This window comes from Apodemus sylvaticus, chromosome 4 (assembly GCF_947179515.1).
Source record: "Apodemus sylvaticus chromosome 4, mApoSyl1.1, whole genome shotgun sequence".
In the NCBI taxonomy this organism is placed as follows: domain Eukaryota; kingdom Metazoa; phylum Chordata; class Mammalia; order Rodentia; family Muridae; genus Apodemus; species Apodemus sylvaticus.
Window position 1 is genome coordinate 49,629,905 of NC_067475.1, and position 72,089 is coordinate 49,701,993.

General features: G+C 37.2%; 1 protein-coding gene across 2 annotated transcripts; it reads left to right on the forward strand.

Annotated features, from left to right (window-relative positions):
- Positions 1–25,934: 25,934 nt before the first annotated feature.
- On the forward strand, positions 25,935–54,777 carry Rnpc3 (RNA binding region (RNP1, RRM) containing 3). 2 transcript variants are annotated; one of them, XM_052179403.1, is made up of 15 exons: positions 25,935–26,231; positions 27,900–27,947; positions 30,677–30,795; positions 34,607–34,690; positions 37,038–37,149; positions 37,768–37,836; positions 38,820–38,962; positions 42,177–42,302; positions 43,665–43,813; positions 46,559–46,720; positions 49,011–49,105; positions 49,199–49,257; positions 51,079–51,211; positions 51,835–51,902; positions 52,923–54,777. In XM_052179403.1, the coding sequence occupies exons 1-14, from the start codon at positions 26,040–26,042 to the stop codon at positions 51,889–51,891; spliced, it is 1,548 nt and encodes a 515-aa protein (XP_052035363.1). In that variant the 5' UTR covers positions 25,935–26,039; the 3' UTR covers positions 51,892–51,902; positions 52,923–54,777. The 2 variants fall into 2 exon arrangements, with proteins under 2 accessions (XP_052035363.1, XP_052035362.1); XM_052179402.1 differs by having other exon boundaries at positions 54,590–54,777.
- Positions 54,778–72,089: the final 17,312 nt, after the last annotated feature.

The window sequence follows — 72,089 nt, forward strand, 5'->3', positions numbered from 1 at the left end:
ACCTGACCTATGGGGAAGGCTGGACCACTGCTTTCTTGTGGCAGAGCAGTGACCTGTCTCTGACCCTGCCAGTACAGTACATGGCTTTCTGAAATATGCCAAGTATTGACTAGAGGTGCCTACATTTTCAGCGAACCCCTGGGACAGGTCTTAAACTAATTACATAAAATCAAAAAAATTAGTGAAGCATTGCATTGTTTTGGTAAGTATGCACAGTGTCATGCTTAAATCAGGTTAACAATATCTAGCTTATCTGTGTTGAAAACTGATAAAGTACTGTCGTGTGTTGTTTTCTTGGGGAAAGTCCGAAGGCAATCTGGCAGTTTGAACATGGCAGGCATGGCTCTAGCAGGCCTTGCCCTTCTCTCACATTCCCTGTGCCTTATTTAAAAACCATTATATTACATTTCTAAAGCTATCCACTAAGGTCTATCTCATTATTTGGCCTCTTCTTCCTCTTGAGGCTAAGTACCAAGGCCCAGCTATCAAAGTACTGAATCAAAAGCTTGCTTTGTTCACATAATTAACATACCCAATTAAAAATAAACACATTGTAACATAGGGTTTCTTTTCCTTTTTCTCCCTTATAAACTTTCATTTTCCTGTGTGCTACATCTACTCCTCTACACAGAGGCAGTTTTGTCCCTTCAAAACAAATATCTCTGCCCCCTACCCCTTGTTCATCTCCTCCTTCTTCCTCTATCCCCTGTCCATGTCTTTTATTCCCTGCCCTGCTATGTTGATACACATCTTAAATCTCAGCACCCAAAAGGCAGATTTCTGAGTTTGAGACCAACCTGGTCTATGGAGCAAGTTACAGAACAACCAGAGCTATATAAAGAAAACCTATCTCAAACACCACCACCCCCAACACACACACAAAAGAACTATCCCAGAGAGAGAGTCAATCCCTGAGACTCTTAATGGCACTCGACTATTCTTGCAGACAGGAGTCTAACATAACTGTCACCTGAGAATTTTCATCCAGTTGCTGATGGAAACAGATGCATAGACAGTCAGGCAGGGTCCAGGAGACTTGTAGAAGTTGAGGATAGGACTGAGCTAGCTGGAGGAGTCAAGGACACCACAAGAAGACCTACAGAGTCAAATAACCTGGTCCCATGGGGACCCACCTAGACTGAACCACCAACCAAAAAGCAAGGAGGGACTGGACCTACGCTGCATGCACATTTGTAGCAGATGTGCAGCTTGGTCTTCATGATGGTCCTGTAACAAATGGAGAGGAGGCTGTCTCTGACTCTTGCCTGCCATCAGATCCCCTTCCCCTAGCTGGACTACCTGGTAAGTGAGGGTGTGCTTAATTCTGCTGTAACTTGATGTCTCAGAGCAGGGTGGTACCTAAGAGAGGCTTCCCTTCTCCAAGAAAGGAAGGAAATAATGGTGCAAGGGATTTGTGAGGGTGGGACTGGGAGGAGAGGACTTGGATGCTACAACTGGAATGTAAAATGAATAAATTAATAAATAAATACATGAGAAAGAAAGACAAAAAAAGAAAAAGAAAAAAGAAAGAAAGGAGGGAAGGAAGGGAGGAGAGAAGGAAGGGAGGAGAGAAGGAAAGGAGGAAGAAAGAAAGAAAGAAAGAAAGAAAGAAAGAAAGAAAGAAAGAAAGAAAGAAAGAAAGAAAGGAAGGAAGGAAGGAAGGAAGGAAGGAAGGAAGGAAGGAAGGAAGGAAGGAAGGAAGGAAGGAAGGAAGGAAGAAAGAAAGAAGGAAAGAGAAAGCAAGCATTCCATTTAAGCATTGGTGAATGTCTTAGGGTTTTACTGCTGTGAACAGACACTATGACCAAGGCCTGTCTTATTCAGGGCAACATTTAATTGGGGCTGGCATACAGCTTCAGAAGTTCAGTCCATTATCCTCAAGGCAAGAACATGACAGCATGCAGGCAAGCAAGGTGCAGGATGGAGCTGAGAGTTTTATGTCTTCATCTGAAGGCTGCTAGCAGAATATTGGCTTCTAGGCAGCTAGTATGAGTGTCTTCAAGCCCACACCCACAGTGACACACCTATTTCAATAAGATCACACCTACTCAAACAGGGTCACACCCTCTAATTGCACCATTCCCTGGGCTGAGCATATGCAAACCATCACAGTGAACCAATAAACTGAATTAGTGTTACTGACAGTGTGATGGACAACTTCTGTGGGTGCACCATGTAAGAAGAAATGACTCTCTGCCTCCCAGCAATTGTTAATTGCCTGTACATGCTCATGGAGGAGCAGAGGTGCCTAAGGCTCTCTTAGGTACCATCCTGCTCTGAGATATCAAATATCCTCTCTATTACTAACTCCTAGTTTCCTATAAGCTGGAGAGGGGCAGGATTCAGAGCCCTCTCCCAGTCCTTGACAGAATGTTGACAGGCCTGATCTTGTCTATTGTCTTGTTTAGCTAATCACAGTTGCTGGGAGTTTAAGAGAACAGAGGCTATAGCATGTCTAGAGGGAAGAATTCTAAGACAAGAATTTTCTTCTAGTTTTCCAAAAATGTTTTAAAAAAAAAAAAACGCTCATTCTACTGAGTAACAAATAGCGTATCAGAACTCACAAGTTGAAGAACAAAATCATATAAAAGGATGTTCAATAAACATTGCTAAAAGTTTAAAAACAATATAAATGGTAATATTCAAGTTTTACCAATATGTCTAAACAATACAGGTAACAGGATAGAAGGGATTATATTACATTGTTAAAAACACCGTCAATATTGGTAGCGTTTAATATGTATTTCTTTCATTTTGTTGGGGAGTAAGTAGAGTTTCAACAGAGGGCACAATATTGCCTTTGGGAGAAGAGTAAAGCATATTTTCAACTAGTAATTATTTTTAAGCCCTCAATATTTAGGATGACTTAGTATTGGGCATGTGTGGGATAGAACTGTAGCTGGAAAGCATACTTGGATGATTCCTTCTCACTATAATAGTTCATCTCACAAAGCCTCGTGTTAGATATGAGACAACTCAGTGAATCCAGGCAATATGAAAGGCAATATAGAAATAGGATATGACAGAGTAATAGAGAAGAAGTAGAAGTGAGTGGAACATTTCAAATCGATAATATAAGCTTTCCCAAGAAATCCCTGCCAATGATTGTTTTCTTCCAATGCAATCTTTTAACTTGAGAAAGTTTGTCCCTCTGTTTGTATTCTCTGTCAGCATTGGTAATGTCAACATTCTAGTTATTTCTAGGAAAACATGAAGAAACAATCAATAGAAATAATTGAAATTTTTACAACCCCTGCATTTAAGGATTCTGTATAGAATTAAGCAAAAAGTATACTTTTGTCTAAGGAAAGACACTGTAATTTCAATGTTTCTGCTACCCATTAATTAACATGATACAACTGTAAGTCACAAATTGATGTCATTAAAACACTCTATTCAGTGGTAAATGAGTCAAAATCTGGGACCTACTAGTGCCAGGTCCCAGAACTCTTGTGTGCCTTTCTACCCCATAGTGAGAAGATACCATGTATATACAACAGTAGAAAATGCTTTCCAAGACACTTGGGGTAACTGTTGCCTTGATATTAGATTTCTCAAACTCAAAAACTGTGAAAATTAAATGCCTCTCATTTATAACATATTTGGCACATGGTATTTTTCTACAACATCTAGAATGGATTAAGACAGAAAGAAAAAACGTATTGTAGCTCATAATATATCATAACTAGTCATAAAAAGTACATTTAAAGTTAGTTTTTAAGACCATATGATTCAAAAGATAATTCAAAAAATAAATGTGAATAATTCTAAATATTACTGTGATTAAAGCCATTACCTCTGTCTTACAGTATTATTGTTTATTTTTATATGTGCACAATTACAATGTATTTGATAAATTTAATTTGCTAAACCATATTTAATTCTCTGTAATTGGTATTTGAATTGATTTTAAATATTATATTATATATGAGATTAGACATGAACTATAACAGGGTATTTTATGTGCCAGTCAGAACAAAATGGATTCTGGACAACTAATAAAGATTCTTGGTTTGACAGGATCCAGAATATTAAATGTTCTTTCAAAATGTTTTTGTTTTGTAATAGATATGCATTAATATAGCAACAGGAGGTTAAAGAAGATAAAAAAATATCATTATGTAAAAGACAAGTTTATCTGGAAAATACAGGACAAAGTGGAATGAAAAGGAATAAGTTATAAGCAATTGCATTTAACTGTTAAACTGTATTGAACGATTAAACTGTAGCCTTTCTCTGGTTTTAACAGTCAAAAAAACACATATTCAACATTTATCCCTGATGGAAGACATGTTTAATTTATGAAGGTTTAAAGCAGATATTTTTGCTGCCTAGACAAGATTGCCATCTAGTGTTAATGAAGTGCAAACACAGAATATCAATTTAAAAAATAAAAAAAAAAAAAAAAACTTCTAGTAAAATGATTAATGATTGAAAGAATACAAACCAAGCAGAATTCAAACTAGGACCTGAAGACGAAAATCATCCACATACATTAAAAAAAAAAAATCAACAAAGTGAATGAGAATATTAACATGGAAGAAAAATCTGGAAGATGGAAGAAAATCTCAGGAAGGAAACAAGTTTTGAGGAGGAGGAAAGAAACAGAAATTATCTAAGTGAAAAATGCAAACAGTCCTCAGCAGCCTTGAGATCTGCCACCATGCTCTCTGTGCTCCATCTTCTAGTCCACACCTCTAACCACCCAGAGACCTGCAGCCGTCAGAGACCACCAGCTGAGAGCCTTACCCCAGTCCCCTGCCTGCCTGCCTGTCTTGGCAAACCTAGCAGCAAACTCCACCCTGCCCCCTCTGCACTCCATTTCCCATTCCACAAGTCTACCAGCATCCTTGGAGGTCTGCTGCTGCCCAGAACAAACAGAGGCCTGTAACCGTTAAGGACCACCAATTCCACCCACATTCCTAGAGACTTCCCCGCCACTAATCCCCCAGGACAACCAGCAGCCTGGAGCCATCAGGGTCTAGCAGCTCTGCCTGCATCCCTGAAAGCCTGCTGCAGGGGCAATAAACTCTACCTGCAATCCCAAAGGCCTGCTGACTGTAGGGAAAACAAATGCTACCTGAAGCCCCAGGGGCCTGCTCCCACCAAGGACTACCAGGCTAGCCAACATTAGGGACAAACAGATGGGTAAAGGCCACTTAAGGACACAATCAACTTTGACTTCTTCTTTGACAGTTTGTATCCCCTAGATCTCCTTTTGTTGTCTTATTGCTCTGGCTAGAACTTCATGTAGATATGGAAAGAGTGGCGATTCTCTTCTTCTCCCAGGTTTTAGTGGGATTGCTTCAAGTATCTCTCCATTTAATTTGATACTGGTTGTTGGTTTGCTGGATATTGCTTTTATGATTTTAAGTATGGGCCTTGAATTCCTGAGCTCTCCAATACTTTTAAGATGAAGGGCTATTGTATTTTGTCAAATTCTTTTTCAGCATCTAATGAGATGATCATGTGATTGTTTTCTTTGAATTTGTTTATATAGTGGACTACTTTAGAAGATGTTTCTATATTAAACCAAGCTTGCATCCCAGGGATGAAGCCTACTTGATCATGGTGAATGATCATTTTGATGTGTTCTTGGATTCAGTTTGCTAAAACTTTATTGAGTATTTTTGCATCGATATTCACAAGACAAATTGGCCTGAAGTATTCGTTCTTTGCTGAGTCTCTGTGTGGTTCAGGTATCAGAGTAATTGTGGCATCATAGAATGAATTAGAGTTCCTTCTGTCTCTATTTTATGGAACAGTATTGATGAATGTTAGTATTAGCTCTTCTCTAAAGGTCTGATAGAATTGTGCACTAAATCCATCCATCCCTGGGCTCTTTTTGGTTGGGAGGTTTTTAATGACTACTTCTATTTTCTTAGGGGATATGGGCCTGTTTAAGTAGTTTACCCACTTTTGGTTTAACTTTTATACATGTTATCTGTCTAGAAAATCATCCATTTCATCTAGATTTTCCAGTTTTATTGAGTATAGGTTTTGTCATAGAATTTGATGATTTTTTGAATTACCTCAGTTTCTGTTATGCCTCCCTTTTCATTTCTGATTTCTTAATTTGCATACTCTGTGCCTTCTGGTTAGTTTGGCTAAAGGTTTATCTCTCTTGTTGATTTTCTCAAAGAACCAGCTTTAGGTTTTGTTGATTCCTTGTATCTTTCTCTTTGCTTCTATTTGGTTGACTTCAGACCTAAGTTTGATTATCTCCTGCAGTCTACTCCTCTTGAGTGTGTTTGCTTCTTTTTCTTCTAGGGCTTTCAGGTGTGCTGTTAACTTGGTAGTGTAAGATCTCTTTTATTTCATTACAAGGACACCTAGTGCTATGAATTTTCTTTATAGCACTGCTTTCCCTGTGTCCCATAAGTTTGGGTATGTTGTGCCTTCATTTAAATTAATTCTAAGAATTCTTTAATTTCTCTCTTTATTTCTTTCCTGACCAAGTTATCATTGAGTTGAGAATTGTTCAGTTTCCATGGGTATGTAGGTTTTCTGCTGTTTTTGTTGTTATTGAAGTCTAGCTTTAGTTCGTGGTGATCTGATAGGATACATGAGATTATTTCAATCTTCTTGTAACTGTTGGGGCCTGTTTGGTGACCATATATGGTCAATTTTGGAGAAGTTACCATGAGGTTCTGAGACGAAGGTATTTTTTTGTTTTGTTTTATGGTGGACTGTTCTGTAGATGTCTGTTAAATCTATTTGGTTCATAACCTCTATTAGTTTCACTGTTTCTGTTTAGTTTCTCTTTCAATGACATGTTCATTAGTGAGAGTTGGGTGTTGAAGTCTCCCACAATTATTGTGTGGGTTTCAATGTGTACTTTGAGCTTTAGTAAAGTTTCTTTTATCAATGTGTGTGCATTTGCATTTGGAACATAGATGTTCAGGATTGTGTACTAACTTTCATCTTAGCTAGGGTTTTACTGCTGTGAACAGACACCAAGACCAAGGCAAATCTTATATAGGACAATGTTAATTGAGCTTGGCTTATAGGTTCAAAGGTTCAGTCCATTATCATCATGGTGGGAGCATGACAGCTTCCAGGCAAATATGGTACAGGCAGATCTGTGAGTTTGACATCTTCATATGAAAACGGCTAGTGGAAGACAGGCTTCCAGGCAGCTAGTATTAGGGTATTAAATCCCATGCCCACAGTGACACACGTACTCCAACAGGGGCATTCCTACTCAAACAAGTCCACATCTCCAAATAATGACACTCATTGGCCCAAGCAAATAGAAACCGTCATACTATTCCACAGGCAACACCTCTGACCCAGAATTGTTCTTGTCTAAAAGAACTTCAGGCCTGGGACTTCTCTCAAAAAGACTCCAAGGCCGGACTCTATTATTGATACTATGGTGTGCTTACAGACACCTTGCATGGCTGCCCTCTGAGGAGTGTAACAAGCATCTGTGACAAAAGCAGGTGCTAACACCCAACCAGTGGTCTGAAGTCGGGGACCCCTGTGGTTGAATTAGGGAAAGGCTAGAAAGAAGTTAAGGAGGAGTGTGACCATAGGAAGATCATCAGTCTTTTTTTTTTTTTTTAATTTTGGTTTTTTTGGATTTGGTTTTTTTGAGACAGGATTTCTCTGTATAGCTCTGACTGTACTGGAACTCACTCTATAGATCAGGCTGGGCTTGAACTCAGAAATCTGCCTGCTTCTGCCTCCCAGAGTGCTGGGATTACAGGTGTGCACCACCACCGCCCAGCTGGAAGACCATCAGTCTTAACAAATCTGAACCCTAGAGATTTCTTAGACACAGAGACACCAACCAAGTAGCATACACTAACTGGCCTGAGGTTTTCTACTCTCAAAGATGAGAGGGTTCCATTTCCAGCCTCCACATTGGGGTCTCACAACTGACTTTAACTCCAGTTCCAGGTTTCAAACTTCATCTTCTGGCCTCCAAAAGTGTCTTCATGCATATAGAGCAAATATAAATGAGCAAACACACACATTGGACCTTCTGTTACTTGGAAGACACTGTTGGATTAGTTTAAACACAAATTGTAAGTCATTCGAATAAACCTCTTTTATATATGTAGAAGGGGAGATTCATTCTTTCAGTTCTAGTTCTGATTTTGGTACCAACAGTGGTTTTAGAGCATCAGAAGTATAAGGACGAATCCTGTAAGTATCTGGAATAGTCTTTCTAATTTGTCAATACCTACAGTTACCAAAGTGTTGGGTTCCATAGTTGCCTGCAGCTATTACGAAGTGGGTTTCTGGAACAGAAGCTGAGGGATAAATAGGGAAGGGAAGAGGCGAAAAGAAGTATGGCTAAGACAATATTCACTGATCAAAGCCAGAAACTTTAATGGCACCAGACCTATTTTTTTTTTTTATTCGATATAATTTATTTACATTTCAAATGATTTCCCCTTTTCTAGCCCCCCCACTCCCCGAAAGTCCCGCAAGCCCCCTTCTCTTCCCCTGTCCTCCCACCCACCCCTTCCAACTTCCCCGTTCTGGTTTTGCTGAATACTGTTTCACTGAGTCTTTCCAGAACCAGGGGCCACTCCTCCTTTCTTCTTGTACCTCATTTGATGTGTGGATTATGTTTTGGGTATTCCAGTTTTCTAGGTTAATATCCACTTATTAGTGAGTGCATACCATGATTCACCTTTTGAGTGTGGGTTACCTCACTTAGTATGATATTCTCTAGCTCCATCCATTTGCCTAAGAATTTCATGAATTCATTGTTTCTAATGGCTGAATAGTACTCCATTGTGTAGATATACCACATGTTTTGCATCCACTCTTCTGTTGAGGGATACCTGGGTTCTTTCCAGCATCTGGCAATTACAAATAGGGCTGCTATGAACATAGTAGAACATGTATCCTTATTACATGGTGGGGAGTCTTCTGGGTATATGCCCAGGAGTGGTATAGCAGGATCTTCTGGAAGTCAGGTGCCCAGTTTTCGGAGGGACCGCCAGACTGATTTCCAGAGTGGTTGTACCAATTTGCAACCCCACCAGCAGTGGAGGAGTGTTCCTCTTTCTCCACACCCTCTCCAACACCTGCTGTCTCCTGAATTTTTAATCTTAGCCATTCTGACTGGTGTAAAATGAAATCTTAGGGTTGTTTTGATTTGCATTTCCCTAATGACTAGTGAAGTTGAGCATTTTTTAAGATGCTTCTCCGCCATCCGAAGTTCTTCAGGTGAGAATTCTTTGTTTAACTCTGTACCCCATTTTTTAATAGGGTTGTTTGGTTTTCTGGAGTCTAACTTCTTGAGTTCTTTATATATATTGGATATTAGCCCTCTATCTGATGTAGGATTGGTGAAGATCTTTTCCCAATTTGTTGGGTGCCGATTTGTCCTCTTGATGGTGTCCTTTGCCTTACAGAAACTTTGTAATTTTATGAGGTCCCATTTGTCAATTCTTGCTCTTAGAGCATACGCTATTGGTGTTCTGTTCAGAAACTTTCTCCCTGTACCGATGTCCTCAAGGGTCTTCCCCAGTTTTTTTTCTATTAGCTTCAGAGTGTCTGGCTTTATGTGGAGGTCCTTGATCCATTTGGATTTGAGCTTAGTACAAGGAGACAAGGATGGATCAATTCGCATTCTTCTGCATGCTGACCTCCAGTTGAACCAGCACCATTTGTTGAAAAGGCTATCTTTTTTCCATTGGATGTTTTCAGCCTCTTTGTCGAGGATCAAGTGGCCATAGGTGTGTGGGTTCATTTCTGGATCTTCAATCCTGTTCCATTGATCCTCCTGCCTGTCACTGTACCAATACCATGCAGTTTTTAACACTATTGCTCTGTAGTATTGCTTGAGGTCAGGGATACTGATTCCCCCAGATTTCCTTTTGTTGCTGAGAATAGTTTTAGCTATCCTGGGTTTTTTGTTGTTCCAGATGAATTTGATAATTGCTCTTTCTAACTCTGTGAAGAATTGAGTTGGGATTTTGATGGGTATTGCATTGAATCTGTATAGTGCTTTAGGCAAAATGGCCATTTTAACTATATTGATTCTGCCGATCCATGAGCATGGGAGGTTTTCCCATTTTTTGAGGTCTTCTTCCATTTCCTTCTTCAGAGTCTTGAAGTTCTTGTCATACAGATCTTTCACATGTTTGGTAAGAGTCACCCCAAGATACTTTATACTGTTTGAGGCTATTGTGAAGGGGGTCATTTCCCTAATTTCTTTCTCAGCCTGCTTATCCTTTGAGTATAGGAAGGCCACTGATTTGCTTGAGTTGACTTTATAACCTGCCACTTTGCTGAAGTTGTTTATCAGCTGTAGGAGCTCTCTAGTGGAGTTCTTTGGGTCACTTAGGTAGACGATCATGTCGTCTGCAAATAATGATAGTTTGACTTTTTCCTTTCCAATTTTTATCCCTTTTACCTCCTTATTTTGTCGAATTGCCCGAGCTAGTACCTCAAGTACAATATTGAAAAGATAAGGAGAAAGGGGGCAGCCTTGTCTGGTCCCTGATTTCAGTGGGATTGCTTCAAGTTTCTCTCCATTTAGTTTGATGCTGGCTACCGGTTTGCTGTATATTGCTTTTACTATGTTTAGGTATGGGACTTGAATTCCTGTTCTCTCCAAGACTTTAAGCATGAAAGGATGCTGAATTTTGTCAAATGCTTTTTCAGCATCCAATGAAATGACCATGTGGTTTTGTTCTTTGAGTTTGTTTATGTAGTGGATTGTATTGATGGATTTCCGTATATTGAACCAACCCTGCATTCCCGGGATAAAGCCTACTTGATCATGGTGGATGATCGTTTTGATGTGTTCTTGGATTCGTTTGGCAAGAATTTTATTGAGTATTTTTGCATCTATGTTCATAAGGGAAATTGGTCTGAAGTTCTCTTTCTTTGTTGGATCTTTGTGTGGCTTTGGTATCAGCGTAATTGTGGCTTCGTAGAAGGAACTGGGTAGTGTTCCTTCTGTTTCTATTTTGTGGAATAGTTTGAAGAGTATTGGTGTTAACTCTTCTTTGAAGGTCTGGTAGAATTCTGCACTGAAGCCATCTGGTCCTGTGCTTTTTTTGGTTGGAAGACTTTCTATGACTCCTTCTATTTCTTTAGGCATTATGGGACTGTTTAGATGGTCTAGTTGGTCCTGATTTAATTTTGGTATTTGGTATCTGTCAAGGAAATTGTCCATTTCCTCCAGATTCTCCAGTTGTGTTGAGTATAGGCTCTTGTAGTAGGATCTGATGATTTTTTGGATTTCCTCAGTTTCCGTTGTTATATCTCCCTTTTCATTTCTAAGTTTGTTAATTTGGATACTTTCTCTGTGCCCTTTGGTCATTCTGGCTAAGGGTTTATCTATCTTGTTGATTTTCTCAAAGAACCAGCTCCTGGTATTGTTGATTTTTTGTATGGTTCTCTTTGTTTCTACTTGATTGATTTCGGCCCTGAGTTTGATGATTTCCTGCCTTCTACTCCTCCTGGGCGAAATAGCTTCTTTTTGTTCCAGGGCTTTCAAGTGTGTCATTAAGCTGATAATGTATGCTCTCTCCATTTTCTTTTTGGAGGCACTCAGGGCTATGAGTTTTCCTCTTAGCACTGCTTTCATTGTGTCCCATAGATTTGGGTATGGTGTGTTTTCATTTTCATTGTGTTCTAAAAAGTCTTTAATTTCTTTCTTTATTTCTTCCTTGACCAAGGTATCATTGAGTAGAGTATTGTTCAGTTTCCACGTGTATGTGGGCTTTCTGTTGTTTCTGTTGCTATTGAAGACCACTTTTACTCCATAGTGATCAGATAGGAGGCATGGGATTAGTTCGATCTTCTTATATTTGTTGAGGTCTGTCTTGTGACCAATTATATGGTCGATTTTGGAGAAGGTACCATGAGGTGCTGAGAAAAAGGTATATTCTTTTGTTTTAGGATAGACTGTTCTATATATATCTGTTAAATCTAATTGGTCCAAAGCTTCAATTAGTTTCATTGTGTCCCTGTTTAGTTTCTGTTTTCCTGATTGGTCCATTGAGGAAAGTGCAGTGTTGAAGTCACCCACAATTATTGTGTTAGGTGCAATGTGTGCTTTTAGTTTTAATAAAGTTTCTTTTACGAAAGAGGGTGCCCTTGCATTTGGGGCATAGATGTTCAGGATTGACAGTTCTTCTTTTTGTATTTTTCCTTTGACCAGCAAGAAGTGTCCCTCAGAGTCTCTTTTGATGACTTTGGGTTGAAAGTCAATTTTATCTGATATTAAAATGGCTACTCCAGCTTGTTTCCTGAGACCATTTGCTTGTAAAATTGTCTTCCAGCCTTTTACTCTAAGGTAGTGTTTGTCTTTGACCCTGAGGTGTGTTTCCTGTAAGCAGCAAAATGTAGGGTCCTGTTTACGTATCCATTCAGTTAGTCTGTGTCTTTTTATTGGGGCATTAAGTCCATTGATGTTAAGAGATATTAAGGAGTAGTGATTGTTACTTCCTATCATTTTTGACGTAATTTTTTAATTTGAATGCTTAACTTCTTTTGGGTTTGATGAAAGGTTACTATCTTGCTTTTTCCAGGGTGAAGTTTCCCTCCTTGTATTGGTGTTGTCCTCCTATTATCCTTTTTAGGGCCGGGTTTGTGGATAGATATTAGTTTCTCCATCTATGGTGATTGAGAGTTTTGCTGGATATAGTAGTTTTGGTTGGCATTTGTGTTCTCTTAGAGTCTGCATGAGATCTGGCCAGGACCTTCTAGCCTTCATAGTCTCAGGTGAAAAGTCTGCTGTGATTCTGATAGGTCTTCCTTTATATGTTACTTGGCCTTTTTCTCTTACTGCCTTTAGTATTCTTTCTTTGTTTAGAACATTTGGTGTTTTGATTATTATGTGACGGGAAGTATTTCTGTTCTGGTCCAGTCTGTTTGGAGTTCTGTAGGCTTCTTGTATATTCATGGGCATCTCTCTCTTTAGGTTAGGGAAGTTTTCTTCCATAATTTTATTGAAGTTATTTGCTGGCCCTTTAAGTTGTAAATCTTCACTCTCATCTATGCCTATAATCCTTAGGTTTGGTCTTCTCATTGTGTCCTGGATTTCCTGGATATTTTGGGTTACAAGCTTTTTGCATTTTGCATTTTCTTTAACTGTTGAGTCCATCGTTTCTATGGAATCTTCGGCATCTGAGATTCTTTCTTCTATCTCTTGTATTCTGTTGTTGATATTTGTATCTCTGTCCCCTGATTTCTTCCCAAGGCTTTCTATCTCCAAAGTTGTCTCCCTTTGAGTTTTCTTAGTTGTTTCTACTTCTGATTTTAGATCCTGGATGGTTTTGCTTAGCTCCTTCACTTGCATGTTTGTGTTTTCCTGTAATTCTTTAAGAGATTTTTGTGTTTCCTCTTTCATGAGCTCAGCCTGTTGACCAAAGTTCTCCTGTATTTCTTTAAGAGATTTTTGTGTTTCGTCTTTCATGACCTCAGCCTATTGAGCAAAGTTCTCCTGTATTTCTTTAAGTGTTTTTTGCATTTCCTCCTTGTTGGCTTTTGTATTCTCCTGGATTTCTTTCAATGATTTTTGTGTTTCCCTTGCAAGGGCTTCTAACTTTTGATCCATTTTCTCCTGAATTTCTTTATGTATGACCTTCATGTGTTCCTGTACCAGCATCATGACCAGTGATTTTAAATCCAAATCTTGTTTTACTGGTGTGATGGGGTATCCAGGACATGTTGGTAGAGGAGAATTGGGTTCAGATGTTGCCATATTGCCTTGATTTCTGTTAGTGACGTTCCTGCGTTTGCCTTTTGCCATCTAGATCTCACTGGTGTTAGTTTATCTTGTCAGTGCTGGACTCACCAGTGCAAGCTGCCCCTTCCCAGTTGGCCTCTGGTGCACAGCTTACCTCCTGCACTGCTTGTACACAGTGTGCTGCTGTCCAGGCTTTTCTGATCCCAAAGCAGGCACCCGAAGGCTCCCGCTGGGGCCCGCTGGATTCACTGGAGCACACTGACTTCTCCCAGCTGGCCGCCCGGAAGCCCAGCTAGCCACTTGCAGGACTTGGAGATGTAATGCTGCCGCCCAGACTGATCTGGATCTGGAAGCGGAGAGAGTAGAGCTAAGGGCTTCTGCCTGAGGCCTTGCCCCAGATTGTGTCTGTGGAGCAGATGGAGCCCGTGTGCACTCCCAGGGAGTGCCGACGGTGTATGCTACTGTGACCTCCCCTGTGTTCCGCTCACTCCGCTGGGCAGCCGATCTGCCAACCGGGCTGTCGCACACAAGGTTAGCCTGGCCGCCCAGTCCCTGAGTCCAGGCAAAAGCCTGGGAGGCCAAGGTCCGAGCAAAGTTCCCCTAGGGCTATGACTGTTAATTGGGTTTGCCAGGTGACTAGGATGGCGGGAGTGCGCGCCCGCGCTCCCTAAAAGCGCCGGGAGAGTCTGCTTTGCTAACAATCACCTGGGCGGGTTGACTCACAGATGGCCCACCAAGCCGCCCAGTTCTTGGGGTCAGTCCTGTGCCTTTTGGGGCCTGGACCCTCGCTTTGTTAGCCTTAGGCTATGCCTGTTACAGGTCTGCCCGCCTGAGCTCTCTGTCGTCCTGCAGGCAAAATGGCGGCGGCGCGCTCGCAGGCCTGGGCAAAAAACCTCCTGGTTGGGTTGGCACCCCGATGGCCCCCCGACCCGCCCAGGGCCTGGGTGCAGGCCAACGCCCGTCGGGCTCAGACCACCGCGGTGTTGGCCTCGGATTATGTTTGTGTACCTCAGTCTGTCCGATTCCTGGAGTACTGAACCAAGATGGATGCTCCTCTCCTGACTGGTGGGTGGGAGGCCGAGTTCTGAAGTGGCCTCCGTGCAGGAAAGGCGCCGCACAACTGCAGCTGCTTGCTGCCCAGCTGGTCAGCGAAGGTCAGTGGTTGTGGGCGCAGGGCCTAACTGGTCTCTGTGACGCCTTGGTTCCACTGCTGATGGCCCTTCAGCTGGAGCAGCCACTGCTGCTGCTGCCGCCGCCGCCGCCGCCCGGCACCAGACCTTTTAACAGTTTGGGCAAACCCTTCCCCCCAGACTCCAGGCTGAGTTCCGGTGGAAGTTGTCTAGCTTCTCTTGGAGGTCCTCATCTTGACTGCTCTGGCAGCTGGGTGGGTCACCTGCTTAATTCAGGAATTCCTAGACCTGGAGGAACAATGAGCTTAACCTTTACTTCGAGCACTCTGCCCTAGGTGGAGCAGGATCCTGGCTATCTGGGAGAAGTTAACCTTGACCAAAGTCAAACTCTGACCAAGTGCAAGACTGCCCCAATATGGCTCTGTACATTTCCTCCCTTTGTTTATTAATTTGAAAACGAGGAGGTAGAAAACAAGTGGATAAATATCCTTCATAAGAAGGCGGGCCTTAACCAGGAGGGGGAAGCATTGACCGTAATTCCTCTTAAATATTGTATAACGTCTTTTTCAGAGGAGGGGTAATAGGCTCCCTTATTATTTTAAGGACAGCCTCTCGACGTTAACCCCTATGCAATTAGGTGTACTTCCTGGGGACTCAGAAGCAGAAATTCACCTCCCCATGCGGTGCTTTGCCTCGCACGTCTCACTGGTACCCATGTTTGTTCATAAACAAACACACATAGATCTGAGTTCTATGTGGCTCCCTCTTTGGAGATCCACTTGTGTAAGTTTTGAAGCCAGGGGGGTCTGCAAGTGTCTTTAACAGACATGCAATCTCTCCATCCAGGTGAGCCTGGGTGGAGACAGCCAGTCGGCTTAACAAACAAGGTCAAGAGTTAAAGGTGGAATAGGATTAACTTGTCCCTGAAGTATCCAATTCAGTTGCAAATTAACAACTTTAAGGACCCAAAGCTTGGCCTCTGGGGTGGGAGAGGTAGCCTTGTGTATCAAGAGATATGTTGTTACTTCTCAGGAAAAGTGGAGACTATATGTTAAATTAACACAGCTGGCTGAAGATTGTTAGCTATCTTCAAAATTGGAATCTTCAATATTGGAATTATTTCTAGACCAGTCTATGGTTGAGTCAGCTGAACACAATAAGGAGAAGAGTCATTTTAACTCTTCTTTAGATTAATTTTTCCTAAGCTAGCTTAACAGTCTCCATGTTCTGTCCCACAAAGTCTAAAAGCTTGAAGCTAGGCAATTTATCTAACCTGGGACATTTGACAATTAAGGTAAGTCAAGAACATATACCCAATATAGCTCTTATGTTACCATGGTCTGGGCATTCAGCACGCACACAGTCAGCATATCTTCTGCAGCATTCTGTGGAAAAAACATAGGGGACATGCCTTCTTCCCCAATATTATATCAGGATCATGGCATATGTCAATAAGTGAATTCCTTCATTTCACCTAGACATCAATATGCCTAATTACAAGATGTCATATACATTTAGCAAGGAGTTTCTTGGCATCCAAATTTTAAAATTTTCTTAAAAACATGCAAGCATAATTTAAATGATATGCACAGGGACACAATTTCCCCTCTCTTCTCTCTTCCAAGAAGATATTGTTTTATTAATTTAAGTTGGAACACAAAGTATACACCATAACATAGGCAATAACTATGTAATTATAGAAAATAAACATAGCATTTTTAGTTGCTTTTTCTGTTAGAGCAGTTGCAACTAGACAGCCTAAAAATGAATCATTAGTCACATGCACATATTTTTTAATCTTCTAAATTAGAAATATGAGTATCATTTATCTGTAATAACTAAGTCCTCTAGGATTAACACCATTACGTGGTAGAGGTAGAAATTGAGGACATCAAGAACAAATCTTTATAATTTGATGTGCACAAAATATAAAATTATTTCAAGTACCTAAAGGACAGTCATTTAGAGAACATATCCTTTGTTCTTAGAAATTTGAATCACATTTGCATAAACTGTAAAAATTAAGAAATAGCAGTATTAAAAATGGACCAATTTTAAGCAATTATAAACCATGAGCTATATATATATCTACTATTATTAAAAGCTTGACTTTTAACATCTTAAAAATAGCTGCTATAGCACCCAATTCAGGTATCTGTGTTGAAGCAGGGAGAAACTTAAAGGAATAAACATGTGATCTGATAGTACAAATTATCTTTTGGATAACAATTATTAATTTTGCCTAAAAATGCTTGCCATGTAATAGATCAACCATTAGTAATAAATTTGATTGCTGCTTGAAGCAAGGAACAAACGTTTCCTACCTTGAAAACAGAGGTTTAAGACCTTCTGTGGCAAGCTTAAAATGAGGTAAATATAAGATAAAGCCAATTAATATATCCTAACAACCTTTGAAAGCCATTTATCTAAAAATTCTAAAAGTCCATAGTTAGGAGCAAGGGCCTGTAACAAACATTCCATGAACATTATACACTCAATATTTTAAGATCCTAACTTCTAGTATTGAAACAGAGACAAAACATTTTTTTTTTCTCACATGAGGTAAGGCTATTATTAGCCAATCCTTGAGGCAAAAACTTTCTAATGAAATTGCTTTGTTTTTCAAAGGTATAATTGTTTCTTTAAAGTTAGAAGCAAATGCTTTTATAATTATCAGAATGTAAAGTAAAAAACCAACCCTTTAAATTTACAATAATTTTGTAGGGAATAGACAGGCCAAATGTTAATGCCTTTATAGCCTCCTTGACCTTTCATAGATTTGAACAACATTTTAACCCACACCAGGATAAGTCAAGAACTTTTTTTTTTTATCTGCCCTAGGATCCACCTTTAGTCCTTGGCAAGGACTAGATCTGAGCCTTTTATCTAAGACCAGACCCAAACCTGCAAGGACGTTTTGAGGATTAAACAAAAGAAACCTATAATTTCATGGTCAAAGGAACCTACTTGATATCAAATACATTTCCACAGAGATCTCCTTTTTAATCTTGGAGGGTTAAATTTTGCTCCTACCATTGTAGCCTATAAACTTGTGGAAAAGTGGCAATGGGCCTCTAAAACCCATAGCTGTATCACTCTCAAAATTATCTTAATTACAAAATGTTAAGAATTATGAGCCTGCAAACTGAAAACTGCAGCCAATGACACACTGGCGATTTTTATTATAACTCAATGTTTTCTTGCAATATTAGAGCACAGTTGCAATTTTGGAAGCAAATCCCAATTTTAAACAATCTATTTTCTTTAAAATCAATGGCAAACACATATTTACAGCACAAGGTTTGTCTGCCAGTTCTTATGTTTAAGTGTATGACAGTGTAACTTATTAAAGAGACATTATTTTAAATCTTAATCTTCATTGAGTCCAATCTCCAGGCCAAGATTCACATGAAACACCATGCCAATTTAGGAGCATCTTAAAGACCTGTATTTCCTGGATTGCGTCATGCCACGTGTTGTTTAAAAATGGCGACTACCCTAAACTACCAGCTTTAACCTAACTTTTGTTAATAACATTATACCTTTGAAATCATGTCCAGTGACTTAAGCCAATACTCTATAGTCAAGACATGCAAAATATACCTTTAAATCCAATTATAAACAAGAACAAAGCATGAGTTGCGTTAGGCCACGTGTAGCTAGTTAAGATGGCTCCAACACCGAATCACCAGTTTTAAACTAACCTTTTCTTACTAACACTATATCTTTTAAATCATACCCAATTAATTTATAACTCTTTAGTCAAGATGTTATGTAAAACCTTAAGACCAATTAGAAACAAGTATAATGCGACTACATGAATTTCACAAGCCAAACCAAAGTTTCCCCAAATCTTGAGGCTTCTGGGCTTTTAAAAGCTGCTTTTCCCCCAGCCATGCTTGTCTCTTGGGTGAGTGAGCTGCGCTGCTGTGGCGCGGCTTTAAATCAATCCCCACACAAACTGCGGCTGGCTCAAGAGGTTGCCAGCAGATGAAATCCTTACCAATTTTTCTTTTTAACATGAAGCAGTCATTCACACAAAAACACAGGGAGGACATAAACATACACATAGACAAACAGTCGGTGCACCGGGACAAACACGGAAAGATACACAGAAAGTTAAGCGCGCTTGTTAAGCAATTGTATCCATTTTCCTCTTTAAACAGCTCTTAGAGGCTGTGGACATATGCCTATTTTTAAAACCCCTTTCTTTTTCGCCTAAATCAGCTCTTACGAGCTTTGGGCAAATGCCTACCAAATTCCTTCCCCATATTCCACTGTCTGCCCCCTAAGCGAGTACAGCACTGGGTCCATACTGCCTCACTTAGTCCGTATCCTATAATTCACCATGCAGGATACTATCTTTTCCTTTTTCCATTTTCCGTGAAGCTTCACCAAAACAGGGTCACCTCAGGTAATCTTCTGGAATCCAGCCAGTCCCACGTCCGGGCGCCACTCTGTTGGGTTCCATAGCTGCCTGCAGCTATTACGAAGTGGGTTTCTGGAACAGAAGCTGAGAGATAAATAGGGAAGGGAAGGGGCGAAAAGAAGTATGGCTAAGACAATATTCACTGATCAAAGCCAGAAACTTTAATGGCGCCAGACCTTTTAACAGTTTGGGCAAACCCTTCCCCCCAGACTCCAGGCTGAGTTCCGGTGGAAGTTTTCTAGCTTCTCTTGGAGGTCCTCATCTTGACTGCTCCGGCAGCTGGGTGGGTTACCTGCTTAATTCAGGAATTCCTAGACCTGGAGGAACAATGAACTTAACCTTTACTTCGAGCACTCTGCCCTAGGTGGAGCAGGATCCTGGCTATCTGGGAGAAGTTAACCTTGACCAAAGTCAAACTCTGACCAAGTGCAAGACTGCCCCAATATGGCTCTGTACACCAAAGTCTCTCCGGTTTCTGAAGCCTCTCCTGCATCTGTTGGATCTATATTTAGATCTTTGACAGTTCATGGAAAAATAAGGGTAAAGATGATGCTGGATGGTTGCTCCTTGAATCTCTGGATAAGCTGAGAAAGGAAAGCAATGACAAAATTAATAGTCTTCTAGCATCTCAGAATTCAATGAAGGATAACAAAGAACAACAATGATTTTAGTGATAAAATTGACAGTTCTTATATAGTCTAAAGTTTTTTGTTTTTGTTTTTTGTTTTTGTTTTGGCTTTTTGAGACAGGGTTTCTCTGTGTAGCCCTCCCTGGCTGTCCTGGAACTCACTCAGCCAAGACCAGGCTGGACTCAAACTCAAAAATCTGTCCCTTCCCCCACAGCATTGAGCTGGCTGGCAGCCCCCACTCTTCTGCTGGTGTTATCTCCGGCCTATTCAAGCTGCGACATTCCTGGCCTGCAGCCTCCACTCTTCCTCCCCCCCCCCCCCACACACACACATACCCCTGTGTTATCTCCGGAACAATACAGCCACTTTCACCTTAACTACCAAGGCTGCCTCAGAGCAGTCTCACCTGGAGACTAGCAGAAACCTGCATTACTGGAAGCAGGCAACCCGCTGAGAAGAAGATCCAAGGAATTCTCGGCCATTTGGGGGGCAGGGTGGTTCTCTAAAGACTATATATATTGGCAAAATAATAGTAAAGTCAGTCTCTATGGGCAACTGTCCTCTTGTCTCATTTCTCTTTCCCGTTCACCCCCAGAATTCTCTTCCAGGGATTCGGTTCATATGTGGCCGCAGGCGGCTACAGAAATCCACCTGCCTCTGCCTCCCAAGTGCTGGGATTAAAGGCGTGTATCACCACTGCCCCACAGTCTAAAGGTTTCTAAGTGTTCCCTGGAAGAGATCTTTTCAGCAGCCACAGAGCTCAAGTTGTGGAAAAGAGCTGAAGCACTTATTAGTCTCTTCCTTAGACAATGTTGACAGTTAAAGTAGCAGCATTAATTGGTAAAGAGTGGGTTCTCAACTTGGGTTGAGAATGTGTGGGAATACCCTGTGCCAGATGGAGTATGCTTGGCCTATAGAGAGGGATAATATTTGGAGAGGGGACCTTGTTGGTTGAAGTGTGCCACTATTGGGGGGCTTTGACAGTCTTCTCCTAGGAGCCTTCAGATCAAGATGTACAACTCTCAACTCCTCCAGAGCCATGGCTGCCTGGACGCTCCCTTTGTGACTTGCACACAGCATTACTGGTCAAGAGTCTCTGCTAACTAGCAATTGTTAATCCTTACATAACTTTGGCAAGGCCCAAAGGGATACTTTAAATTTGAGAGTTTACTGAGATTTCTCAGTTTTGTTTACTTCCTGAATCGTAACATAATTTACTCTAGGCAGGGATGTTTTAATTCTGAGAAAATACACATGTATATATATTTAAAAAAAAACTCAGTGTTCAATATATTGTATGGTTTCTCCCACAGCCAGGATCCAAAAATAAAAAGGGTGGAAGGGGAATAGATCTACTCCCTATCACCCCTAATGACCTACTAGGATTTTTTTCTTCTTGTTTCCAGAATTTTAGATTCTGCTGGGCTAGAAGCTTTGGTTTCAGAGGGGCAAGCACTCCTGCCAGGAGCTGTAACAAACACTCCACTGAACTGGAAGTTTAGAGTTCCCCCTGGATACTGAGCTTCTGGTGCTTCTAAACCAACAGGCTAAGAAAAGAACAGCAGTGTAAGGTATGGACAGAGTACCATGGTGAAATTGGGTTGCTTCCTCACAAAGGAGGTAAGAACGCTTATGTATGGAGTGCTGGAGACCCTTGAAGGTGTCTCTCGGTGTTATCCTGTCCTGCGGTTAATATCTATTGAAAACCACAGCTGTCTAATTCAGGCAGGCTGGCAAAGGGCACAGACCCTTCAGGAATAAAGATATGGGTCACTCTGTGAAATGTGCCAGGACCTGCTGAGGTGCTTGCAGAGGGCGGAGGGAGTATGGGTAGTAGAGGACGGTAGTTATAAATAAAAGCAGGGACACAAGAATTATAATTGGCATGAGTGTTTTGTTAATAATGTGTTTGTATAGATATTTGTTTTCTTTCAATTTCTTAATCATATAGCATCATTTAAGAGAGTATCAGTGGTTATTATATTTAAGTTTGAGATACTAAAAAATAATTCTCAATTGCCACCTATTTGCAATTTAAAATGTGTTTGCAGTTGTATGAGGAATTGTTATATTGGAAATAAATATGACATGGTTAAATTTATAAGGAATTTGAGATTGTATATGAGATGGTTATATCCTGTTTAGGCATTATTGTGACCTGGTTACTGTTTTCATTTGGAAATTAGTTATGACATGAGATGACTGTGTGCCAAACTGATAAGGGGTAGACCTGTAATGGCTCTTCTTGATTGTCAATTTGCATACATCTGGAATTACTGAAAAACTAAAAGTGAATGGCACATTGGTGAGTGATTTTTGATTATTTTGAAATGGGAGGGTCTACTTGTAATCTGGATCTTGAGGTAGAAAGACACACCTTTAATCCAGATCTCGTCTGGGCCAGCCACACCTTCTGCTTCAATCTCTTATAACCACGAGGAAGAAGGAAACTCGTGCACTTTGCCTGACTGCTCTCATCTTGCTACCAAGGGCATCCCTTCTCTTGCATTAGAGCCTATTCCTTTGGGATTCCAGTGCATACTGAAGACTAACCAAGACACTGGACTTGTGACTGAGCTGACCAAGCCCGCTCAGTCAGTCAACAGGTTCTCCAGGGCATGAATGAGGATTGAAAAGAAAGAGACAATTAGACAAAACTGCAGCATGACCCCCAGTCGGTTCTGAGACTGAAGGGCGGGTTTAATAATTTCCAATCCATTTTTATACCAATTTAATTATATGCAGGAATTAAGATCAATAGTAGTACAATGAGGAACAAGTAAGACAGTAAACACAAAATTGTCAATGCAGTAAGCAAAATCCCATGATTACTTCTGTGACAGTTGTTTCTAAGAGCTTGTTAGAATGACCAAAATATCTGAGTCTACTTCCTTGTCCAAGCCCAAAATCTTGCCTGAAGCTTGCTTCTCTCATTCCACCCTCAGATTAAAATTCCTGCTGTAATCTACTCCCCTATTATACCCTAATGTCAGATTCCGGCTTGCTTGAAGCCCTTGTCGTTAGCCAATGTCAAGTTCCTGCCAGGCAGCACGGTACCCCAGTAATGTTCTCTACACTGAACAACTACTGGATTCTGAGACTTTGCATTCATAGCCAGCAATGGTTAGATTAGCTGGACCGCATCTGAAGTTATGCTAATAAATCCCCCCTCTCTCTCCTTCTATAAGTTAAGTTACTATAGAGAACCCTGACTAATACACTAGCCAACAAGACCAGCTCCATTGGTCTTTTGGTGTCCACAGCACTGAGACTACCAGAGCAGATCATGGCACTTAGCCTTATGTTTTAAAATTACAATATAATTGCAGCAATCCTCAGCTTTTAAATGTGAATTCTAGGCTCAAACTCAGGACTATATTCTTTCAAGATAAGTATTTTATGGACTGAGCTATCTTTTCATTCCTAGCAGATTCCTTAAAATTCAAAGCAGAAATCAAAATGAGTATGTAAGCTAAATGACAGGGCAAGGAAGCAAACTAAAGACATCATTATAAAACTGAGTACTCTCTGAGGGTTACTTTCTGAGGTAGTTCCATTAGGCCCAACCAATGCAAACCTCCAGCTACTTAAACACAAAACCCATTTTTTTTTTCCTATTAGTTGAAAAGACATTCTAGATCAAAAAGCCCATGTACATTTTAGTTAGGTAAAAAATTAAGATGGGCAAATGAGACTTGCCCCACCCCCACAGCCAGTGCTTCCAGGTCTGCAGATGTGTGGTTTTAGATTTCTGTTCCACAGAATGGGGTTTGCAAATGTTATCAAGGATAAAGCTGACTTTAAGAGCTACCAAGTGAGATTTAGAAAACTACAAGAAGGTAAAAATAATTACTATGCTCAGAAATGATTGATAATCTATGACTAAAATAAGCATAAGATGCTCTAAGATAGTAGTAGTTCATGAAACTGCTAGATTGTGCATACCTGTAAAAAGGAATATGATAGGCTGAACAGTATATGTACATGAACTGTCAAAATACAGGTGAAAGTAGGTCTGACTAGTTTATGTTGTAGCCTACTATACTAGCCTGCTGCTTGCCCACAGGCTTCCAATAGGTTTGCAATGGACAAGGTCTATGAAGGCCAGGTGGAGGTGACTAGACATGAATACAATGTGGAAAACATTGATATGAGCATCAGTTCCTGGTGCTTGCCCTTGCTATTTGGATGCAGGTTTTGCCCAAATTACAACTGCCAGTAAGGTTTTTGGTGCCCTGAAGGGAGCTGTGAATGGAGGCTTGTCTATCCGTCATACTACCAAATAGTTGCCTGGTTTTCATTTTGAAAGCAAGGAGCTCAGTGCAGAAGTACATCAGAAGCAAGTCATGGGTCAAAATGTTGCAGAAGAAGTTGCTCAAAAGAAAGGCCCGCTTCCTCAGAACTCAGAGAGCTAAAGCTGAGATCTAAAGCAATTTTCTATTAATTTTGTTACAAAATAAAGACAATAAACTTACTGACCAAAACACAAAGTTAATGTACTTTCTTAAGAACTTATTGTTGGGGTTTTGTCTAAGCTCCACCCACACCTACCTGGCAATAGCCAGGTATGCCCCACCCCAGAGATCTGGCCATCTATAAGAGGAGCTACCTGTTCCTCCTCTCCCTCTTTGCTCTCTGCTCTCCCACACTCTCTCACCTCTCTGCCCCTGGGGCTCTTCCCCCCTCCACGTGGTCATGGCCGGCCTTCTCTCTCTCTCTCTCTCTCTCTCTCTCTCTCTCTTCTCTCTCTCTCTTTCTCTCTCTCTACCTCTCTCTCCCACTAACTCCCATCCCCTACTCTGAATAAACTATTCTATACCATGTCTGTGTGTGTGTGGTCCCTCAGGGGCAGAGGTGCCCAGGCAAGGGCCCGCCTGGACACCTTCCCCCCACGCCGCCTAGCCACACTCACCTAACCCCCTATACTCCCCCCTTTAAGCCCTTTCATCCTGGTGCTGAAAGTCCTTCACTTATGATCAATATTTGCTCCCATAAATACAATATTGAACTGGTAGGGGGCATATTAAATGTTTTATAGTCTGATACTTGGGAACTAATTTGTGAAATGGAACTAGATTTCCTCTGAGTGCTCCCCACTTTCTTTTTTTTTTTTTTCTTCCTTTCATTTGTGTCTTTACACAAATGTCCTGGAACTCAGTGTGACCATGCTGGCCTCAAAATCACTGAGATCCATCTGCCTCTGCCTCCTGAGAGCTGAGATGAAAGGGGTTTGCCACCGTGTCAGGTTTCTGCTTTATTTCTCCTCGTGAAATCAAAGAGATTTTGTTTGGTTGGTTTGGTTTCGGTTTATCGAGAGGGTTTCTCTGTGTAGCCCTGGCTGTCCTGGAACTCACTCTGTAGACCAGGCTGGCTTCGAACTCAGAAATTCATCTGCTTCTTCCTTCCAAGTGCTGGGATTAAAGGCGTGTGCCACCACCACCGCCCCGCCAAAGAGATTTTTAAATGTAAAATGTAACCATTCCTTCCACACACTCTCGAGTCTGTCGGTTTCTGTTCATGTGATCAAGGTTCCTAACAAATCTCTGAGGCTCACAAGGTCTGTCACTAGTCACTCAACACTTTGGTGATTTTCCTCCCCATCCAATGCTTCCTCCAAGCGGAAGGAACTTTGACATGTATAGGTATGCTTACACATTTTAGGTATTTACTCATGGAAATAGCCAATTCTGTTTAATAAACCGTGGCGAGAACGTTCAGCCAACTGGTGTTAATCTTAGGCTGGATACCTGTTTCACCGCTCCTTCCTAAATGCTAGGAACACACTTTACATTTACAGAGAGTTCTCCATTCACCAGCCAGATTCAGTTTCTGAAAAATCTGGATTAAGATCCCATGGATCCCAGCCCTTCCTTCAGTACTTGACCCCCGGAGCTACAGTCTTTTTTCTAACACTGGCGTCTCTTTCAGTTTTTATTTTATTACAACCGCTCACTAAACTTAAAACACAGATCCCGGGCGCTCTCACAGTCTGCTTAAGAAGAGCTGTTCTCCGGGCGGAGGGGGAGGGTACTCTCGCGAGGAGATCAACTCTCGCGGGACTTCCCCGCGTCCAGAATCCTTAGCGCGAAGCGGAAAATGACTTCAGTTCAGCCTTGTTGACTGCGGGAGTTTGGCCGGAAGCTTGTGCGGAGGGTCTGTCTCCGGCTGGTTCTGCGTGGAAGATGGCGGGGCCCGAGCCGCCGCTGCCGCTGTCGCGTGGGGGCCCAGGCTCTGCTTCGCTGTCTCCGCCCCGGGGCGACCGCACCCTCCTCGTCCGGCACCTGCCGGCAGAGCTGACCGCGGAGGAGAAGGAGGACCTACTGAAGTACTTCGGGGCGCAGTCGGTGCGCGTCCTGTCAGATAAGGGGCGCCTGGTAAGCGTGCGCGGCTGGTGGGGGGGCGGGGCGGTCCGCTAGGACCGTGAGAGTCTGGAAAGTGCCCGGGGTCTGCGCATGCGCATCTCGCCTACCGAGGGGCGAGTTGTGAGTGCTGAGAGCGAGTACGACTGAGGGACAGTGTGGACTTTTGTACCGTTGCGTACCCTCCCGGTCGAATTCAAAATTAGCCTAGACTTGAAGATACTGTTTCTGTTAGATTCTCACAGTCGTATGCAAGTTTTTTGGTTTTATGTTTTTTTTTTTTTTTTTTTTTTTTTAAATCTTGGGTTGTAGTTTAGGATCTATGCATGATAGCAAAAATTTGAGTGTAATAGACTTAATAAGTGATTTTTGACAAGTCATAAACATTTTCCGAAGTAATCTTTCAGGGAACGGTATTTGTAGAGTTGAGAATCCTTGTGGAATGCTCAGTTTTTGTTTTTTTCGAGAATGCTTGTTTTTCTGGTCACAAAGTTAACTATTATTGATAAGTCTACACAAGATGGTCCGATGGTCTGTGATGGAGCCAGACACCAGTGGGTTTAAAGATTCAGTTCAATTGTATAGTCAAAGTTAAGCCTTACTGACTAAGAAGAAAGACTGTTTTGGAGCACTTACTGTGTTACATATTTGAACAAAAGCAAATAAAAACATTTTTGACTCAATATAAATATACTAAGATCACCTTGGATCAGATTGGATGAATTTAGACTTCTAATAAACGACTCAAACTTAAAATTCACTCACCTACTCATGATGGTTTTAAAAATACAATCGAAATGAGAAATTAGACTTTTTACTGAAACAAATTATAAAAATAAGGCAAAAAGAGAATGCAACTTGAGGGGCGATTTCACAGTTAGTAAATGCTTTTAAATTTTATTTTGTATAGAATGAAAATTTAAGATTTTTTGGGTGAGATGAAAAAGGGCATTCCATATGTATAAATGTTTTAAGATTGGACTTTTTGGAAAGAGAATTTGCTTTATTTTACTTTTAATTATGTATTATTTGTGTATATTTTGGGGGGTGCAGGAGTGTAGGTGCCTTTGGAGGCTAGAGGACTCTTCTAGAGCTGGAGTTACAGGTTGTTATTAAGTTGCTGGGCGTGGATAATGGGATCTCAATGAGGTTCTTGGTAAGAGCTCTACTGACTTTTAGTGCTGACCCATCTCTTGGGCCCCAAGGAGTAGAGGTTCCCCCCCCCCCCCCGTTTTTTATTTTTTTATTTTTTTATTTTTATTTATTTATTTTTTTTGAGACAGAGTTTCTCTGTGTAGCCCTGACTGTCCTAGACTCACTCTGTCGACCGGGCTGGCCTCGAACTCAGAAATCCGCCTGCCTCCCAAGTGCTGGTGTGCGCCACCACTGCCCGGCCAGGAGTAGAGATTTTTAAAGTTGGGATCTGTTGAACTCTGCTATTATAAAATATATTGTGTTTGTCCTTGTTGATTTTGGTCAAAGGCAAGGCTGAAGAGCTTTCAAGTCCAAGAAGTCTGACCCTCGAAGAGTCACCCACGAAACTGAAACTAGTAATCAGTTAAATAGTCTAAAATTTCCATTTTTCCCTATACTTTTATTTATATATTACATGTTTTTAAAATGCTGCTTTTTAATCAGACAGTTGAATCATTGGAAATGACATGTGCCTTAATTTTATTTCAGAAACATACAGCATTTGCTACTTTCCCTAATGAAAAAGCAGCAATAAAGGTATGTCTTTTTCTTTATTATTAAAGCATTTTTATCCAATCTTAGGACAAAAGTGGAAGTAGTAATAAATAAACTGTCATTTTTAAATTCAAAATCATGTGTTCCATGAGTTTTCCCAAAAGGTCACAATTAGCTTGACAGATAGCAGAGCTTGTCCAGTACTTAGATAATGAGACTTGAGAACCATAGATTATTAAGTAAGACAAGGATGACTTAAAGTATAATTTTAAAAGACATTCTAAAGAATATTAGATAAATATATCTAGTGTTTATGGTTCAAAATTTATAAGTATTAAAAGGGATAAACTTAAGGAATCATATGTAAAAGCTGTTCCTTTTGAAGTAGGTCTCAAATGATTCATTAAATTTTGAGAAGAAAACAAGAAGAAATTGTTCTTTCAGGTTTAAGGAACAATAGAATTGTCCAACAATAGAATATGTAATAAGTCAGTAAGAAGCTAAAGGCAGTGGTAGAACTAAAAAAAAAAATGAGACTATATTTAAGCAGAAGAGAGATAGAATTTGGTTTAGTAGGTGTCCTAAAAGAACTTGATACTATTGAGGAGGCTAAAACCATGCTTAGACTGACGAAAAATGTCTGATAGAGTCCATATGTATTGGATTTGATGTAGAAAAAAAAATACAGATTGTTTTTGAGGCAGAGGCAATATATATCTGAAAAGGGCAGTAAGAAAGCAAAGGGAGGGAAGTATATGTATGCTTTGGAGAGAAAAAGTTTATGAGTCTTATTTCACAGAAATAATTTAGTGGAGTGTTGCATAGACTGCACACAGTCCTACGACCAATCCCAGTACTATAGGAGTGTAGTTTGTAGGTCTTAGTAATACAAGATTTGAGAACAAAAAGTACTTCAGGATCCTAAGTATTTTTCTTTTTTTCAAAAATTTCTTTTTGCCACTGCACACACGCAGAGGTCAGAGGACAGTAATTGGTTTCCCCTTCCACAGGATTTGTTTGTCTTGGCAGCAAGCACCTTTACCAGCTGAGCTATTTCTCTATTCCTAGTTCAGATTTTTGGGCTGTCTAGCTTCCATGACAAAGGACTATGAGGGTCTTTGCACAGGCACATAATGAATTCTTCTGTTATCTGTTAACTTTGAGGTGTACTTCTATAGAAACAGAAAACATTCTAAGATATTTTCTAGAACTGAGCAAAGTTAAGAAAGTTACTCATAGTATGTAAATGGCTATGGTGGGCCAAAGGAAGAATAGCCAAAAAAGAAAGGAAGAAAAGGGAATTACAAAAATGAAAATCATGTTATCTTGATGTAAAAAATAAATTAGAGATTTTGTGATGAAACATACTGAGAAGTGAGCGTAGTCTTACTAATCAGGGGTTAATCCGGGCTTGTTTGTGAAACTGAGTCTCATAATTTTATCCTAACTAGTCTGGAGCTCACTGTAGACCAAGCTTCTCATCGAGCTCACAGAGATCTACCTTGCCACAGCCTCTGCGTCTGCCTTCTGAGTTTTGGGACTAAATGTGTTATCATACCCTGCTCAGAGACTTTTCTTAAAACAGGAAAAAAGTAGAAATAACTCAAATCTTCATGAGGGAAGAATACCATCACTTTAAAAATATTGTACCTTATCTAAATTAACAGATCACAGTCAAATTGCACACATTAAACATAGAAATGTTTCAGTCTAAGTCTGTCATGTATGACACAGGTGAGTGCTAATGTTTAGACTTAGATATTATTTTCATGGTACTTGATTATGATTGCAAATATATAAACATGAAAAGACCTAAATTCAGATCCCATCCATTTCTGATAAGAGATAGTAAACTTGTTCACATCCATATTTTGGAGTATAATTGACTGAATGACTTTCTATGATTATTAGAGAATATGGTTCCTCTACTTAAGTGAAGCTGTAAAACATAACACTTTCCTTTATATGTTTAGAGCAGTGCTTCTCAATCTGGGTCACATACCCTTTGGGCATCCAATATCAGATAACCTGGGTATCAGATATTTATATTACGATTCACAAAGTCACAAAATTATGATTCTGAAGTAGCAACAAGATAATTTTATGTTTGGGGTCATTATGACGTTAGGAACTCTATTAAAGGGTGTCAGCATTAGGAAGGTTGAGAACCACTGATTTAGAGGGTAGTTAAAGAAGATTAATGATCAAGGATGGGATTTAGTACATAGTCTAAACTTCTGTATTTAGATAAATGTACAGACTAAATTTGTGGTTACAGATGCAAAGTGGAACATAGAGATGCAAATGCTAATGGTTGGGAGTACACAGTTAACATTTAGTCTCCTCATGTGTCTCCAAGTAGAAAAGAAAGCACGGTAATATTGTAAGAGAATGGAAGATGAAGCTGTGTGAGGCTATATATCAGGGAAAACATAAAAAATTTCTCTTAGAGATTAGTGCAATTTAGGCTAAGATTGTGATTATATAATTATCTGGTGTCAATAAAGGTCATCCTGAAATTTTTGTGGTTGGAATTTATTGGTAACCAGAACACTTAATTATTTTTGCTTGCTAGATAGAAGTAAAGTTAACAGAGAATTGGAGTAAGTTAGATTTCTTTTTACTAGAGTACTTTGATTAGTAATAATGGTAAAATAGCCTAAGATAAGACATAACTAAGGAAATTTAATTAAAATGCATAAATTATTATCTTTTAAACTGAGTAGCAAATGTTTTGTTTTTTTATATTATATTTTATATCATACCTAAAGGCATTGACAAGACTCCATCAGCTGAAACTTCTAGGGCATACTTTAGTTGTTGAATTCGCAAAAGAACAAGATCGAGTTTACTCCCCATGTCCTACCTCAAATACAGAGAAAAAGAAAAGGTATGTAGACATTCAGGTTTTCCTACCATTTTTGAAGTGTGTGTGTGTGTGTTTCAATGATTTTTTATAATTATTACATTGTTGACAAAGAAATATGTTGAAAATATAATAAAATGTTTCTCTAGTAAATTCAAAAAGTAAAGTAGTATTTTTGCTTCTAGTTGTACTGAAGACTGAGGCTTGAAGCCTTGAAAGATTAACAAGGAAGTGCCAAAGAAGTGGGGTAGATGGCATTGTACTTGTAGTGGAAGCAGGGCAGCTGCAGGCCAACTCCTCTCACTGTCCAGAATAAATGAAATAAAGAGTACTTCATTTGGAATATTCACGAATACACGATTCATTGTCTTTGAAGTGTTATCCCAAGCCTAAACATGAACTTCATTTGTTTCATATCTGCCTTTTACACATCTCCTGAAGATAATTTATAGAACACTTTGAATGTGTCCATGTTTGTGATCTGTTACTCAAGGTTACCAAAAGAATCTTCTAATTGGTACTATCATGTTGCCTCAGTTTCAGATTACATAGCATTTCAGATTTCAATCTGTAGTAAGTAATAACACTGTCAGAGATAATAACAAGTAGGAAATTACAGCTTCTTTGTTGGTGTCCTCACATTTAGATTCAGTATAATGTCTGGCTGTGGGTACCCTCCTGTTCATATCTGCTGCAGGAGGAGCTCTCTGATGATGACTGAATATGTTGTATGAGAATAGCAGAATACCATTAGGAGTAGTTTTATTGATATTGTTTCTTAAATCAGTAATATTTGGTTTTACCCTAGGTCTCTGGGCTATCTAGTCTCTGGTTCTTGGTTACCCAAGCAGTGTCAGGTATAGGTGCTCTATCGTGGAGTAGGCCTTAAGTCAAATCAGATATTAATTGGCTACTCTCACAGGCTCCGTGCCACTATTGCTGTAGCATAATGTGCAGACTGGACAGACTGTAGGCCAAAGGTTTTGTGGGTTGGTGTCCACATTTCCCTTTCAGTATCCTGCTGAGTATCTTCCCATAATAAAGACACTAGAATGTAGGGGTAAAGCATGTAGGCAATAGCTTAACTTTTCCCTCCTTGTTCAGTGAGTTTTGTGGGTGTTGTCCTTGGCAGTGGGACCCACTGTCAGATTGTGAAGAGTAATCCTTTGTCTTAGCAACTGCCTGGGATGTTTGGGAAATAATTGCCATGAGAGTTCCATGGCCAACAACTCAATTGAATATAACCTAGTCCTGTCACTGGAAACCTTGACTGGTGATGAGATGGCAAATTGAGATTCCATGTCACCCATTACTAATTAATGATCCATTAGGATCATCTTCATACATTCCAGGAAGTTTCCATTTTACTAGGTTTTCATACCACCTCTCAAGTGCCTCCAATTCTGACTGTTTTTCCCCCAACTTTCTTCCTCCATTCTATTTCCCCCTGATCGCAGCCGGATTCCTGTACTCAAGTTCCCTCCTGTCCCTAGTCCCATCAAATCCCTCCCCTCAGAGCTCACAAAATTTCAAGGAAGAGGAAACAGTAAGAGTTTAAGAGCCAAGGGGAAGGTTCATATTGTTGTTCCTCCTATGTCTCTGCAAACCCCTTCAGCTCCTTGGGCTCTTTTTTAGCTTCTCCATTGGGGACCCTGTGCTCAGTTCAGTGGTTGGCTAAGAGTGTTCCCCTCCAGAGTCTCCCAGATGACAGGCAGGCATATCAGCAAGCACTTGTTGGCATCCACAATAGTGTCTGGCTTTTATAACTGTATATGGAATGGATTCCTAGGTGGGGCAGTCTCTGGCTGGTCTTTCCCTCAGTCTCTGCTCCATACTTTATCTATCTGTCTCTATTGCCTCCTGTGGGTATTTTGTTCCCCCTTCTAAGAAGGACCAGAGTATTTATACTTTGTTCTTCCTTCTTGAGCTTCATTTGGTCTGTGAATTGTATCTTGGGTATGCCAAACTTCTGGGCTAATAGCCACTTATCAGTGAGTGTATACCATGTGTGTTCATTTGTGATTGGATTACTTCACTCAGGATGATATTTTCTAGTTCCATCCATTTGCCTAAGAATTTCATGAATTCATTGTTTTTGATAGCTGAGTAGTATTCCATTTTTTAAATGTACCACATTTTTTTGTATCCATTCCTCCCAGGGATATCTGGGTTCTTTCCAGCTTCTGGCTATTATAAATAAGGCTGCTGTGAACATACTGGAGCATGTGTCCTTATTACATGTTGGAGCATCTTCTGGGTATATGCCCAGGAGTGATATAGCAGGGTCCTCCGGAAGTGTTACGCCCAATTTTCTGAGGAACTGCCAAACTGATTTCCAGAATGGTGTACCAGCTTGCAATCCCACCAGGAATGGAGGAGTGTTCCTCTTTTTCCACAAAATCACCAGCATGTGCTGTCTCCTAAGTTTTTGATTTGAACCATTCTGACTCATGTGAGGTGAAATCTCAGGGTTGTTTTTATTTGCATTTCCCTGATGAATAAGGATGTTGAACATGAGCAGAGGGAGGTGGGTGGGTTAGAGAATTTTCGTGGGGGAAACCAGGAACAGGGACATTTGAAATGTAAATAAAGAATACATCTAATAAAAAAAGAATAGATATATTCTTTTATCTAAATCTATATCTATATGTACATATCTCTATCTATTTATATCTATCTAATCTATCTATATATATATATTCATATGTGTTTTGGGTGGATCTCTAGGGATTGGTTCGCCTATCGGGAGATTCATTCCTGGAGAAATTTCTTTTGCTTCAATTAATTCAGACTGGGCCTATTTTGGTACTTAGTTAAACCATGGTGGATATTTCAGTATGGAATTAAACTTCATTATTGACAAATTGAAAAACAAAACAAACAAAAAGAGCCAAGGGGAAGATACATAGAGGATACCAGGAGAACAAGGCCTTCTGAATTGACTAAAGAAGGTGCATGTAAGTTCACAGACAACTGAAGCAGCAGACACAGGCCTGCATGGGTCCGCACCAGGTCTTCTGTGTATATATTGTAGCTATTCTTGGTATTATTTTATTGGCTTGGTATTTGTGTGGGACTCCTGACTGAGAACAAGTGGGTCTCTGACTCTTGAACCTTTCTTCCTACCCTTGGGTTGTTTTGTCTAACTTAATTATAAAAGTTTTTGCTTTTATCTTTTATTTTGTTATGTTTGGTTGTTATTTCTTAGAAGCCTGTTCGTTAAGTATGTGAGACAGAAGGATCCAAAGGGAAGGGGAGGTGGTGAGGAATTGGGAGTAGAGGGAGGGGAAAACTATAATGAGGATATATTATATGAGAAACAAAATAATTTTTGATAAAGGAAAAAATAAAAAAAATAGTATTTTAGTTCCAAGATATGAATTTTTATAGTTCTTTAGCCTTTGCAGAGTTTGTAGCCAAACTACATTCATCATCCAGGGACTTGGCTGAATTACAGAATGCAGGCCCTTTTAATGTAAGATCCAATCTTATTAGAATCAGACATTTAAGAGGTGAGGGTGAAAGAGGTAAGGCCTTGCAAGTCTGTAATGTTTTGGGGGGAGATGCCTAAAAAAGGTAAGTACCCTAAAACCCTTATACTGTACGAATATTTAGTTTCTCCTGATCATGTGGAGTTATCATACCATGTTCATAAATGTAAGAACTAAGTTTAATTGTACTCCTCCTTCTCAGCCATGCTTGTGTGAATTTTTTAAAGTTTTCTGTTTTTCTAATAAGATTGTTTTCATAATGTCATGTTTGAAAAGGTTTTTATTTTCTATATACAGTATTTCACTTTTTTGAATGATAAGATCTGTGATTTTGTATGCTCTAGGTTGGATGACACTGTGGAAAATGATAAAGAGAAGAAAGAGCCTGATATTTTAACAGTAGAAAATGGAATTGCACCAAATCATGGGTTTGTGTTTTGTTATTTTTTTATTCTGCCATTGTTGCAGTGTGTGTGTGTGCATGTGCATGTATGTGTGTGTGTGTCTGTCTGTCTTTCTGTCTCGTTCTTTGTGTATATGTGTATGTATATTGTATATACATAATATAAATTACATAGTTTTGAGAGTCAGCTTTTTTAATATATCATGTATAATTTAATGTGTTGAATAAATGTTTTGAGGTATAATTTTTTATTAGATATTTGCTTTATTTATATTTCAAATGTTAACCCCTTTCCTTGTTACCTCACCAAAACCTTCCTATCCCATCCTCCCTCTCCCTCCTCATTCCCTCCCCTCAATTTCCTGACTTGTATTCCCCTATTCTGGCAAATCGACCCTTCACAGGACCAATGGCCTCTCCTCTTATTGATGTCTAAGATGGCCATGTTCTGCTACATATGTGGGTCCCTCCATGTGTATGTACTCTTTGATTGGTGGTTTAGTTCCTGGGAACTCTGGGGTTACTGGTTGGTACATATTATTGTTCCTCCTGCAGGGCTGCCAACCTCTTCAGTTCCTTGGGTCCTTTCTCTAGCTGCTCCATTGGGTGCCCATTTCTCATTCTATTGGTTGTCTATGAGCCATGGGTGTTTTGATCCACTTTCCAATAAGGATCAAAATATCCATACTTTGGTCTTCCTACTAGAGCTTCATGTGGTCTGTGAGTTGTATCTTGGGTATTCTGAGCTTTTGGGCTAATATCTACTTATCGGGGATTGCATACCATGTGGTTTGTTGTTGTTGTTGTTGTTTGTTTGTTTGTTTTGTGATTGGGTTACCTCACTTAGGATGATATTTTCTAGCTCTATCCATTTGCCTAAGAATTTCATGAATTCATTGTTTTTTAATGGCTGAGTAGTACTCCATTGTGTAAATGTACCACATTTTTCTGTTGAGGGACATCTGGGTTCTTTTCAGCTTCTGGCTATTATAAATAAGGCTGCTGTGAACATAGTAGAGCACGTGTCCTTACTACGTGTTGGAGCATCTTCTGGGTATATGCCCAGGAGTGGTATAGCTGGGTCTTTGGGTAGTACTATGTCTAATTTTCTGAGGAACCGCCAAACTGATTTCCAGAGTGGTTTTACCAGCTTGCAATCCCACCAACAATGGAGGAGTGTTCCTCTTTCTCCACATCCTCTCCAGCATTTGCTGTACCCTGAGTTTTTGATCTTGGCCATTCTGACTAGTTTGAGGTGGAATCTCAAGGTTGTTTTGATTTGCATTTCCCTGATTAAGGATGTCAACACTTCTTTAGGTGTTTCTCAGCCCTCCGGTATTGTTATTCCTCAGTTAAGAATTCTTTGTTTAGCTCTGTATCACATTTTTTAATAGGGTTGTTGAGTTCTCTGGAATCTTAACTTCTATAGGATGTAGGATTGGTGGAGATATTTTCCCAATCCGTTGGTTGCCATTTTGTCCTGTTGACAGTGCCCTTTGCTTTATAAAAGCTTTGCAATTTTATGAGGTCCCATTTGTCAGTTCTTCATCTAAGAGCATAAGCTATTGGTGTTCTATTTAGGAGATTTTCCCCTGTGCCCATGTGTTCCAGGTTCTTCCCCAATTTCTCTTCTATTAGATTCAGTGTATCTTGTTTTATGTGGAGGTCCTTGATTAACTTGGACTTGAGCTTTGTATAAGGAGATAAGAATGGATCAGTTTGCATCCTTCTACATGTTGACTGCCAGTTGATCCAGCACTGTTTGTTGAAAATGCTGTCCTTTTTCCACTGGATTGTTTTAGCTCCTTTGTCAATGATCAAGTGACCATATGTGTGAGGGTTCATTTCTGGATCTTCAATTCTAGTCCATGATCTACTTGTCTGTTCCTGTACCAATGTACCAAATCATAGGTTTGCATTTTGTTATTTTTTTATTCTGCCTTTATTGCAGTGTGTGTGTGTCTGTGTGTCTGTGTCTGTCTGTCTGTCTCTGTTTCTGTCTTTTTTTTTCTCTCTCTGTGCATGTATATTGTATATGTACATAATGTAAATTAGATAGTTTTGAGAGTCAGCTTTTTCAGTGTGTCAGGTATAAATGTGTTGAATGCGTGTACTGAGGTATGATGCTTTGGTTTTTTTCTTCACTTAATTTTATTAAAGATATATATCTGTTAAAGCATTGAGGAGTATAAGTGAACTCTGATAAGAAATGCTTTTGTATTCCTTAAGGTAATAGGAATATTAAGTAATAAGGTAAACATATGACTATTATGTTATATTGTTAATTTTCTGTGTTAATAGATTATCTAAAATGAGTTATGGATATGGAATTACTAAAATAAGCATGTACTTAAATTTTTTTTTTTTTGTAGGCTGACTTTTCCTCTGAATTCATGCCTCAAATATATGTATCCACCACCTTCAAGCACAATTCTTGCAAATATAGTAAATGCTCTGGCAAGTGTCCCTAAATTCTATGTACAGGTATGCAGAATCAATTTTCAGTTTTAGTATGAGGTTTATTGTTTGGTTCCTTAGAAACTGTGCTGATACTTGTATATACATATAACATTTGAACCACCTAATTCTAGACAGACAATAGTCTTAAGTAATGTTTTAAATGAAATGAACTGTTACATACTATGGTCAAGTAATGGCTTCATAAATATAGTGTAAATAGATATTATCAGGTGTCTATACTGGGAAATGTAATTTAATATAACTTACTTGAGCATAGCATTGACTTTCAGAAATCCTTAGAGAAAAGATAAGGTATGTGCTTTTGCAAATGTTTGAAAAACTTAAAAGAATGTTACTTCTCCAAAGTATAAAAATATGTGGTATGTATCTTCTTTAATCTTTGTTTCATAGACTCACAGTGAAGAGGACAGTTAATTACATGAGAGCATTTTCAGTAGGTTTTACATTGCAAAGACATTATACTGTAGTAACAGGAATTAAAATCAGTATTTGTTGAAATGACAACAGTGTAGGATTAAAGTTGGTTTAAGAACTATCAAAGCCAGAGAAGAACTTTGGTAAATTATTGATGTTAGTTGTAATATTAATTCCATCTGACTTTTAAGTATTTTACACTTTAAGGTGCTTCATCTTATGAATAAAATGAATTTGCCCACACCATTTGGACCGATTACTGCACGACCTCCTATGGTAAGAAGTTCTTAGAGTTTTCAGGAGCCGTTTGTTCCCTTAAAACTATATTTTTTTTTCTGTAAAACTATGTTTTACAGAGTTTTGTAACAGTTTGCATTTACTAATAGTAGAGCTGAGAAGTAAAAGTAGAAAAGAGATATGAAGGAAGTGATTTCTTAATAAACCTCAAATTTCTTCCAGTTTTCTATCCTTTGGTAAAAAAAAAAAAAAATCATCCTATAAATGTAAGATACTTTAATTTAACTGAGTTATCTAAATATTTCATTGATGTGGTTTCACTCAAATGCAGCTAGTTTCATTTAGTAAGAATAAGGTTACAAAAGTCTGTCAATAATTTGCATAGTAGGCGGTCTGCTCTTGAAATTATTTCAGTGTGGCACTATGTATATTTGTAAATAATATTAGTATAAAAATTATTTTGGCTTTTAAAATACAAATAAAAGAGTTTTCTTTGGTAATGGCTACTGTTCTGCTATATGAACTACTAGCTTCCTAATTTTTTATTGTAAGACCACCATGGACTTGTTGCTAGGTAATTTATTAAGGTAATATTAGATAATACAATAAATTAGACCTTGTTATAGCTATTCCATTTCAAAGAATAGGGAAGGAGGGATATTTCTTTCTTAAGATCCAATTTGTCTTCACTATGTGCCCATCCATGTGCAGATCAGATAAAAAGGGAGGATTACATTTTGGTGTTTTAGGCTCTTAATTGCATGGGCTAATTTACATGTTGAAATGCAAGGTATATTTGCAAGTACAGTATTGTTAGATGGCCAGGAGAAATTGAGAACAACACTAACCTAGCATTCTGTCATCACAGATGTTCCATGAAGATAGACTGAGTTTATAAGAGAGAAAAAATATTTATGTGGAATGAAATTCTGTTGATGAGAATCAAGAATTTATACAAGCTAGTTTGTCTATTCTGTGAATGTCTTTGGTTTCCTTAGTGTTTGTTTTGTTCTTTTCGATAGTATGAGGACTATATGCCATTACATGCACCGCTTCCACCTACATCCCCTCAGCCGCCAGAGGAGCCTCCCTTACCAGATGATGATGAGGATTTATCTAGTAAAGAATCAGAATATGAAAGCAGTGATGAGGAGGACCGACAGAGGTTTGTGATACAATATACTCGAATAAGGATGTGGGAAAAGCTTGTTCTTTATTTCACATGTAATTATTCAAAATTTAGAGTGCATTAAAATGAATTTTAAACTTCTCTATGATCTTAAGCATATACAATAGCTCATTGGATATAGAAAATAAGGATCTTTAGAAAACTTTTTGGATAAAGCAATTTTTGCATTGGTAATTTTTGTATTATAGTACACTTGAGCCTCATTGCTTATGGTTCTATATTTGTTATTTCGCTTGATAAAAAATTTGTGCCTCCAAAATTACCTATTTTTTTCTTTAAAAGAAAAATTTATTTTTTCAAATCAATTGTTTCTTTACAAGGACCTGTTATATTTATAAAGTGTTTTATAGATATGAGTATAAACACTGTTTTTGATACATAGATTCACAAATGAGATAAGGTAGCTAGTTGTTATACTGAAGTGCCTGGGAATTAACTTATAATTTAAAAAGTGTTTTTATTTGCAATGGGGGAGGGTACCAGCTATGTCCCTATAGATCTGTTAACAGTTCATGTGACAAATCATAAGACAACACATACTACTCAAATAACTATAAAAAGAAAATTTTGCTTGAGAAATGGAGAAATTATGGTCCCACAATCTCTTCTAAGTAACCCAAGGTGCTTAGCAGGTTCTACCATCCTTGAAGTCAAACTTTTCAAAAATAGAGAAATATTTCATATCCAAGTTAGAGCAGTTATATCCCAACTTCTTGTTTTAGCTTTCTTATCAGTTTTATGTATCTTTTTTTACTAATGGTCTACTCATGTTTCATGATTTTCAAACTTTGGTTTCATTACTAATTAATACATTCAAAGGTTTTTCATTTATAATCTTTAAGTGCAGTCTAGTGATGTAAAGCTCAAGAAAACTGTACCTAAGAGAATATTAGGCCAAAGTTGTAGTATTATTGAACATGAGTTAAATCATTAATATTTGTTAAATAAGTTATTTCTCACATAAAACACAGATAAATATTATCATTTGATTATATGTTATAAGGAGAGACTTGCAGGAACAAAACTGACACTTGTATGGATTTGGCATCTTATTCACTAATCAGTTTTTATGCTTTCATAGAAAACAGCTTCATAGATAATAAGCATATTAATTGGGTTCATATTTTGAACCGCTGATTGCCCTTTATTGTATTCTCTTCAGAAGTTTTGCTTGAGAAATTTTATAGGATACTTTGCACAATCACTTATGGTTAGTAAATACCAATAAAACTTCCATTGGTTTACCTTGATTCTCAAATGATCAAAGAATGTTCAAAGATTCTTTAAAGTAAATAAATTCTTAACAATTTTCTGGCATGTTATGTAAACCTATCTTAGTACAATAATTGGCCAACATTTTCCTTGAAAGTCCAAAGAATAAATGGTTTTTACTTTGTTAACCAGGTGTGTTGTGGGTCACACTTAACAGCAGTGACTCAGTTCTATTCTCGAAACTAGAAATCAGCCACAGTTATAGTTTCTGAATAGATCTGTGTTCCAAAAAATCCTTCTTGTATATACACGAGCAGGTAGCTAGCTTTATTTGGTCATTGGACCAATCCCCACCGCATGATGATGTGAATATAGTTAACTGTGCACGAAAGTCACATATAAAAGTATTAGTATGAGTTAGAATCCAATGCAACTGTCTCAGGGGAAAAAAAGAAAAAATAAAAACCAAGAATCCAATGCAGTAATTTTATATAACTATGCCCTTCTCCATGAAAAATCAACATGCAGGTGGGACTCAGATTACCAAGTAGGAAAGGGTAGAATTTATTTGTAATAAAAACATTCTTCCATATTATAAAATAAAGAATAGTATAAAACATTGCATTTTGTTAATTATTCTCTTAAAAAAGTTTTATTTATTTTAGTAAACTTGTACCCCTATTTAGAAATACGTTTAAAAGTAAAACTAGTGATCTTAATTAGAAAGGCAATATTATTCTATCCTAAACTTATCTTTAATTTTTTTTAGGTTTCCATTTATGAAATTCTAGCCAAAATTTATCTTGAGTTTTAAAATTTCTGACGAATGTTTTTATAACCTGGATATAAAGCAAAATCTTCAAAAAATATATTTAGCTGTAAAATATTTATTAATTTCTTTTAAGTGCCTGTTCTTGTTTTAGAAGGTTAGTATAGTTTGGGTGAATAATTTTCATATAGGTACACAATTTGAATATTTAAATATTGGATTTTTATACTTGATCTTAGCCAAAAGGCCGAGAAGTGATATATTGGATTTTTAATAACATTTTTGTTAGTGTGTTGGTTTGGTGACATCTAGAAATGGTCTGCTGTATAATCCTGGCTGTTTTGAATTTGCTCTATAAATCAGGCCACATTTGGATTCTTCTTCCCTGCTCCCTCAGTGCTGGATTACAAGTGTATGCTCAAGTTTTATGAACTGTGGCTGTTGTGGAACCTCATGCTGTGAGGCTGAGGCTTCTTCTCTCACCTGTGGGGGGCAGGGGGAGAAACCTAGTGCATTTAGCCCATGCCCTGCTCTATTGTTTTTATTTTGAGTTTGTATATTTATTTACTTTCAGGTTTCACAAATGAAGTCATAAGAGAGTTATTTTTAATTGCTAGTTGTTATTAATTGCTCCTCAGTGAAAGATACCCAAATACCTAAACAAGATTTATTATAAACATTAACTGTTCAGGGTCATAATAGAGGAAAGTTATACATGGGAGACCAGTTGCTTACTAATTGAAAGCAACTTTATTATTTAGAAATTTGTTTTCATCAAGTAAGCACTTTGTTCATATAATGATTTACTAGCAATAAGTATTTACAGAACAAAGATGTACTGTACTAATATAAGATATGTAAGACTAAATGTTCTTTTCAAAGAAATATTTTATTCTGTTTAGTAATTAAAATAAAAACCAAAAATAATATATTTGTATCTTTTCAGTTGTATATCATTTTATTTGGCTAGCTAATAATTCATAATGAAGTTTTTTAAATTGATATTATAATTAGGTAGATTTTTTTAAAAATAATATTTAAATGGTGCTGGTTAATTTAGAAAGTGAATTTTCATCAACTTGATAATGTTTATTGTTGCCCTTAAAAGTTCTCCTAATTAGTACAAATCTCTGTTTTGTATTAATGATAAAAGACCTAGTCTAGAATTAGAATGTCAGCTCTTGTTAACTTTCCCTCTTCTTAACATAGAATGAACAGACTACTGGAACTAGCAAATCTTCAGCCCAAAAGACCCAGAACAGTAAAGCCACGCCACATGAGAAAAAAGCAAAAAATCAAGGATATGTTGAATATACCTTCATCAGCTTCACATAGGTAATTTTATTTACTCTTATGAAATGAGAGTTGTCTGTATGTGTTGTTTTTGCCTAACTCAGATTCTTCTTCAGTGTGTCAGTTTGTCAGTTTACTTTGTTGACTACTGTGCTACCATTTGCCAAACTGGTAAGTTCTCATAATTCTCTTTGTTTAACCAGGTTTGATAATACTGTCTTTATTTCTCATTAACATCTTTTCTCTGATTAGGCATATTTACTACTTCTTACTCATAATTGCAATATTAATGTCATTTAACTTTTCTGTTACATTAAAATGTAAAAGTTACATTTTAATAGAATCTGATGTATAAATTATGATGCCTTAACCTCTTTCTGTCTTGTCGGTCTTGACATTATAATCCTATGCTTTTAATCCCTTAGCTGTACTGAGCAGCAGAAAGATTGTAAGACATGTTTTCTAGTAGCCACATTACACAGTAAAAATGAGCAAATCAAGACAATAATTATTTCATCCATTAAACTCAAAATATCATTACATCATATAATTTGTAGAAAATGTTACTGAGCACTCAGACATTTTTCTTTTTTCTTTTTTTTGTTTTGATTTTTGTTTGTTTTTTTGTTTTTTGTTTGTTTGTTTTGAGACAGGGTTTCTCTGTGTAGCCCTGGCTGTTCAGACATTTTTCTTTACAGAAATTCAATAATTACATGTAACTAATGACTGCTAAGTTGTGTACTATAGCACTGATGTCACAGTGTATAATATAAACTATTAAAACACTGCAGATGATGTCGTATGTACCTGTAATCATAGCACTTGGGAGAGAAATACAAAATGATTACAAGTTCAGAGTCATTCTCTACAACATATAGCAAGTTTATGCCTGAATTAAATGTGCTAATAAGACAGTTTTCTTGGTAAGGTTTTCTGCAGCCAATGGTGATGTCTTGATTTTGATTCTAAATATCCACATGATAGAAGGAAAGACCTGTCTACCACAGTTTTGTCTTTTGAACTAAACATGTACTCCACCACATATACAAAATAAATGTCAAACAAAAAAAAGTTACTGTTTTATACTGACTGAACAAATGCATACCTACTGTCTAAAAATCAATAGATAAGCCCTAACTTTTTCATTTACAAAATGACTTTATTTAAATAGTGAACATTTATTCTTTAGCTTCTACTTTCCTCATCTATAAACTAGATATTTAATAGTACCATTGCTAAACTGTTGAGCTTTATTTGCTTACTATGCCTAGTCAGTATGTGTAGCACCTAAAAAATAGTGAATGTATTATTAGCAGTAGCCTTTTAAATAAAAGAAAATATGAAATGTTCTTAGAATTTTATTTTAAATGATAAACTTACATGGTGATTGTTTGCAAATACCAGTTTGCATCCTGTGCTTCTACCTTCGGATGTATTTGACCAACCACAACCTGTAGGTAATAAAAAGATTGAATTCAATATATCGACCAACATGCCTACAACATTTAGCAAAGATTTGGAGATGCAACCAAATAATGAAGAAAAAACTTCTGGTAAGAAGAACATTTTAGTTATTTTATATGCTAACAACTTTTTTATGCTAATAGAAATTTTATATTTGTGTTTGTGAGCTTTATTTAAAGTATGCAGTTACAGACTGAGAATGCAGTAGAGAACATGCATGGAGCTCTGGGTGTCCCCAGAATTTCATAAAGTGAGCATGCTAAGGCAAACTTGTAATTCCAGTGCTTGGTAAGTGAAGGCAGGAAATCAGAAGTTCAGGTTTATTTTTGGCCAGTAGTTGGAAGACAGCCTAGGTTAAATTAGACTCTAAAGTTTAAAAAGAAAAAAGAAAAAAAATTTTTCAAAAATTAAATTATATCGTTTGGTGAGTCTTAATATCATGGATTGATTTTTAGCTGTTACTAATTAAAACTTAGGTTAAATGGAAAGTTTGGCATTGTTGCTTTTTTTTTTTCCTGATATTTTGAGATAGAATCCTCTGCCCAAAAATTCTGTTAAACACAAGCAGTCCTCCTTTCCCCAGTGCTAAAATCAAAGATATAAATCAACATTCCTGACTTCTTGTTATTTTTTTGCTAGTGATCACATCTATGTGAAATTTAGGAATTTTGCTGATTTAAATGCTGATAATAATAGTAATACTTATTTATGTTTATAACAGAACTTATATAGCTTTGAAAAGGATATATTTGGGTCAGTTTCAGAAGGTCAGCCCTTTTACTTGGGCCTGTGGAAAAAACATGGGTCAGAGAAAACAGGAAGCAAAAACAGTATGAAGTATCAAGAGGCTAGTATTCAAATATTCCTTTCAGGATCATAGGAGAAGAGTGCCCACTGGACCCTTGTGTTAAAATGTTAACCCACCTTATAATATGCCATGCCAGAGATCAAAACTTGATTTAAGGGCACATAGGAAGCATTTAAAATACTTTATATTGTATGTATAAAAGTAATTTGTTTTCCTTGCTAGAGTTTGTTTCATATCAAGTTATAGTGACAACCTTCAGCATTTACAGGCTAGTGAGAAGAGCGTACTGGTTTACAAAACCATATAAACCCTTTAATGCTGAGTTATAGTCCATAATATATTCATATCATTAATTGTAGCTCTTAGACGTGTAAGGTTTTCTTATAATACAGATTTATGTTATTTGTGGGTGTGTACACTGGTCTGTGTAAGTACATGTTCAATGCATGTGGTTGTACACTGAGGCCAGAAAGAGGCATGTGGTGCCGTCTTCTGTCACTTTGAACAGGTTCTCATTTTTTGCTTTACTGGAATGATCAAGATCCTCTGCTGTGCTGCCTTTTTCAATCTGGGTATTTGCGAGGCACGACTGGTTTGTTACCTGGTTGCTGCACCCAAGCTTTAGTCTTCTTGGTTCTGGGACAAGCACTCTAACCATTGAGCCATCTCCACACGGCCTCAGTCCCTTCTACTTTGTTAGTGTCAATACTAGAATATAGTTCATATTACTTGTTTGATTACTTTGTAAATAAAGAGTTCTAATAAGGATTGTGTATGCAGTGTCTTTTTAATTACCTGTTTCTGTCTTTCTTTTTTTGCCTTTTGCATTAGCTTTATTTTTACTATTTCTACTTTTTTTTGTTATTTTCTCATTTCATGGCTAGTCACCTTACATTAATATATTTTTATTATAATTGATAAATAAAATTAAACATCTATGTGACGCAGTTTGATGGTTATTTGAATAAAATATTTTGTTAATGAAAGGTAGTCTATCATCCCAGAGTTTGCTTTTGAGGTTTATTTAGAGGATTTCATCATAGTTTTAAAATTAATATGTTGCTATTTAAAGTAAAAAGTTAACATAAAAAATAGTTAGCTAATTTCCTAAGAATGAAATAATTGTCCATGAAGGATAAACATAATTACTTATTTTTCTTGGAGCTCAGTATCAAGGTAAATAGAACCTTTGTTCATTTCAGCTTAACATTCTCTCTTTTTTTTTAAAGATTTATTTATTTATTATATGTAAGTACACTGTAGCTGTCTTCAAACACACCAGAAGAGGGCGTCAGATCTCATAACAGATGGTTGTGAGCTTCCGTGTGGTTGCTGGGATTTGAACTCAGGACCTCCGGAAGAGCAGTCAATGCTCTGAACCGCTGAGTCACCTCTCCAGCCCACAAGTCTTAATTTATGTTGAAGGGAGTAAGACTATTTAACAGTATTGGGATATAAAGTATTGTGCAGTTCTCAATTATTGTAGATTATCTTGAATGCCTTTGATTTAGAGTACTACTAATTTTATAATTTAAATAATTGCACATTTATTTTAACTTGTAGTTGTTAGTATTTCAGAGTGGTAGGTTAAACAATCGATTGCTATATACCAGTATACATACTCATATCTAATATTGAACATTTTCTTCAGATTCCCATTGATACATCAAATGGAATATTCTAAACCTTAGTTAATTTTCTTTCTCTTTACCCTCTAGAAAGCACTACAAAGTAAGCATTTGGCTCTTTATGTTTTTTTCTGTAGCTGTCTTCATGCTGCAATAACAGAACTGAATAGTCAAAGCCTTGGCCTGCAAAACCATTAGGCACTATTCTTCGGATATGTATAGGAAAGATTGTCCTGTTTCTGTTCTGAGACCCCAAGAAACACTAAAAATGACCAAATGGTACTTTAGTAAATATAAACTGGGAGAGAAATCTAAAATATGTTTTGAAGCAAGAGTTATTTTCATCTGTTTGTTTTGTTTTTCTTTTTTAATGACCGATGTTAATGTTGAACTCTTAGATTCACCAGACACTGGACTTGATGACTCAAATACAGGATTTGGCAAAATCTTCCCCAAGCCTAATTTGAATATCACAGAAGAGATTACAGAAGACTCTGATGAAATGCCCTCACAATTTATTTCTAGAAGAGAGTTGGAAAAGGGTCGTATTTCTAGAGAAGGTAATGTAATGGCATAAACCAACACATAATTAATTTTACATTTTTTGTCTTATTTCCATTTTTCATGCTTTTTTTTTGGGCTTTGGTTTTTTCGAGACAGGGTTTCTCTGTATAGCCCTCGCTGTCCTGTAACTCACTCTGTAGACAAGGCTGGCCTCAAACTCAGAAATCTGCCTGCCTCTGCCTCCCAGAGTGCTGGGATTATAGGCGTGCGCCACCACCGCCCGGCTTTTCATGCTTTTTGAAGTAAGAAATTTTTATTGATCATTTCCATTAAGATAGACATGTTAGTATCTCCTGTTACTTTGTTGACACTTCTTTCTTAAAAACTCATATCTTATACTGGGGAAGTTCTTACCCTGCAGCATAGTCAGTATAGGTTAGCCTGTAAGTGCCACAAGTCTCAAGTTACTTACGTTGACAACTCACTAACATACAATCTAAAATAGATACAAGATGACTATTAAAATTCGGTGATTAGAAATCTGAATTTAGGATATTATATCCCAACATTATTCTTTGCTTTAAGAAAAAATTATATATTAAATTTTAATCATATTCTATATAACAAAATACCAGGACCTAGGCAACAAATGAAAGAGCCACTTAATTGGGCTCATGTTTTCACAGGATTAGAATCTGTGGTGGCAGAGCAAAGGCTTCATGGTAGGAGTAACTAAGCCCACAGCTTGATCTGTAGGCTGTAGGAAGGGAGAGCACACTAGGAATAGTTTGTTGAAACCACAAAGGCTGCTCTCAGTGATGCTGCACCTCCTCCAAAGCCATATCTTCTAATCCTTCCAAACAGTTCTACCAATTTGGGACAAAGTATTCAAACATATGGGCCATGAGGCCATTCATGTTCAAACCAGCGCACCATGAAATGATTTTTTTTTTTTTTTTTTTTTTTTTTTTTTTTTAGTATTTTTTAAAAAATGAGTGATTTGCCATTGCTGTGTTACAAATCCCTTTCTCCACAAAACTGGGGAATCAGCCTCCAATTAACATCTTCACATATAAAATCTAGTTTCTCAAAGTGGATTACTGGCAGTAAATATGAGGAGACCTCTGTGTGAAATTCCTGGCTATTGATTTTGAATACACTATTCCTACATTTGAACATGAAAGTGGCTAATGATTTGGGAAATAATTTTTTTCATTCATTCATTCATTCATTCATTCATTCATTTTACATCCAACTCACTTACCCCCTCCTGTTCACTCCCTCCTCCCTTCCCCCTCCACTTCTCTGAGTAGGTGGGAACCCCGTGGGTCTCCTCCCATTCTAATAGTTCAAGTCTCTGGGAGGCTAGGCATTTCCTCTCCTGAAGCCAGACAAGAACATACCCCATATACAGGCCACAGCATTTGGGATAACTCCCACTCCAGTTGTTTGAGACCCACATGAACAAACTGCACATCTTCTAAATATGTGTGGCGTGGAGCCAGCCTGTGTATGTTCTTCGGTTGGTGGTTCAGTCCCCACCAACCAAAGATCCCCAAGGGTCCATCCAAGTTAGTTGATTCTGTTAGTCTTCTGTGGAGTTCCTATTTCCTTAGAGGCTGTAATCCTTCCTCCTGTTCTTGCACAACTGTCCCTAAGCTCCACCCACTGTTTGGCTGTGGGTGTTTGCCTATGTCTGAGTCAGCTGCTGAGTAGAACCTCTCAGAGGACAGCCATGTTAGGCTCCTGTTGCAAGCATAACAGAGTATCATTAATAGTGTCAGGGATTGGTTCTTGTCTCAAGTTGGGCCAGCTATTGATTATTTCCACAGTCTCTGCTCTGTCCTAATCCCTGCATTTCTTGTAGACAGGAGACGTTTTGAGTCAAAAGTTTTGTGGGTAGGTTGGTATCCCTATCACTTCACTGGGATTCCTACCTGGCCATAGGAGTTAGCCTTGCCGTGAGTCTCATTGATTTTTGGGCCTCTCCCCTTTCCTGGGTCTCCATTTCTTCCTGGAGATGCCTCACCCCCTCTATCAGTTGCATATTTCCATTCATTCTCATGGCCACCCAGCCATCCTCCCCACCCCACTCCCGTCCTGATCTAGCAGAGTTATTACATAAGTGGTTATCACATATTTAAGATAAACTGACTCCTCAAAGAATTTTTATATGGCTTTTAGGTCTGTGTAATTGAGAAATATTGCAACTATTGTGTGCTGTTAACATTTTTATAAAGCTTATTTTTGCCTTTTTACCAGTTACAATGGAATGATACAATTTTACTTTAAAAATTACTAAAAAGATTTTAATTTTATATTTTGCCTTGTTTTGTTCTTAAAAAGAAATGGAAACACTTTCAGTTTTCAGAAGTTACGAACCTGGTGAACCAAACTGCAGAATTTATGTAAAGAATTTAGCTAGACACGTTCAAGAAAAGGTAAGGTGGCCTGTGCCCTTGATTTTGTTATTTACTTTTCCCTCTGGGTTTCTAATTTGTCTTTTCCTTTTTAAAAAAAATTTCTAATTCTAGGACCTTAAATTTATCTTTGGAAGATATGTTGACTTTTCTTCAGAAACACAGCGGATAATGTAAGTGGTAGTTTTAATTCATATTGTATTTTATCTATTACAAATTTATCATGTTTTGTTATGCTTGATTTTTTTTCTTTCGTGCTAAAACATAATGAATTATCTGTTCCTTTACATAAAAATCCCTTTAGAAATCTAGAACAGGGATAGACAAATTTCTATATAAATGAGCAAATGAAATTTTTAATATTTTAAATTAGATATTTGTTAGTTCAACTTTTCCTACTTTGAAATAAAGTGTATATTAAGAAATGTTTATGGCTATATTCTTCTAAAACCTTACTTACAAATGCAAATTTTATAGTAAGTTTTGTCTCAAAGCCCTTGACACTAAAACATTATTACTTTTCACATTGCCTGAGAACTACTTGGAGAGCTTGTTTCCTTGACCCATCTCCAAAAATAGGTTTTCTAGCTGTGTCAGGCCTCATGGATTTGCATTTCTAAAAATGGCTTTAGCCATTTAATTTTATCTTAATTTTAAGTAAAATCAACCTTCCCTGCCTTACCTCTTTTTGGATATAGTTTTGTTCACATGTACAACTACAAAAACAGGTGTATACTGTAAAGGTTATATTGCCCATAATTAAAATTTGAGGTGAAAGAAAAATTCCATTTGGAAAAAGGTTATAGAGCTACAAATGATTTTTAATCTATGAGACCAGTAACTATATTTAAAAAATAAAATTCACTTCATTTTTACGTGTGTGTGTATGTGTGTGTGTGTGTAAAACACACATATATATGCGCTTTCTTTTTTTTTTTTTTGCATTTTTTTGCTTGTTTGTTTGAGACAATGGTTTTTATTGACCTAATAATTGGCAAGTTGGTGAGTCAGGCTGGCCAGTAAGTCAGTGGCCATGTGTTTCTGGCCCTCTGGTTTTGTAATTATGAGCATATATCAACTCTGCCCAGCTTTTTGTTACGTTTTTTTCAATGAGTGTTTAAAGGATTGATCAAAGCAAGCACTTTTCCAGTTGAGCTGTTACTTAACCTCATCAATTGATAGTATTTGTTTTATATTTATTTGGCTTATAATATTAGATCATGTGATAATTTTATTTTTATAATAGCTCATAAGTTTTTTCTCAAAAATGTTAATGAATATGCTATAGAATGAATAAATAAGATACTGGGAGGATAAAACTAGGAATAACATGTGACTTAGGCCCGGTGATTAGAAGAGTCATTCCGTTTTTAGGTATCATTAATAAGATGTTAGCTTTGAATATCTGATAAGTCCCCTCTATACTCTAAAAGTTTGTAAATGTTTATAATAATATAAAGCCAATAATGTAAATCAATTACTTAGTTTCTATTTATATACTTATTTTTTAAATCACTTGAGTATATAATATTGAACTCATTGCCAGGTATGATTAGTTAAAAAATTTGCTGGGCGGTAGTAGTACATGCCTTGAATTCCAGCAGTGGAGAGGCAGAGGCAGGTCTGATCTGCAAAGAGAGACTGAGGACAGCCAGGACTACACAGAGAAAACCTATCTTGAAAAACAAAAACAAAAAGCCTTAAGCAAACAAACAACAATTTTAGCTTGATTTACTGATAGTAGAACCCTGGATCATAATACAACCACAAAGTAAGATTTTACTTATATACTTGCTAATGGTATAATTTAAAAATTTTAAGCATAACATAATTGTTACTTGTTAAGACCAGTACAAAATAGAATTTTCAGTTATCTAATTCTAATGTTGAATAGTTATGTTGTTACTTTGAAATAGTAAAATTTTAGATTGTTACTATTTTTGATACATGATTTTAAAGATGATGGGCTGTATTCATTTATTTATTACATCTAGGTTTGATATTCGCTTAATGAAAGAAGGACGCATGAAAGGACAAGCTTTCATTGGACTTCCAAATGAAAAGGCAGCGGCTAAAGCATTGAAAGAAGCTAATGGCTATGTTCTTTTTGGAAAACCCATGGTGGTTGTATCCTTTAAACCAATCCATCCTAAAGCCATATGCTTTTTAGCAGTAGGCTATAAATAACTAATATCAAGTTATCATTAATATCAATAATTGCTATTCACACTTGAGTTGTTACTTAACAGTTAAACATGCCTTAGCTCAGTCAGATGACAAACTTAATTATTTGAAAATATCATAACTTTAGCAATGTAAAGTGAAGTCCAGCTAAGTTTACACATTTATGCAGCTCTAAATTATTTCCTCATGTTAAATTTAAGGCATACGATCTAGAAATATACTTGGAGTCACTGGAAGGGATTCCACTGTAGTTTAATTTACATTTCTGCTTTTGGTATTTCAGTGAACAAGATAGATCAATGCGTAACTCTCTTGTAGTAGTAAATTCAGGTTTTAGATTAGAAATCAGTGAAAGTATGGATGACAAAAATGACATTATAAGGAAAGGAAGGTGTTTTCTATTTTTGTCAAATTGTGAAGATCATGCAAGAGTTATGGAAAATAATTTTTAAGGCTTCTATAGTAGATATTAGTATTGTATTATATATTCTTGTATATTAGATCTTCTTATCTAAAAAAATATCCCTTTTATATTCATTATGGAAGCCTTAATGTTAACATATTAGCAGTTTGCTCGATCTGCTAGACCAAAACAAGATTCTAAAGAAGGAAAACGAAAGTGATACCAACAAAGGTAAGTGTGCATCCTTTTAACATTTAAGTGATAAGACATCTTCTTGGAGTAAATGTAAGGAAATATAAAAGTCTTACAGATTACTAATTCAGATATTAGTTTTTAAGAAGATTTCTGTGTATACTGTTCATTTTCATTAACTTCAAAATTATTACTAGATTAAAATAAGCTTGTATGTAATAATTTTAGAAGATTTTATAAATAGAAAGTATTGGTTGTTATTTTATGTTTTTTGCATGATGTTTTGAATATCTAACCTGTGTTGTAATCACTTGAAGAGATTGCTGGCCCTTCCCTTCAAGCATTTCTGAGTCAGTAATTCTGAGGTGGGTGACCAGTAGCCCCATTTATCCTATCAGTAAGGGATTTCTTAGCATGCAGTAATTGCAAGTATTGCAAGAAACCGTATCTGAAAGCCAGAGATATTAGGGTATCCAGCCATCTGACCAATTGCACAATCATTGAGTTCATAGGTAGCAGTGAGGTGTTTGATCCAAGGACCACATTTTCAGAACTGAAGCAAACAGTTATTAAAATTCTACAGTGATATTTATTTCACCCCATATATTATTAACATTCTTCACAAAAATATGATTTTGAGTTATAAATTGTTTGGGACAGGTATTTTTAATGCCTAAGTGAATGAATGATTTCAAGTAGTGGAATTGATTTTAAATTTTTAAGTTGTTACTTTGAAAAATCATTGGAAAGAGTTATTTCTGGATTTCTTGGGGGGGGGATAGTTAGAGATATTTTACTTTTAGTTATTTTATTCTTAGAACCTGGAGGAACATTAGTCAAAATTGCTGTTTAGCTGAGAAAAAGTAACAGAATAGAAATATTTGCTTACCCTTTGTGAATTTCTTGGAATATTTAAGTTTATTGTCAAGAGAGTCAGATGTTTCAAAAATGCTCTACAGAAAAAAGAATGAATTTCAGTCTGTATTTTAGTAAGTTGTTTAGAAATCTATTACTAAAGATTAGAAAAAAAATAAATTACATTCTGCTGTTCTTCTTTAGAAGCATTCCTGCGTAAATACTGCTGTAATACTGTCATACAAGTGTATCCTTTCTTGTTGTATCCTTTTGGGGCAGTGGTTTTGTTTGTTTCATTTTGTTTTCTAGAAGTTCTTTGTTTACCTTCTATCACTTATCCAGATTAAGTATTTTTTTATACTTTATTCAAATGAAACATTTCTCAAATTAGTTTTGTTTCCTGGACAAAAATTTTACATGTATTTTATATTCCCTGGTTAATTTTCTATGCTATCATATAAATCAAATGAATTTTTATCAGGGAAAGTTAGTGAATCAGGTCACTTGGTATATACAATTGCTTGACCACAGAATATGGTAATATTTCTTGTATATGTGAATTTCTTCAGGAACGTGCTTCCTGCTTTGTGTTACATCCCATTTAGGTGTTGCTTTAGTTTCATTTTTGTTGCTGTGACAAATCCCCTGACCAAAAAGTGACTTAGTGAAGAAGAAGAAGGGATTTATTTGGCTTAGAATTTACAGTTCATTGCTGTGGGGAGGTCAAGGCATGAATCTAAAGCATAATATCCAGTCAAGAGCAGAGAGAGAATGAACTGGTAGCTTGCCTAGTCTGAGCTAGCTTTTCCTGTTGTACACTATTCATGGTCCCCTTTCCTAAGAGATGGTGCTACCCACAATTGGTTGGATCTCACATCAGTGAACAGTCAAGACCAAAATGGTCTAGATATTGCTTTATTAAGACTTTTCCCAGGTAATCCAATGTTGTGTCAAGTTGATAATTAAAACTATCCAGCATAATTGTTCTGTCTAGCATGTTGTAAAATTTGACTGGGAAAAGATTTTTTTTCTTTTAATAGTAAATATATTGAAAGCTAACAAGATTTCTATAGAAAACCTTAAGATACAGAAAGATTGATTGAATGCCTTTGACAAGTAGAAGAATCCTTTACTTTTTGCCTTTTTGAAATAAGAAAACTCCAAAAAACAAAATTTAAATACATACACATGAAAAGAATAATAGAGAAGACATGTTTATATAGTTATATAGTTAGTAAATTATCTTCCAGAAATAAGAACAATGATTCTGGCTGTATGATTACTAGAATCTCCCGGAACAGCCAGTCTCCAAATACGCACATTTAAATTCTGAGAATTTTAAAATACATAATGTATTACCTGTTGATGTTTGTTTTCTGTCTTAGAGATTGATTCTAGTATATGAATATAGAGAGAACCACTAAGGAAGATAGTCTATGTACAAATATTTCTAGGGTCTAGATTTTCTCTCAGAGCTAAATAAATCAGAATCACTGAAATATAATGTCTTATAATTTGAAAGTTTCCCTTAGAAAGGACTGCTGACAGTTTTTTGTTTTGTTTTGTGTTGTTTTTTAGGAAAATAAAAATACTCAAGATTTTACGGGAATTGTTACTATTATAAGTGCTTTAAAACTCCTCATAATTCTGTCATTATCACCCTAACAGTAGAAGCTTACCAAATTGAAATTGCAGTCTCTTTATATTCACAATTGAAATATTTTAGTTTTTAGTACTTTAAGTAGCCTTTCTTTACATATATCTTGTACTGGCATGATTCACTAATTTTCTGCAAATAAATATCTGGGCTTTTAAAAGTTAATTAACTGAATTATTATTATTATTTTTAATGGGACTTTGTGGTGTTTTAGGTTCCTTCTGAATTCTGTATCTTTCAAGTACTGTGGAACTTTGAGAGAAGAAATTGACTGCCTGGACTATGGAACTGTGCGTAACAACTTTGAAAGCATTAAAAAGTTACATATCTTCAAATTAGTGTTTGGAGATACATTGTAATGGCTTATCACATATATAATAAATTATTTTTTTCTCAACAGTGTCCATAATTTTTCATTACTTGGTTTATATATCTAAGGAAGTGTAACTTAACAATAAATATGAACTTTTATCAATAATTTTATTCCAGTTTTCTAGGTTAATATCCACTTATTAGTGAGTGCATACCATGATTCACCTTTTGAGTTTGGGTTACCTCACTTAGTATGATGTTCTCTAGCTCCATCCATTTGCCTAAGAATTTCATGAATTCATTGTTTCTAATGGCTGAATAGTACTTCATTGTGTAGATTTACCACATTTTTTGCATCCACTCTTCTGTTGAGGGATACCTGGGTTCTTTCCAGCATCTGGCAATTATAAATAGGGCTGCTATAAAACTGGAATACCCAAAACATAATCCACATATCAAATGAGGTACAAGAAGAAAGGAGGAGTGGCCCCTTGTTCTGGAAAGACTCAGTGAAGCAGTATTTGGCAAAACCAGAACGGGGAAGTGGGAAGGAGTGGGTGGGAGGACAGGGAAAGAGAAGGGGGCTTACGGGACTTTCGGGGAGTGGGGGGCTAGAAAAGGGGAAATCATGTGAAATGTAAATAAAAAATTATATCGAATAAAAAAAAGATAAAAAATATAGTACTATTTATACATTTTTCTTTTGTACATATGTAGGTACATTAAACATTTTTACAAGGATTTATCTAGTTAATTATTTTATGAATAGTTTTAATTTTTATTGACTACTGCCCACTCTTTTGGTAGTGGTAGATTTGTCTGTTGTAAAGTATTAATATTTGTAACCATTTCTATCTTAGAATATGAATTTTATACCTCTAAACTTACTTTGTGTGGATTCATTGCTCAAAGTTAAAGATGTATCTTATAGCAAATTATTCTCTTAGTAAAATTTATTTTTGGCATAAGAAAGATTAGAATTAGCTGCTCCCTGAAGGCTTGTGCCTTCATTGAAATACCCTTAAGAATTTTAGCTTTTTCCCTTGTATTTATGACATTGCAAAATGAGCAGAGTAAAAGTACTCAATATAGGAGTTAAAAATAGAAATGATCCCTGGAACATGCTGATAAATGCTTAGCTGACCGAGTAGGTAAAGAACCAGAAAGGAAGAACAAGAAGGGACATTTTGAAATATGTAGACAAAGGAAGATTGGAGCAAAATAGTAGTTCTTCTTGAGTCACTAAGTTGTTAAGACTAAGGTTTCGGTGTCCACATGGTCTGGATCTGAATGAACCCGGTTATCTAGATAAAATGGGTTAGAGTCAGTGTTCAGTAAAGTGGTAAAAAAGAGTTTACTACAAAAATAAGAACAATTCTCTTTCTCAGGTAAATATTAAGTATACTCTGTATATGTTTGGCTATCTAAAAATGTAATTGTTTTGTTTTGAAGTTGTATGTGAGTACATTGTACTGTGTTGTTATCCCAGTCATTCAGAATACAACTCTTAAAAGTGGAGTGTGGAGTAGGGGAAATGGGTCTCCTTAATAGGTTATATATGTTAACAGTTTTTTTATTTTCTTTTAAGAATTTCAAGAAAACTGGTTTGGCAGTAGGTCTGATAAAAGAAGGAAGATGTTTAATGACAGCTCATTAATATTGGGGTTATAGATGCTGACCCCATTATTTCTGGGGCTATGGTGAGACCGTATATAGTTGAAGGGCATGGTAGTCCAGAATTGCTACATCACAACAGGTAGGAAGTTTAAAGAGACAAACTCTTTAAAGTTTAAAGACACATGGCAATATATAGCTCCTAAGAACAGCACACAGTGTGCTATCTATTTCTAGATAGATATTCCCCTCTTATATTTAAGGCACTTCTCAGAATAGTGCTGTGAGTGTTCTAAGTGCTATCATTGAATAGGGTTCATGGTTTGAATCTAGTCAAAGGTGAAACTTTCCTGAATGACTACAACAGAATTTGAGAAAATAGCAAGGGACCTGAATTCATGAAAGATAATCTATGAAATAAGGTGAAAACGACTGAGACAGGCCAGGCATTGGTGGAACATATCTTTAATCACAGCACTTGGGAGGCATAGGCAGGTGGCTCTCTGAGTTTGAGACCACTGGTCTATAGATCGAGTTCCAGGATAGCCCAGAGCCACACAGATTAAACCCTCTCTCCAAAATCAAACAGTTTGAGACTATTTAAAATGGCATAATTATATATAGATAATATAGCTGAAAATGTGTTAGTGTTCTCAGAAATAGAAGTAAAAAATACAGGAGACCTTTTCCCAATTTGTTGGTTGCCGATTTGTCCTTTTGATGGTGTCCTTTGCCTTACAGAAACTTTGTAATTTTATGAGGTCCCATTTGTCAATTCTTGATCTTAGAGCATATGCTATTGGTGTTCTGTTCAGAAACTTTCTCCCTGTACCGATGTCCTCAAGGGTCTTCCCCAGTTTTTTTTCTATTAGCTACAGAGTATCTGGCTTTATGTGGAGGTCCTTGATCCATTTGGATTTGAGCTTAGTACAAGGAGATAAGGATGGATCAATTCGCATTCTTCTGCATGCTGACCTCCAGTTGAACCAGCACCATTTGTTGAAAAGGCTATCTTTTTTCCATTGGATGTTTTCAGCCCCTTTGTCGAGGATCAAGTGGCCATAGGTGTGTGGGTTCATTCCTGGGCATATACCCAAAAGATTCCCCAGCATGTAATAAGGATACATGTTCCACTATGTTCATAGCAGCCCTATTTATAATTGCCAGAAGTTGGAAAGAACCCAGGTATCCCTCAACAGAAGAGTGGATGCAAAAAATGTGGTATATCTACACAATGGAGTACTATTCAGCCATTAGAAACAATGAATTCATGAAATGCTTAGGCAAATGGATGGAGCTGGAGAACATCATACTAAGTGAGGTAACCCAGACTCAAAAGATCAATCATGTATGCACTCACTAATAAGTGGATATTAATCTAGAAAACTGGAATACCCAAAACATAATCCACACATCAAATGAGGTACAAAAAGAACAGAGGAGTGGCCCCTTGTTCTGGAAAGACTCAGTGAAGCAGTATAGAACAAAATCAGAACAGGGAAATGGGAAGGGTTGGGTGGGAAAACAGGGGGAGGGAAGGGGACTGATGGGACTTTTGGGGAGTGGGGGTCCAGAAAAGGGGAAATCATTTGAAATGTAAATAAATATATCAATAAATTTAAAAAAATAAAAAAAATAAAAAAAATACAGGAGACACAAGTAGGTATAGAATACATAAAATTTGGCAATATTGTTATATGGTACATACTAGACTCTTTAATTGTTCATGTAGAATAATGGAGAGATGAATTCAAGAATTATGCCAAAACTAGTGGCCAAATAAGTAAGTTATTATTTAATTATGTAAATATCAAATATTCAAGAAATAGTACCTTTTAAAATAAGCTTAATTTTATTTCCACATTCTTCCATGGTAATAGGAAATTCAGTCTTAAGTAATATAATTGTGTTGGGTTTTGTGTTGTGATTTTTGTTTGTTTGAAACGGGTCTTACAGTGGATGTAACATGAGGAAAATTATTTTATTCTTTGCCTCATTTCTCAGTGATAGCATTATCTATAGTTTTGGTACTACATGTTAGTAAATATTGTAAACAAACTAGTATGCTTGGAATAAGAGATTTCAGTTATGTTTTTTAACTTACTGGTCTCTTTTCCATAGGTATGAGAAAATAACTGAAATTGTGTAATTTCTTTAACTCATATCTCTTAAACGCCAAGATTGGCTTTGACTTACAATGGGTTCTGGTGGGGTTTCATGGTAAGTGATATCACTGCCAGAGGCCAGATCCAGCTATTCTTTCTTGATTCCTCTTGAGGTAGCGGAGGGGGATGAGATGAGTGTCAGCTGGGGCAAGTCTTGGTTTTGTGAGATATTTAGGGTTGCTGTTTAATAATAAAATATTTACCTGTCTTAAATCTAAGTCACCTTGCTGCATGCAGTACCTGACCTGCCTGTCTGAGTTCCTGTGAGACCAGAAACTGCAGTCTCTGACATTTAGCAACATATTATAAAGTGGTAGGCGATTAAAGTAGCTATTGTTCTGTCTCAGCAGCAACTCCAAGATTAACTCCCAGCCTGCAAGTTGAAGTCACAAGAAGAAAAAAGGCACTCTTTGAAAAGTGATTTTAGTTATTTCTAAGTTCTTCAGTTCTCCATAACGTTTCTATAAAAGTTCTCTCTGCTTTCTTCTCCTAATCTTGCTCTTTAGTCCTGCTCTGATGTCACAATATTGCCCTTACTCTGAATATCATTATGCCCAGTTCTATGCCTTTTCTTCCAATGCTATTATTCCCAATGTCTTTATGTCTCTAAAAGTTTTCTAAGAAAGCTCTTCTCTAAAAGGTTCTTCTCTTTAGCAGGGTCTGTTCTTCTTATTTAAAAAATTCCCTCTCTCTTCGTCCTCAGCATGTACACATCTCTCAGAATACATGATCACATGGTAAAGGAGTTCATCACAAGTTTACACATAAATTCAAACAATAAATTTGATACTGTAACTGTAAACAGCGAATGTTTACATGCATATCCATTAGGAGTAATTAGCTAAACATTCATTGTCTGTCACTAGCTCCTTAGGTTTATGGAGAGTTAAAGACCATAACTAAGTTACCATTGAATTTTGTATAGATAAACCCAGTCAATATTTTATCTTCTGTCCTTGGCACCTATAGTAAATCATCAGATCCCTTTTTATGACCTTTTGTTAATTGTTTTTCAACTTCTTAGAATGTGCTCTAAGTTGAAGATGCCTGTTTGCTATCTCAGAAGCAATTAACTCGTGACACATATAGACTGGAAGAATTCTCATTGCAGTTTTTAGTATCAAAGAGGACTTAACAATCCTATAATAAAATCTTAATAATTACTAATATAGAATTGGGAATTCTTATAGAATCATTAAGAATTAAATCATCTATATAGCATCACTACAAGACAGTATTTCTCTTTACTTATGCAGGAATTTGCCCAAAAGAGCAGACTAATACCTAGTGATTGTTATATATATTTAATAATAATAGGAAAACATATTAACATTAGGAATCCTCAGATAAAATCTTAGCATTGCCTAGAGAAGCAAATCTGTAATAACTTTATAGTCAGTGGCAGAACCATCTCAGGAAGATCACCTGCTAGTTTTTAGCTTCTTGATGGATCCTGGCATATCACCATTGTTGGAATACATGGTTAGAGGGACAGATTGCATAGTGAGACAAGAGGACAAAGGATGGATGTCGAAGGAGTAATTTTGTTCTCTTACTGCAATTACTTTTGGGGAAGTAATTAGGGTTCCATGAGAAATATTCTGTCCTTTCTGAGAATGTATTTCTAGAGAACCAAGTAGCTGGCCCACCTTAAATCTCATGAAAGATTCTGTCATTTTAACTTTGCCACACCAAATATTAAGCCTTAATATAAGACCTCTTACAGGAAGAACTGAAACTATAGTAAAACTAGTATCAAACCTACTTAGTTGTGAATTGTATAAAAATCACAAAGCATTCAAGAAGTCTTCAGTCATCCTTTCAGTTTCTCTGAGAACCCCTATATGTCCTTTTCTTCCCAGTCTTCATCTAGAGCTTTGGATTTATTTGACAGGGTGGTGGTGCTGGAGATATGGGTCAGTGGTTAGTAACCTAGTCATGGGTATTGCTGCTGTATCGAAAAGAGCTAAATTTTCTTCAAGCAAGGAATGTATAAGATCACATATGGATCAGATGAATAAATATATTCATTATCAGTGTCCTGCCAAAAAAGAAAAGAAAATGTGGTTCATATACACTATGGAACACTTCAATTATAAGAAATATGAAATAATGTATTTTGCATGTGTGAGATAATCCAGACCCAGAAAGACATATCACATGTTCTGTCTCTTTGAAGTCTTCTAGCTCCAGATCTTTAAAAATACATATACTGGAGCAACTGCAGAACCAGAAAATGAGTACTATTGCCAGGGTAGGTGGTTGTGGGTTCAATAAAGGAAAAGCAGGATATAAATGATCAGATTGAGTAAGTGTCTGTAATTAGGGAGAGAGAAGGGAGTGGGGAAGAGGGTAAGATAACCATAGGATATCTGAAAAAGTCACCCAGGAAACATACTATTGACTACACTTTTTTTGGGGGGAGGAGGGGGTTAAGACAGGGTTTCACTGTGTAGCCCTGCCTGTCCTGGAACTCACTCTAGACCAGGCTTGCCTCGAACTCAGAAATCCACCCGCCTCTGCCTCCCAAGTGCTGGGATTAAAGGCGTGTGCCACCACCGCCCAGCTTGACTACACTTTTTAAAAAGCCCTCTAATGTATGCAAGTCTGTCTGTCTCTCTCTCTTTCTCTATGTGTGTGTGTGTGTGTGTGTGTGTGCAGTTTAAATGAAAAATTCTCTGTGCTTATAACAATGCTCCCTCCAAGAACCAGGGACCACTGTTTTTTTGTTTTTTTTTTTTTTTAATGAAAATATGGGAATGACTTCCATAGTCTCACATGTTTGAATGATTGGTTTTCAGTTCGTAGAACTCTTTGAACCCATTTAGGAGGCATGGCCTTGTTGAAATGGATGTGTTACTGGGGTTGGGTGTTGGGGATTCAAAAGCTCACACAATTTCCAGTCTCTCTCTCTCTCTCTCTCTGTCTCTCTCTCTCTCTCTCTCTCTCTCTCTCTCTCTCTCTCTCTCTCTTCTCCCTCTCTCTCTCTCCCTCTCTCCCCCTCTCTTCCTCCATCCTCTCCCTCTCTCTCTGTCTCCCTCCCTCCTTCCTTCCCTCCCTCCCCCTCTCTCTGTCTCCCTCTCCCTCTTTCCCTCTCTCCCCTCCCCCTTCCCTCCCTCCCCTCTCTTTTGACCCAACTTGTGGATCCAGATGTAAGTTTTTTTTTTTAGATATATTCTTTATTTACATTTCAAATATTGTCCCCTTTTCTCATCACCCGCCCCCCCCTGAAAATCCCATAACCCATCTCCCCTTCCCTTGTTCCCCAATCAACCCTCTCCTCTGTCCTGGTGTTCCCCTACACTGTGGCATCAAACCTTACAGGACCAAAGGCCTCTCCTCCCTTTGATGTCCAACAAGGCCATCTGCTGCCTATGCATCTGGAGCCATGGGTACCTACCTCCATGTGTACTCTTTGGTTGATGGTTTTGTCCCTGGGAGCTCTGGGAGTACTGGGTAGCTTATATTGTGGTTCCTCCTATGACACTGCAAACCCCCACAGCTCCTTGGGTCCTTTCTCTAGCTCCTTCATTGGGGACCCGCTCAGTTCAATGGCTGGCTGAGAGTGTCCCCCTCTATATTTGTCATGCACTAGGAGAGCCTCCCAGGTGACAGCTATATGGCTCTGGTTAGCAAGCGCTTGTGGGCATCGATAATAGTGTCTGGATTTTGTAACTATATAGGATGGATTCCCTGGTGTGGTAATCTCTGGATGGTCTTTCCCTCAGACTCTGTTCCACACTTTGTATCTCGTTCTGTGGGTATTTTGTTTCCCCTTCTAAGAAGGACCAGAGTATCCATACTTTGTTCTTCCTTCTTGGGCATCATTTGACATGTGAATTGTGTCTTGGGTAATCCAAGCTTCTGGGCTAATATCCACTTATCAGTGAGTATATACCATGTGTGTTCCTTTATGATTGGGTTACCTCACTAAGTATATTTTCCAGTTCCACCCATTTGCCTAATAATTTCATGAATTCATTGTTTTTAATAGCTGAGTAGTAAGTTCTTAGCTACTGCTCCAAAGCCATGCTTCCCTGTCTGCTGCCATGTTGCTTGCATGATGGTCATGGATTCACCATCTGAAAGTGTAGCAAGAACCCTATTAAATGTTTTCTTGTATTGCCTGAGTCATGGTGTCTCTTCACAGCAATAGAGAAATAATGAGGACCATCACCTAACCACAAACAACTGCAAACCAACCCCAATCATGAGAATCCCTCCTTTGATTGTTGGTTAGGGCTGTGCAAGAAAGTTCCAATACATCATAAGCTATTGCTGTTGCTCTTTTTGAGTCCCAGAGGTGTAAGGTAAGCCTCTATTGCTGAAACTACATTTCAGACACAAGGCCTAGAGTCCCTGAAGCTGGAACTGATTTGAAAACCTGCCTGAGGACTACATTACTTGCTATCAAAAAGCACTAAACAAGCTTCCAAAAGTGGGAAGCAACCAATACTACTGCCCAACTATGATGCCTATGAACCAACACAACAACTAGCATGAGAATAACATCACAATAATCCAAAGAGCGCAGTACTATCATTTCTACCTTAGTGGTAACCAACAGTTCTCCAAAATTTTCTGCCTGTTATTGGAAACCTAGCCAACTGCCCAGGTTGAGTGCAATTATGGTTAGTGGAGAGGAGCCTACCACTACCACTCTTCTCAAATTGTATAATACCTAACTACATTCCAAACAGCCATGTTTATACCCACAGATAAGTGAATTCCTCTCTCCCATTGAGGAAACTTCACTGTGCAACATATAGAAATCATTGCAAATCTTTACAGTCAAATAAAATGAAGACGTGTTGAGCTCAGTCCCAATGGACACATGTAAAATAACAACTTATGCACCTATGGCTTGAGAACATTGCAAAAGAAAGGGTAGAAAGATTGTAAGAGCCAGAATATCAAGAAAGTTGCTGTGAGACTGGCTCCTAGCTCTGTCAGATGCTACACCAGTTAATTCTCATTAAAATGACTGCCTAAACTTGAGTCGAGCTAGTACAACAGATATGCCAAAGTGGAGGGGGAAAAGATTGGAGGCCTCAGCCTTAAGCCAAGATTACAGGCAACTAAGGAATGCTGACAGTGGGAGAAAATTAGTCCTACCCAGGGAAGAGCAGATCAACTGGTTATCCAAAACAAGTGGTCACCCTTGGAAACATACAAGTACCATATTCAGACTGAGTTTATTATATTTAGAAATAGATATGTATATACATATATACATTTGACAGTAACTAATAAAAAAGGGCCATAATTTTCAAAGAGATCAAAGAAGGGTATATGGGAAGGATTGAAGGGATAAAAGGAAAGAGGCAAATAATACAATGTTATAATATTACATTTTTTGAGGCGGTTGGTTTTTTGATTTTTTGGATTTGGTTTTTTTGAGACAGGGTTTCTCTGTATAGCCCAGGCTATCCTGGAACTCACTCTGTAGACCAGGCTGGCCTCGAACTCAGAAATCCGCCTGCCTCTGCCTCCCAGAGTGCTGGGATTACAGGCGTGTGCCACCACTGCCTGGCTTATAATATTAAAATTTAAGAAAATATTTTAAAAGGAAAATTTATTTCTCAAATATATCTAAGATTTGATAAATTGTCTTGTTAAAAAGATGTGTTGAAAGACAGTCCCATTGTGGTAATGTTAAGTCAAGGTGTTTTCATGATTGTCATAAGTCTGCATTTATAATGTGTGGTTAAGTGTCCATCTCTTTTACTTTCCACATTCTGTCATAAAGTCAGATAGTATTTGCCTGGTTAATAGGATGCAGCAGCCCTATTTATAATTGCCAGATGCTGGAAAGAACCCAGGTATCCCTCAACAGAAGAGTGGATGCAAAAAATGTGGTATATCTACACAATGGAGTACTATTCAGCCATTAGAAACAATGAATTCATGAAATTCTTAGGCAAATGGATGGAGCTGGAGAACATCATACCAAGTGAGGTAACCCAGACTCAAAAGGTGAATCATGGTATGCACTCACTAATAAGTGGTTATTAACCTAGAAAACTGGAATACCCAAAACATAATCCACATATCAAATGAGACAAGAAGAAAGGAGGAGCGGTCCCTGGTTCTGGAAAGACTCAGTGAAACAGTATTCGGCAAAACCAGAACAGGGAACTGGGAAGGGGTGGGAGGGAGGACAGGGGAAGAGAAGGGGGCTTACGGGACTTTCGGGGAGTGGGGGGGGGGCTAGAAAAGGGGAAATCATTTGAAATGTAAATAAATTATATCGAATAAAAAAAATTAAAAAAAATAGGATGCAGCAAAGTGAATGGCCTATTTCAATTATCAAACCTTTCAATATCTTGATATCAAATTTATGAAAATTAAAATTTTAATATTTTTAAAATAAAACTAAAAAGATAATCAAAAATAATTTATAGTGCATATGTAATGGCAAGATTCAAATTTCCTTTTTGTTAAAGATTTACTTATGTATATGAGTAGTACACTGTAGCTGTCTTCAGAAACATCAGAAGAGGGCATTGGATTCCATTACAGATGGTTGTGATACAGATCCATGTGGTTGCTGGAAATTAAACTCAGGACCTCTGGAAGAACAGTTAAGAGTTAAGAGAGTTAAGAGCAGTGCTCTTAACCACTGAGCCATCTCTCCAGCCCCCAAGATTCAAAATTCTAAAACTCAGATTTGTCAAGCTGTTTTTTATTGTTATTAGTATTTTTGTTCAGTGATATGACTTACATGATACTTAGGGTTTCAAAGGCTATAATCATTGACTATCACTGGGTTGTGTTCTCGTCTGGGAGCTTGATGGTAGAAAGATTTATTTCCAAAAGCAAATAGGTTGTTAGTAGAATTTTTGCTCTCATAGAACCATGGGCCTTTGGATTTATGTGATAATAGCTGAGGACATCCACAGTTCTGCAAACCTGCCTCCTGTCCTCATCACATGGATTTCCTACTTGGCTGCTTCCTCTTCCAGGCCTGCAAGAAGAATTTCTAGAGGGACATAGACAAAGCTCTGCTCAACCTGATGTAATGAGGCATCCTATCCCTTTGTCAGATTCCATCAGAAATGAGTCAGAGGCTTTGCCTAGATTCAAAATGGGGGCCATTATCCAAAGACAAAAACACTAGGAGATGAAGATCATATGGGTCCCTATACCTCCAGACAGAAAGTATAATTATAAGACTATGCATTGCTGCATGCATTAAAAAAATCACTGGCAATGAACCAGTGTATCTATAAAAGTAACTTAAATAAGTAAAATACCAAGGAAAAATGACCATTTGCGTAGGATCATTTTATATTCAACATTTTAAAAAGTCAAGTAGAAAAGTATGTTTTAAATGATGTTTCAAAAGTTCTAAGTTAACTAATGATTGAAATGTAATTTCACAGAATAAGTACTGACTATGTTTTAGAAATCAAACATTGTATTTATAGTAGCATTTTTAGAACTCTTTAGGCACATGACAGAGAAATGCAAAGATTGAATGCAGTCTATATGAAATACTGTTTACGTCATCATGATAGCACACATTTATATAATCATCATAATTGTATCTCAGTGCATTTTAATTTTTACTTGTTTATAAATAGTATGAGAAAGCCTCTATATTAGCCAACCCTAAAGGTATCATAGAAAGATCTTAATTCTAAAACTTTACATAATCAAAATCATCCAAAGTAATAATAGTCCTGCTAGAGAGACTACCATATCTAATTTGAAGCTATACTTCTGAACGATGATAATAAAAACATAATAACACTGATGTAAAAACAGACGCATAGATCAATGGAATAGAGTAGAGGATCTAGACATAAACCTACATAGCTACAGACTCCCAACAGTTACCAAACCCAGATACCATTGTGGATGCCAATAAGTGCTTGCTGACAGGAGCCAGATATAGCTGTCCCCTAAGAGGCTATGCTAGAACCTGAAAATACAGAGGTGGATGTTCCCAGCTAACCATTGAACTGAGCATGGAGTCTCCAATGGGGGAATTAGGGAAAAGACTGAAGGAGCTGAAGGGGTTTGCAGCCCCATAGGAAGAACAACAACATCAACCAACCAGACCCCCCTGAGCTTCCATGCACTAAACCACCAACAAAAGAGTACACATGGAGCTACCCATGACTCCAGTCGCATATGTAGTAGAGGATGTCCGTGAAGGACATCAATGAGAGGAAAGGCCCTTTGTCCTTTGAAGGTTAGATGCCACAGTGTAGGGGAATGCCAGGCTAGAGAAGCGGGAGTGGGTGGGTGGGGGAACACCCTCATAGATTTGGGGGAGGGTGGATGTGATAGGGCCTTTCTGGAGGGGAAACCAGGAAAGGGCTGAACACTTGAAATGTAAATAAAAAATATCTAATAAAAAAAGACAGACTCTAAAAAATAGAAAAAAAAAGTAAAAGACAATTTATTTAATCCTGAAAACTTGGATGTCTACAGTTGGAAGAAAAATGGAACTATATATTTCTTGCACATTGCACAAAAATCAACTCTAAATGAATCAAGGACTTCAACATAAAATTCCAAACTCTAAAACTGCAGGAAAAATAGATACTATATATACTACAAGATGCATAAACAGGTAAAAAAAAACTTTCTAAATAGAACTTCACTTGCTCAGGAAATAAGGCATTTGACAAATGGAATTTTATGAAGTTATAAAGTTTCTGAACCACAAATATACCCTCAAGCACATGAACAAGCAGCCTACAGAATGGGGGAAAATGTGCCAGCTATATATCTGATAAAGGAAACACATCTAGAAAACTCAAAGATTTCAAGAAACTAAACATCAAAAAAGCAAACATCAAAAATTGGTTCATGGAATTAAAAAGAATTCTCAAAAATAATTACAAATAGTTAATAAACATTTCAGAAAGTGTCATCATTAGCCTCCAGATAAATGTGAATTAAATGTTTTTATGATTCCTTCTCAACTCAATCAGATGAATATTACTAAAAAATATGACAGCAAATATTGGAGAGGTGATGGAAAACGAGAATCCTTATTCCTTGTCAGTGGGAACATACACATGTGCCACCCCTTTAGAATTCAGTAGGAGTTGTTTCCAGCTTCTGGCTATCACAAATAAGGCTGCCATGAACATAATGCAACACATGCACCTGTGGCACAGTTGGGCATCTTTTGGGTATATGCCCAAGAGTGATTTAACTGGGTATTCAGGTAGATCAATATCCAATTTTCTGAGGAACCTCCAGATTGATTTCCATTGTAATTGTACCGGTTTGCAATTCTACCAAAAAGGGAGGAGTGTTCTTTTTCCACATAACTAGCCAACAGATGCTGTCACCAGAGTTTTTGATCTTGGCCATTATAGTTGGTGTAAGGTGGAACCTCAGGGTCATTTTGATTTGCATTTTACCGATCACTAAGTACTTTGAACAGATTCCTATGTTGTAAATTCTCAGTTTAGTTCTATATCCCATTTTTTTTATTGTGTTTGGGTTTTTGTTGCTTTTAGCTTCTTGAGTTCTTTATATATTTTGGGTATTAGCTCTCTAACAGATGTGGGGTTAGTGAAGATATTTTCCCAATCTGTAAGTTGCTGATTTCTCTAATTGACTGTCTTTTGCCTTACAGAAGCTTTCCCATTTCATGAGATACCATTTATGAATTCTTGATCTTAGAGCTTGAGCCATTAGAGTTCTGTTTAGGAAATGTCCTCTGTGCCAATGAGTTTGAGGCTCCTTCTCACTTTCTCTTCTATTAGATTCAGTGTATCTGGTTTTATGTTGAAGTCCTTGATCCACTTGGATTTGAGCTTTGTGCAAGGTGAGAAATGTGAATCTATTTTCATTTTTCTACATACAGACTGCCAGTTAGACCAGCACCATTTATTGAAGATGCTTTCTTTTTTCCAACATATATATATATATATATATATATATATATATATATATATATATTTTTGTCAAAGATCAAGTGTCCATAAGCGTGTAGCTTTATTTCTGGGTTTTCAATTCTATTCCATTGATCAATCTGTCTGGTTCCTTGAAAAGCTAAAAGTAAAACTTTCTTATGATCCATCTGTGCCACTCTTGGATATGTACCTAAGTGACTCTACATCCTAATTCATAGATCTATTTAGGATAGGTAAAATAATTAGCAGATGTATATCAACTAATGAATGGATACTAAAAAGCAGTACATATGCATAGTATAATTTCTTGAAGCCACAAAAATGAAACAATTTTGAAGAAACATTGATGGAAATGGAAAATATTATACTGAATGAAGTAACTAGGCTCAGAAAGACAAATGTATGCATAGCCTTGTTTCAAATTTAGATTTTGTAAATTTAAATTTGAGTATGTTTTACAGAAGCCAATAAACAAGGGTGAACCACACTAAGTAGAATATCAATCTAATCAAAAGCCTATGTCTGGGAAAGATATGGATCCAAGTTGGATACACTATCATTACCCACTAAATAAATATATTGTCAAACTTTCTTCCAGATATATATTTGTGTAGTAGTGAACTCTCAGTCTTTGGCAGGGAATTTGAATTTTTGTAGAGGGTTATGGTTAATAATAAATTGATTTACATATGGTCAAAGTGTTGTATAAGGGATTAAGAAAGGAACAAAGGTGAATAGAAGAGGGTAGGAGGAGAATAAATACATTCACAATACATTTTGAGAATCCATTTGAGAATACATTTGAGAATCCATTGAAAATTTAATGAATAAACATATGCAAAAAATGAGAATTAATAAGGCAAGTTTGTCCATTAGTAACTACATAGACATAGGTCATTTTATCTGAAATAATACTGACAATGCACAGTCAGTGTGGTAATTTAGTAATCCAGTTTTAAGTATTTTTATACGATGTTATGACAACCATCATAGGACCACCAGGCTCTAATCATCTTGAAAACTTTTATCAATTAAGTATATTACAAAACAATAGGATCTGATAAAACCAGAGTTATACATCATATTTCATTCAAACGATGTTAAAGTAAATGCTCAAAAACATTTATGAAAGAACTTTTAAGATTTTTGTATCCTGATAATTTATGGTGGTTTTGTTGTTAAACATTTCCTTGAGGAAACTAAATCTCAATAAAAAATTATTATTGGTATCTTGTCCATGTCATACAATTACATTTATTTTTAGGTTAATGAAGCTGGAGATACTAACTATTGAAGTAGTTTTTGTGGCTGGGGAGTTTCCATATAGGACCTAAAGCAAGGCAACCATCTTCCTTCCCTCAGACCTTCCCTTTTTCCTCCCTCCCTTTCCACTCCCTTCCCCCCCTCCTCTCTTCATCCACTGCCTTCTTTCCTCCTCCTCCTCCTCTTCTTTTCTTCTCTTTTTTTCTTTAGCTTGACACATCCTCATAGGCCATGGGTGAGGAGTTGTTTCTTTTTTTTCTTTAAAAAAATTCAGAATCTTATATATTACTGTAATTATGTCATTTATACCCTCCTCACATGATCCCACCTATTTCCTCTCAAATTTATGGCCTCTTATTTAATTATTGTTACATGCCTGTGCATGTGCTCACACTTGTTCATGTATGACATAAGTCTGAACACTTCGTATTGGAAATCATTTCAGGGGGCTTTTCACAAGAGAAGAGTTATTCTTTCTCTCTCAGTAACCATTAATTGCCTGTAGCTCGTCAACTAAGGGTATATTTGAGCCTGTACAGTAAAACAAAGAGATGTCTTTGTAAACTCTGTGGTATCTGAAATAGATAATGAACATTTATCACTCAAGTATTGAGTGAATTTCTCATATAAAGTACAGACTTAGAGTTAATTTAATGAATAAATATGAGCCTCAACTACATTAGAGTTTTCTTGCTTAACTTTAATTTCATTTAAATTATTTCCAGATGCTTATTGCCTTGTGGTTTTTCTTGTTATAAGTCTCCTAAAATAGCAAGGCATTAAATAATATGATAGTGCTCAGCTATATCTCTCTGAAATTTAAGAATCACAAATTTCCTCTTGGCTGATCAGCTATCATGAAGGAAGAATCATTAGTTTATTCTAGTCTCCAAATAAATCCAGAAGTTGAAAGATTTGTGGGCTTATGTTGTGGGTAGAGTGCTGATTTCTTTTTCATTAGAAACATCTGCTTTACTTATTGAATGAGAAGACATGTTTTTTCCCCACTCACACCTCCATTCCTTTGGGGAGTCAAGGTTTGGCAAAATAATCTTGATGCTTAGCATTTTGTACTAAATTAGCTAGCCTTCTGTTTCTCTGTACTTTTCTGATGTCTTATCATTCCATTTCTGAGTTCTAATACTCTTTCAATATTTGTCTCTTTAGAATAAAATCTATATTCACTATTTTAAAAATTCATTTATATTGTGTGGGTGGTCCTAATCTGCCGTCTTCATCTATTCCCATAGTGATTGCTAAAATCACTAACAGTTGACACATTTTATTTCACACGAGAATATGATATGCCAGTTACAAAACAGCCAAATGAGGTTGTAGAATACTAAGTGTTCTAAGCAAAAAGACAGTGTAGATACTGGGGCGGAAAGGCGATACTGAAGACCCAATAAGGGTTAAATGCCCAGATACAGAACTGCCGAAGAATAGAACTTCCAGGCACAAATCCACCTGGCAAGAAGTTTTGAATGTCAGTTTGGAGTATCATCTTGAAGTAGACCATGTATCCTAGGCAGGAGAAATTATGCTTGACCTGAGACCTAGGGAGAGTCATATGTTCATCCTCAGGTGATCTTTTTGAAAAAGTTCCCTAACAAATGACTGTTTCACCTAGAGATATGAAATCTATTGGAGGTCAATTCATTTTGATAGCCTTGTGTAAGGGAATTATACTGGGTTATTGATCAGTTCACATTCTAGAATTTCACATATGACTTGAAGTATTCAGAGACAGAATTTTTGTGGAAATGATATTACTCCTGTGGTATAATAGCAAGTTATGGTTGTAATTTTTATATAAAATGCAGTAGAATCAGCAGATGGGACTACATGAGATTTTAAAATTTATATGCAGAAAAAAATCCTACCCATAGATAAAAAAGATCAAGAATGGTAGAAAAACTTTATTAGCTATACTTCAAACAGGGGGCTAATATTCAGAATTTATAAATAATAGGAATAATTAAACACCAAGGAAGCAAAATTTACAATGGGTAAAGGGGCTGATAAAATAAATATATTTACTCAATGTTCAAACAAATTAAAATTACTATGAGATACCACCTTACTAGTCAGAAAGACTAACTTAAGAAACTTGACAACAAATGTAGCACAGCATATAGGAAAAGTACCACCTTTGTTTACTACTTATAGAATTGCAAATTAATAAAGGTAGTATGAAAAAAAATAAAGGTAGTGTGGAAGTTAACTTGGAAATACTCCAAAAAATAAAAAATAAAAATAGAACTTCCATGTGACATAGCTATGCCACCCATGGGCATGTACCTCAACAGTCCCCTAAATTACCCCAGAAATAGTTGTACCTCTTTGTTTATTATTGCTCTACACACAACAGCAAGGAAATGAAATGGGCATAGATGTCTATCAACAGCTGAATGGATAATAAAAATGTAGGGAAATAAACATCATGGAATATTGTTCAACTATAAATAAATGTGAA

What these genes read in the sequence shown, in the direction of transcription:
- Rnpc3 (XM_052179403.1), top strand. Translation starts at nt 26,040, where the DNA reads ATGGCGGGGCCCGAGCCGCCGCTGCCGCTGTCGCGTGGGGGCCCAGGC. An exon ending in TAATGAAGAAAAAACTTCTG is followed by an intron (nt 43,814 to 46,558) that starts GTAAGAAGAACA and finishes TTGAACTCTTAG; the next exon opens with ATTCACCAGACACTGGACTT. An exon ending in CTAGACACGTTCAAGAAAAG is followed by an intron (nt 49,106 to 49,198) that starts GTAAGGTGGCCT and finishes TTCTAATTCTAG; the next exon opens with GACCTTAAATTTATCTTTGG.